This window comes from Bos indicus x Bos taurus, chromosome 20 (genome assembly GCF_003369695.1).
Source record: "Bos indicus x Bos taurus breed Angus x Brahman F1 hybrid chromosome 20, Bos_hybrid_MaternalHap_v2.0, whole genome shotgun sequence".
Taxonomy (NCBI): Eukaryota; Metazoa; Chordata; class Mammalia; order Artiodactyla; family Bovidae; genus Bos; species Bos indicus x Bos taurus.
This window is the reverse complement of record NC_040095.1, coordinates 69,016,044-69,086,173: the sequence shown is the minus strand read 5'-3', so window position 1 is coordinate 69,086,173 and position 70,130 is coordinate 69,016,044. Positions and strand designations below refer to the sequence as shown.

At 54.9% G+C, this 70,130-nt stretch overlaps 1 protein-coding gene and 1 long non-coding RNA gene across 2 annotated transcripts; one reads left to right on the top strand and one right to left on the bottom strand.

Annotated features, from left to right (window-relative positions):
* Window positions 1-35,787: 35,787 nt before the first annotated feature.
* LOC113879187 lies at window positions 35,788-39,757 on the bottom strand. Its single transcript, XR_003507232.1, has 3 exons — window positions 39,241-39,757; window positions 38,179-38,325; window positions 35,788-37,492 (listed from the first exon to the last, which is right to left on the bottom strand). It is a non-coding gene; the product is annotated as an uncharacterized LOC113879187 (long non-coding RNA).
* Window positions 39,758-41,491: 1,734 nt separating this feature from the next.
* Window positions 41,492-47,104, top strand: IRX1 (iroquois homeobox 1). The gene is made up of 4 exons (XM_027520424.1): window positions 41,492-41,923; window positions 44,736-45,756; window positions 46,281-46,353; window positions 46,651-47,104. The coding sequence occupies exons 1-4, from the start codon at window positions 41,645-41,647 to the stop codon at window positions 46,706-46,708; spliced, it is 1,431 nt and encodes a 476-aa protein (XP_027376225.1). The 5' UTR covers window positions 41,492-41,644; the 3' UTR covers window positions 46,709-47,104.
* The last annotated feature ends 23,026 nt before the right edge of the window (window positions 47,105-70,130 follow it).

Sequence of the window (70,130 nt, the reverse complement as noted above, 5' to 3'; positions counted from 1 at the left end):
GCGCCCTCTGGCGTGCTCGCCGCTGACCCGGGCGGGAGCCTCTGCAGGCTCTCCTCCTCCGAGGGTCCTGGAGCCAGTCGCCGGCTTCCTCCGAGCGCCTCTGCGGACACCGCTCCTCCAGAACCGCGGGAGCAGGCGCCGCCTGACCTGCATCCCAGAAAGTCCTGAATCAACACAGGGCCGCTCGTTCCTAAGGCTGCCCGTGGGCTACAAGTCAGAGCTGCGGGGGAAAGGCTTCACGCCTGGGGCCACCCACCCGCGCCGCGTGCTCTGCTCAGCACACCGGACTGTTGCAGCACACGGCGAGAAAGACAGCTGATGCTTCCAGAACAGGCGCAAACGCAGACAGCTGACAGGCACACAGTGCACACATGCACACACACACACAGCCATGCCCCCCACACACACCCGCACAGAGCACGTCCACACACACACGCACGAGCACACACACAGCGCACACACACACACACACACACACACACAGAGCACACACACACACACGTGCACACACACAGCACACACACACACATACACACGCAGAGCACGTCCACACACGTGCACACACACAACCATGCCCCCCCCCACACACACATACACACACAGAGCACACACACACACGTGCACACACAGATGCCTGGACACGCATGAGCACACACAGAGCACACCCACACCCATCGCTTTATCACCTTTCCTTAAGAATGGGATACACACACTCTGAGAGCAGCATTAGCAACCTAACCAACCCGAGCTTTAAGAACATCCTACTGTGCCCAGGGCAGATTTATTTCAGGGATGCAAAAAGGGTCTGGGCCTAGAGAGAAAGGTAGAAGCTGTGTGAAAACAGTGGTAACATTCTACAAACACTGCTGAATTTAAAACCCTTTTTGAAAACATTAAAACGTTAGAAGACTGTTCTTTAATATCATCTATATACCTACCTCTGTATCTTTATGTGTGTCACTGTGCGTGTGTAAGTGTGCCGTGTGTGTTTCTGTGTGTGTGTGCGTGTGTGCAAGTGTCTGCCCCCGTGTCCCTGTGTGTGTGGTGTGTGTGCACGTGTGTGTGTGCCCCTGTGTATGCACGTGTGTGTGTATGCCTGAGTGTGTGGCTGTTTGATCAGTGTCTCGTCACACAGGCATCCCTGTGGACATAGATCAGAAAACACCCAATCTATGACCCCAGCCCACCATCGTCACAGCCCACCCAGGAGAGCACTGGGCCAGGCTCGCCCACCCAGGACTGTGCTGGTGACACGTGTCGTTCCTGATCCCACCACTCCAGTCTCAAAAGTGTCCTGAGATCATTGATAAACTACATAATCACCCCACCTAAGACATGAAATTAAATTTACTGCATTGCCAATAATCGGCCAAACATATTTGTTTCTGACGTTAAGATATCAGGAAAAATTAAGGAAGTCAAAGGGAAAAAAAAGATTAGAATTCATAACAAAGTTCAAGCTCTAAATACATGCGTAAAAATACAGTCTTCTGCTGCTGGCCATCAATAATTAGGTAAAAACACAGTGGGTTAAAGATCCCAGCCCCAGTCAGTGACAAAACTGCAAAATACAGGCAAATGTCAGAGACGTGAAGGAAGATGTGATCCAGTCGCTCGGCCGTGTCCGACTGCAACCCCACGGACTGTAGCCTGCGGGGCTCCTCTGTCCATGGGATTTCCCAGGCAGAATACTGGAGGGGGTTGCCATTTCCTCTTCCAGGGGATCTTCCTGACCCAGGGATCGAACCCAGGTCTCCCACATTGCAGGCAGATTCTTTACCATCTGAGCCACCAGGGAAGCCCTGAAAGAATAATAAAGATCACCTAAGTTATTAGGGAGATTTCCATGTTTCTGGATGAAAACCCTCTGTATTAGAAAGTTGTCCAAACTAGTCCATAAATTAGATTTTAGCCTCACAGAAAATAGCCTAAATTTACTTGAAAAATTGTTTTTAAACTTCTGGAAGAGCAAAAGCAGAGAATACTCAAAAAAGTTCCGCAGCATTTATTACAGCTGAGTCTTGCCCTAAAACCCTTTCCACAGACAGTGCATCCCGCAACCCTGTCGCTGTCCCATTTTAGGGCTCAGGACACCGGGGCCCAGAGGGGTTCCTCCACCCCCACGTCAGTGCCCAGTGAACCGTGTGACAGCTGCACCCCAAAAAGGTGCTGCCTGGAGGGCGCTGAGCCCCAGAGCTGCTCACGGAGGGGCAGGGACGCAGGATCTGCCCCCGGGGTCTGTGCATGCTACTGCTCACCGCTGCTCGGCACACAATCAGGACCTGTTGCCATGATCGCAGGGTGCAGTCGTTTTCTGGAGCCACATAAACAGCCACCTGAAGCTCAGAGCATCGCCGACCAGCACCAGCCAGACTCTGGGCTGCGGTCAAGTTGTGGGCGGGCTGGCTTTGCTTCTGGGGGCTCTGGGGAGCACGCACTTCCCAGCACAGCCTGCGCATAGGCAGGATTCAGTGCCTGTGGCCACAGAGCCGAAGTCCCCGGTGTTGGGGGCTGTTCCCGGGCCACCGGCACCCAGTCCTCTGGGTCAGCCCTGGGGTCCTCCTGAGGCCAGTCCTTCTCTGGCTCAAAACTCTGACCGCTTGGCCAGTGACCAGCTGGAGAAGGCTCTCGGGCTTTTCGAGGGCTGGTGGCTGAGCTTGGGCCCACCTGCCAACCCTCCTCTCTTCACATGACAACCCAACCGCGGGACAAAGCCCATCCAGTTTCCGGTCCTGGGGACCACGAAAGGGAGCAGTCTTGGGTGTGGTGGGGACAGTCTGGGAATTCTGAGAGCCAGGTACATGAAGGGGTGAATTCCTGCATAAACGAAGACCGCACACCTACTATCACGTGTCGTCTTGTAGCTCAGTTGTGTCCAACTCTGCGGCCCCACGGACTGCAGCACGCCAGGCTTCCCTGTCCTGCGGCCTCTCCCGGAGTTTGCTCCAACTCATGTCCATCGGGTCAGTGGGAAGGTCCTTTATGGAAACCAGAAAACGGGGTTGATCCTAGGAGGCTCTGAAGGTTTCTCACCAAGACACCACATCTGGAGCGGGCGCTCCATGCTGCTGATCTCAGTGTCAAAGGACCCGTGACCTCTAAGACCCCCACGTGCCCCCCACGTGCCTCCCACCTTGTGGGCCGATCAGAGACCCTCCCACCTGGATTGGATCCCTCGACTCAGGGGCCGCTCTGGAAAGCAGCCAGCGGGAGGGAGTGTGGCCCAGAACCACCCTGCAGGCTGGTCAGCCAGGCAGGAACCTGGGGAATCGAGGGTGGTTGGAAGCATGGGGGTGGGGGCGGGGCAGACTTCCTGGGGTGGGTCCTGAACTTGGAACCCCCATGGCTCTGCCTGAACCCACCCCTCCCCAGGCAGCCTCCGAGTGAGACCATCGTGGGTACCATCAGTAAGCCCCCTCTCCTCCTGGGCCACTCCTGCTCCCTCCACACGGCCCTCCACGTCAGCCCCAGGTCCTCCTGAGGCCAGTCCTTCTCTGGCTCAAAACTCTGACTGCAGGGCCTGCAAGGAAAGGACCCGCATCCCAGGGGTGACGAGGGGGGTAGGTATGTGCTGCAGAGGAAGCCTTCGGAGGGCACCCCAGCCCACCTGCCTCACCACGTGAGGTCGGGAGGTTAGGGTGCCCCCCAGAACTACATGCAGATGGTTAGTGTGGAATCGTGTGCATTTTCTGTGTACACAATTGTGCACATTTCTGTGAAACTTTAGCTTTCATTGGGACTTTCAGAAACTGACTGTCTCCTCCGATCTCCAGCAGAAAAGAAGATACAGACTCTGTTACTTTGGCATGGCTCTAAAGCCGACGGCAGATGCTGTCACAGCGCCACCCTGAACACATCACCACCCTCTGGTCTCCGGTCCAGACTCCCACCTCTCCTGGAACCAGCTTCTAGGCTCATGGGGACAGGCGGGTGCGGGGGGCAGGACCCCATATCTCTCTACTCTGCACCCTGGACGGCGCCCCTGCAGAAAGGGAATGACCCCTAGGAGCACCCTCCAAGTAAAGAAAGGGGAGTTGGAGGCACCGGGATCCTGGAAAGCAGCCAATTTGGAGTCCGGGCTCCCCCATCCATGTGGATGGCCTGAAGCAACAGCTTGGGAAGCCCCAGGCCACACATCAGGGACTGTGGTCTCCTCTCATGTTGGAGGCCTGGCCTTTGGATTGAAACACACACCACGTAACGGGCTCCTGCTTCCCTGAACGCAGAATAACTTTGTGTCCTATTTAATTAAAGTTAGCCCAGTCCTGGTTCTCTTGCCTTTTCGCTCAGACAGTGTTTTTCTTCTAATTGGGGCTTAGGACACCCCCCTCCAACTCCCCAGCCAAGACGCCTTGGGCTGCAGAGAGTGGTCACTCCCGACAACCTGACGGGCTCTCCCGGGAGGAGACGCAGCCCCACGGGTTCATCCAGAGGGGCTCCAGGAAGTCCCTCCCATCTCGGCGCGGAGAGATTTGAGGTTTATCTGCAGGAGGACTCTGGAGTCCTCAAACCGTCCAAGAGCCGTAACTCAAGACGGCCGGCATCAGCCTGTGCAGGCGTGCCAAGTCCCCCCGAATCTCATTGCCGGGGTGTCCCTTGTCCCCAAGCATCCCTGCCGGCATGTGGCCTGGGGACCCCCAAACAGGGTGGGTGGGATGGGGCAGACCTGCCCTGGATCCGGAAGACGCGTCGAGATTTAGGTTTTGCATTTCTGTCTGACTCCAGCGTGTGTTTGAAGCAGGCGGGTGTGGGCCGACCCATTTATCATCCTAAGGAAACCTTTCAGAGATTTTGAGCTGCCTGGGCTGCCAGCAGTCAGAGTGCATCCCGTCACATGAGGCTGCAGCCAGGAAGCTAAGCCAGACTCTCGTATCATGAGATGCTGGGGTCCCCCAGGCCTCGGATCAGGCCGAGCTCTCCCGAGTGAACCCCCAAGGCGCCCACCTGCTTCCTGCTTTCCGGAGTCGGCTCTAGCCCACCCTGCAGTCATCCTTGGCACCCCTTGGGCCCACAGTCCAGCGGCTGGCGCACGATGCGTGGGCCCCATCCCCTTCCCCAGACGCGTGCCGGTCAAGACGGCAGGTAATTCTCTCCTTGACTCTCAAGATAAATGGCCCTCCACGGTCTACCCGGGGTTGTGTAGCCACAGCTGTTTTCGTTTTATCTTGAGTCTGGGATTTCAGCAAGGTCGTGTAATTTTCGCATTTTCCCAAATTGAGCGGTTTTAGTTTCTACTCCTGCTGCACAGCCACATCACAGGAGCAGCCTGGGCTCTCTTGAAAGGGCAGCGCTTTCGAGTTTTGAAAGACAGCTTCACTTGAAAAGGAGCTCTGCAACCCATTTTCTGGGTCTTGCGCATTCCGGATACTCAGGCCCGCCTCCTCATCAGTCATACGCGCATTTTCCATGTGACTCGAGGATAAATGGCCTTAATAAATCCCATTATCCTGAAGAACAATAAAAATAACAGGTTGCTGACACTGGAGCCGTGATAAATAACATTTTATTATTATTTTTTTTATTTTGCCACGTCATGATCATCTCTTTCCTCTCGCCTGCTTTTGATGGACTGTCTCCCAGCAAACCCAGCCAGGAACGCTGGGCAGCCCCTCCACTGCCCCGGGAGACATACAGCCCGGGACCCCGTCTTCAGGCGTCAGCAAGTGTGAAGGCAACCATCCCCCGTGGTCAGGGGCAGACCCCAATGCTCCAACCACGGGACCAGACAGTCCCAGCCTCGCAGCCACCCCATCCCTCCTTCTCCTTAGCAGAAGAATCTGGAATCCTGGATTTCTGCACCCAAGGTCTGATCTGCTCGATTGTCAGAGGCCCAAGCCTGGAAACTAAGCGTTGCTCAAACTCGAGCTACGAGTGCAGCGTGGAGGGCATCAGAACAATTGGATAAACTCTGAGGCTCTCTTGGAAGTTCTGGCCAGCACAGTCAGGTGATGGCTTGCTCCACCAGCGTCCTCAGGAGGGGGTGACTTGTTCGTAACCTGACTGTCACACCCTTCACTTGCCTTTATCTGGCCCTCGGAGTAGAAGGATGCAGCCACGAGAAGGTGCTGGAAAAATGCTCCGTTAGGAAATATACCCTCCTCAGTGGCCCAAGTTCTAGAAGGGTGGTGAGGGGGTGGGGGATGCGGTTTGGGTTAAAAACCTGCAAATACAGTCACCGGCCTGTCTTCCTGAAGCCACACGTGAGCACGACCATAATCTAACGCCTTCCTTTCCCTAAAATCGCCCTCTCAGCTGTTCTGGGGAGTTTGCATCCCCCCAGCCCCCTCGCTCACATCCCCTAAAGAGCCTTCCTGCTCACATGTCTGATCTGAGCAGGTTCATGGTCAGTGTTTCCTGAAGAAACTCTCTCCCTTTCATTTATAGCAATGCTTACAGACTCCCCCCTACCCCTCCACCCAGGCCCAGCCCACAGTGCCCCCAGGGAGTGCTGGCAACAGAAACAGTCCTCTGAAGACCAGCCGGGTCCTAAGGGTCCAACCTTACTCCTGACGCCCACCAACCCAGCAGAGCAGGACCCTGCACTCAGCCCCCTTCACAGGAGGAGCAGCTGAGGCGGGGAGGGGGCTTGCAGGAAGCAGCCACGCTCTCTCCTTGGAGGCAGGAAGTGGTCAGGGCAGGGGGTGGGACGTCTGGGCCCCCCTGAGTGGACTGGCGACTATCTGCAGGGTGCTGGGCAAACCCTGCATCTCCTCTGGGCTCCAAGGGTGTTTGTCCAGGAAGGTAGACCCCCTCTTGGAGTGGCCAGGGTGCCCCAGGGGAGGCAGAGACACAGCACACAGGACACCAGGCTGCTGGCCACCCCTTCCTCCCCCTCAGACCTTCCGGCTCCCCACCCTCCCCTCTTGCCACCCCTTCCCCACACCTGGACCCACCCGTCGGCCACCCCGCCATCTCGTCCATCCGTGACGGCTGCCCCTCCTCCCAGGCGTTTTGCGTTTGCTCCAGTCCGGAGAGGATCCAAGCTTCACATTCAAGTGCTAAGGGTCTGGGGGTCTTCTCCTGGAATTTCTCTGCCCCCTCCCTCCCTCCACACCCAGTCTGGCATCTGTGTCTCAGGCCTGTGTCCCACCCCAGCAGCTCCTGGGCTCACACGTGCTCAGAAAGGCCCCTGGTCTCTGAGAGCAGCCAGAGCCACCCCCGCACTCAGCCTGCCCTCTGCTGCTCAAAAAGGTCAGGCCGTGATCACAAAGCCGCAGAGCCACCCATCCCTCAGGGCTCTGCAGGTTGGGCGTCCAAGGCCGAGGTGCAGGCAGGTTCGGGTCCTGGGGAGAGCTCTCCTACGGACAGCACCCTCAGACTGGGGAGGGGGCTCCCGCCTCTCCTTAGAAGGGCACTGATCCCATGATGGTGCCCTACCCTCATGACATCATGGAAGCCCACCAGTGCCCGGAGGCTCCCACCAGACACCATCACACTGGGGGCTAGACTTCTGTTAATTCCTGTGAGTTCCTCAGCACTTCAGTTCATTCATGTGAGTTGGGGGGTGGGGCGGGGTGGCAGGAGACACAGACATTCTTCTCACTGAAGACACAGGAGTCCCCAGGCAGCTCCCCCTGAACCCCCATCAGGTCCTGGGTCCCATCTTCCATGCAGCCCCACATCCTCCTCCTGTGACCATCCCCAGTGTCCTCACTCTAAACCACCCCACCTATTGCGGCAGGCAACTTTCCGCAGAGGTCTAAAGGCTTTACACACCTCCTAGACGCTCCGCGCTTCCCAGGTGGCTCTGGAGGTAAAGAACCTGCCTGCCAACGCAGCAGACCTAAGAGACGCAGGTCTGATCCCTGAGTCAGGAAGATCCCCTGGAGAAGGGCATGACAACCCACTCCAGTATGCTTGCCTAGAGAATCCCATGGACAGAGGAGCCTGAAGTGTTACAGTCCATGGGGCTGCTAAGAGTTAGACGTGACAGAAGTGACTTAGCACGCACAAAGGCAAATGCTTCTAAATGGAGTGTGGACCTTCCAGTCCTGACCCACGGCTGCCAAGACCATCACGTCACCTCCTATCTCACCTGGTCACAGGCTAGACTTCTGTTTGCACGGCTGCTTCTCCCAGCATCTGTCCTGCTTGGACATGTTCTCCTCTGGACACACACCCTTCACCTGCTCACTCACTGCAGATCAGAGCATGGGAGCACATTCAGGGGTTCCAGGGGTCTGGGTCATGTGCTGACCTAACGACGTGGAGAGGATGCAAGCCACAGGGATTCACCCCTGCAGAGAGGAGCCTGACGTGTTCTCAAGTGCCCAGGGTCATCCAAACACCGCCAACTATGAGGAGCAGAGTCGGACAGGATGCTGGAGGGGCGGACTGAACCAGTGGCAGTTCAAAGGCAGGTGACCACATGGATACACTCCTTGCAGAGCTTGGGAGGCTGAGCATGTGGGTCCCTGAAACTGCAGCCCTCCTTCAGGGCAGGGCTGTGGGGCCTGTCAGCGTCTGTCCATCTGACCAGCTAGCCCTGGCGCTGCAGCTGCGTGGACACCTGCCTTCCCCCTCCTGCACCCCCTAATGTTTGAGGAAGCCCCACTCAGATGGAGCTTACTGAGTAATGAAGGAAGGACGAGTAGTCATTTCATGGCAATAAGGGCCCCGTCAGGGGGACAGTGCAGGTTCCCAGGCTGGCCCCCTTGCCTTCTGGGGGCTACAGTGGGTCCGGCCATTCACTCGTCTACTCCGTGCTCCTGCCCCACCTGTGAAATGGGGCTAGACTGAGTTGTATGGCAGCGGCGGCCTGCAGCCTTATGCGGGGCTAGCCAGGATCTTCCTCTTGTCTTCATCCTGAACCGGAAACTCATCCAGACTAAAGTCTGCAACACGGATAAACAGGCCGTCTGTTGATGAGATGGGGAGGGGACAGGCAGCAACATGCCTGTGGAGACACTGATGGGCCAGCAAACCCCAGTGGAGGCTACACTGAATGCCTCCCTGTTGACAGGTTTGCCAACCCTGGCCTTGTCTCCCCGGGCTGTGAAGACGGCTGTTATGGTTGAAGCTGTCTGAAGCTACAAGGACGGAAAAGCACGTGATCCTCGGGGCATTGCAAATCCCAAGAACCAGGTCTGAATTTGGTGTTTAGTTTACCTACGGTTGGGCTTCCCTGGTGGCTCAGTGGGTAAAGAATCCACCTGCAGTGCAGGAGACGCCAGAGACCTGGGTTCAACCCCTGGGTTGGGACGATCCCCTGGAGCAGGGCATGGCCACCTACTCCAGTATTCTTGCCTGAAGAATCCCATGGACAGAGGAGGCTGGAGGGCTGCAGGTCGCAGAGTCAGACACAACTGAATGACTGAGCACGCTTCCTACAGTTGTGGGGTGGGGGGTCTTCGGAGCTGGGGGCCACAGGCTGGGGGCTGACCCCTGGGTGAGGACGTAGCCGGTGCTGTAGGGTAAAGCCACACACACACCTGGACGTTGGGTTTGCGGTGGGGGCACCGTCGTTCTGGCTGGAAGGACGCCTCAGCTTTGCCTGAAGAGTGACATCCACCACTGTGGCCAGCTTCGGTGACATGGCCCTCAGTTTCCCAGGGGACCCCACCCTCAGAGGGCCTCACACATGGTTTCATGCCAATCTGTTGCCATCTTGAAATTCTCAGTAATTTTTGAACCAGGGTCCCCAGAATTTCAGTTTCCCCTGAGCCCTGTGAGTGATGTAGGTGGCCCTGCCCACCACAAACACAGTCCCCAAAGGATGTCGTGGGGTCGTTTGTCTGGAAAATGGGATGCCATTATTTGGGGGAAAAGAGAGACTTTGTGGGATTGAAAGAGTGCACAACCCCAGAATATCCCTGTGGAAAAGCTCCCACGCAGAGTTACTGATGCAAGCTGCATTGTGTGAGGGCTGGGTTTCGTTGGCACGGCGCCCTGGGTCTTCTCTTTACCAACACCAAGGGCTGAGCACGTGGGCCTCTGGACCAGCGTCAACCAGGCCTAGATGATAGCCTCTGTCCCTGCGGGTGCCAGCGACCACTTGGCAAGAAGAGAGACATTTGAATTGTGATACTCTCTTCTTTAAATACTGGGTCAAAAGCTCATGTTTCTTGTAAGGATTGAGAAAAGAAATCAGTGAGTCCATAAAACTATGATTGGATTCTTGGCCTGTTAACGGATGTAGAATTTTTCTGAGACCCCCAAAGCTTGTGATTCTTCTGATTGAACCGGACTTGAATGTACACGCTTGCTAAAATCAACTTCCTAAGCTTCTCCACAAAGCACATCACCATGGAAAAAGAAAAAAGGATAAAAGCCAGTGGAAGAAGGGACAACCTGGATATTCTAGGAGGCAGGAAAACAGGGCCAGGCCGACTTTCATGATTTAGATCAAAAGAGAGGGGACCGAGGAGATGTGGCAGACAGCCATTCAGGCTGAACTGAGGTTTCCAGCAGCACCTACCTCTCAGGGATCAGGATTTCTCAGCCATTTTAGCAGTCTTCAGTCCTAGATTCCCCAAAGGGTTCAGACGTTGGGAAGACTGAGTGTTTAGCAGGGGAAAGGATAAAAGTCTTTCCTTTGTACTCAACAGGAACTCTGGAACCGAGAACCGTGATTTAGAAGCTAGAATGTACACAGTCCTATAGGGGTCCCTCTGCCCACTCGGAGGGTCGGGAACCAGGGGTGGAGCGCAGACGGACCTCCAGCCCCCCTCGCTCGTCAGGGTTGCCACAGGAAGATGCCCGCGTTGGGGCACAGCAGAGGTGCCTGCCGGGTGGAAGGGCACCGTGCTCTGTTCAGACAGCCTACCTTACGCTGGAGCTCAGCGCCTCGGGAGCTGGCCCAGGGTCTGCACACACAGCCCAGCCTCCTTACGGACGCCGGGGCATGTGGCAGCTGGAGAGGAAGCCGGGGTGGGGGGCCTGCAGCTCTTTTCATGCATTTTCCTGGTTGATCATCAGCCAGTCTGGAAAGAATCCACCCCTGTGTTCACAAGGGTACTAAGAAAACAACCCGTCTTATTCTGACTTAGAGGAGACGCAAATGTATAACTGAACTATTCACAGAGCATTCAGACCCTCCAAGCCAGGAAATGGACGGTGGGTCCCCCTCGGATCAGTGGCCGATGCACAATCAGCTTTGATAGGTTAAGCACTTGGGAATTCCCCCGGGGAATTGACAGACACAGTGAGTTTCGAAAGGACAGGCTTCAAACTAGCAAGAGAATGTTTAACAGCACTAAGGGAAAAGATAAAAAAAAAAAAAGGGAAATAGAAAGTCAGCTTGCAGGCTCCAGAGAAATGCTGCGTTTTTGCAGGAGACACCAGAGAGGTTGAAATGCAAAGCCCAGTGGCGGGGAAGAAAGCCAGCCCTTGTGAGCAGGAGAGGAAGCCGCTTGGGCCCCCAGAGCAAGTCCCGTTTAAGGAAAATCATAGCACTGAGGGAAAGCTCAGGGCAAGAGCAGAAGGGGACAAGGGGTCAACAGAGGATGAGATGGCTGGATGGCATCACCGACTCGATGGACGTGAGTTTGAACAACTCCAGGAGTTGGTGAAGGACACGGAAGCCTGGCACGCTGCAGTTACCGGACAGGACTTGGCGACTGAAGAACAACCACGAAACACAGCACAGCCTCATTAGCCTCAAATGAGAGAGCGAAATGGCAGAGGCAGAGAGGAAGATGGAATGGTTAACACGAGATCCCGTAACGTGAGACCGGAAGCCTGGCTTGGGATCCAGGGCTCTTCCGGTAAACCCCAGGAGGCCAGGCTACACGAGGCCCTTACCTCCCTGGGTGACAACTGGCCAGGAGCCCAGTGAATGAGTGGCCGCTCACTCCCGGGCCCCTGAGGGGAAGGGTCTGTATCATGCCCAAGACCAGCACCTCCAAGGAAGAGGTCTCAGGGTCAATGTCCAAGACGAGGGGTGGCCAGGTGAGCTGAGGCAGGTGTGACATTTTCAGTTCCAGGCGTGCGGGCGCGGGGGGCAAAACCTCAGCACTGACATCAGGATGAGCAAGGAGACACCACAGTGGGCGACCCAGAAAAGCTCATCCCCATGTCAGGTAACTCATCAAAGAGCCTGTAGAAACAACGGGCAACCAACACTCGGCTGGTCACTCACGAAGTGCTGGTTGAAAACGGTCAGAAAGATCCCCTGGAGAAAAGAATGGCAACCCACTCCAGTATTGCTGACAAAGGTCCATCTAGTCAAAGCCATGGTTTTTCCAGTAGTCATGTATGGATGTGAGAGTTGGACTATAAAGAAAGCTGAGCGCCGAAGAATTGATGCTTTCCAACTGTGGCGCTGGAGAAGACTCTTGAGAGTCCCTTTGACAGAAAGGAGATTAAATTAGTCCATCCTGAAGGAAATCAACCATGAATATTCACTGGAAGGGCTGATGGTGAAGCTGAAGCTCCAATACTTTGGCCACCAGATGGGAAGAGCTGACTCATTGGAAAAGACCCTGATGCTGGGAAAGAATGGAGGCGGGAGGAACAGGGGGCGACAGAGGATGAGATGGTTGGATGGCATCACCAACTCAATGGACATGAGTTTGGGTAAACTCCGGGAGTTGGTGGTGGACAGGGAGGCCTGGTGTGCTGCAGTCCATGGAGTCGCAAAGAGTTGGACACAGCTGAGTGACTGAGCAACAGGAGAGTATGTCACTCAAGTCCCAGAGCTGGAGCAAAGGCTGTTTTTTGATTTCCATTTAAAAATAAAGTCATGGTTCAAAAGAGATATAAGAAACCTGCCCAAGCTCACAGAGTTAGGAAAGAACTAAAGTAACAGAAAAGCACTTGGGGCCAGCCCTCTCTGCATCTCCGATCAGACCGGGCTCCGACCTCCTCCAAGAAAGGTCCCAGCCCTGTCTCTCCTGAGCCATCACTGTCGCCCTGATAGACAGCTAGACACTCCTCCTCTCTCCCTCCCCACACCCACCCAGGGCTGAGACGGGGTCAGAGCTCCTTCCAGCCCTCGGGATGCAGGGTGGCCTTGGCCTGGCTCACTTGTCCTGTGCCATCTGCAGCCTTCTCTCCTGCCACACCGGGCTCACCTCTCTCGGCTACAGACCCACCGCGGGCTAGTTCTCACGTTGCAGCCCCTCCACCGTCCTCTCAGCTTCTGCCCGTGGCTCTCCAACCAGAAAGTCCTTCATGGTCACCAGCGCGGCTGACCACTCACAACCACAGCCGGGCACGCTGGCCCGGCCCCTGAGAGGCCCCCGGTGAGGGGAGGGGAGTCAGCTGAGCCGGGCGGCTGCACTCAGCGGCGGCCGTGTCACCCCGCATCTCTGCTGGGCGTGGTCCTTGCTGCTTTCTGGGCTCTGGGCCCCGCGCCCGCTGCCTGCCCTGGACCTGCCGTGCCTGGCTGTGGGTCAGCATCTGAGAACGGCAGTGTGGACGCTATGCTGAAAGGGAGCTCTGGGGGGTCCCGGAGCTCGGGGACCCCGCCTCAGTCACTCCTATTCTGTGCCTCTCAGCTGGAAGCACAGAGGGTCCAGACACCGTCGGGAGGACACTGGAGCGGGGAGCACCTCCCTCATCCATTCCTACGGGGACCAGCACAGACTCCGAGCTCCCTGAGTCACTGTCACTCCCAGCTCACAACCCAGAGGGTGCGGTGAGCCTGGCCCAGGAGGGAAAGCCCTTACCCACGCCCTGGTCTGGGGCACAGGCAGGGGGGTCTGGACACCTGGGTGGGGACAGTCACTCACTCGGTACCTTTGTTTTAGTAACAGGCACCTTCCACGATGGTTACTCCTCGAATGTGTCTACCGTCAGCATCGTTTTACGGCTAAAGGGAAAATTTCTGTGGGTGAAGTTTTGTTTAGCAAACTTATAACTGAACTTGCCTCTGCTTGTTTTGTTCTTCCCTCTTAGGAAAATACGTCCCCAGGTAAGAGAAGCTGCAGAGGAGAAGAATCGAGTGGAAGGGGCTGGGGGTGGGGGGGTGCTTCTGCAGAACCTCTGCGATCACACCCAGAAAGCGGGATTAATGTGAATTTCCCTTGCCAGCGGTGGCAACAGTGTCGGCCCCCACCGCTGCACCTGCTTGTACGGTTCAAATTAAAACCCGAAACCCAGCAAATCCCACTTCACAATGGCTTCCCGTGCTGGAGCCTGTGAATTAAAGGGCTCCCTTGTTTGAGCGGATTATTTCCCCGCCTCTGCCGGCTTCAAAGAAGCTCGGGTCTCCCCTCACTCACTTTTCTATTGATCCTCAATCAGGTGACTTTGTTTTGGATTCCTACTGAAACAAAGACAAATAGATACATTTTAAGCACTTTCATGTATGGCTTTGTTTCAGTTCAGAATTCTCACTGTGCTGCTACTTCCTCGTTTCAAAGATTACCAGGCAGTTGGGGGAAAATCAGGGAATTACCATAAATTCCCTTTGCTAAATACCAACACTTTCAGGCAAATTATCTCAATTGTAAAATACTTCGGCATCCCGAGTAATTATACGCAATTAACACCCCACCGCTGCTTTCCCTTCCCTTGTTAATTTATAATAGAGTACCTGCAGTCAGGAAAACGAAAAGATTAGCCAGCAGTGGAAATCAAAGGCATCTCTCAACGCCGCCAAAATAAAGCCAAACATTTATCCCACTCATCGGGCACTTCAGATTTCAGGCGAAATTTTTTCATACTCTCCTGCTCTTTAATGAACTATAAAAGAATCTGAAGAGTAATTCCTTGAAGACAGAATGTTCTCAGGCTCTTTGTAAACATACCAGGAGAGTTTCTGCCCTTGCCGGCTCTCCATTCCAGGGCATGACTCAGGTACCCGGGCTGGGATTCGTGAATTTCCCTCTGGGCCACACTGCACTGCTTAAAAAAAAAAAAAAAAAAACTTTTTATTTTGTATTTAGTATAGCGGCTTAGAGCATCCCTGGTGGCTCAGAGGATAAAACGTCTGCCTGCAATGCAGGAGACCTGGGTTCGATCCCTGGGTTGGGAAGATCCCCTTTAGAAGGAAATGGCAACCCACTCCAGTATTCTTGTCTGGAGAATCCCATGGACAGAGGAGCCCGGCGGGCTATAGCCCACGGGGTCGCAAAGAGTCGGACACGACTGAGTGACTTCACTTCACTTCACTATAGCGGCTTAACAAACAATGCTGTGAGAGTTTCAGGTGAATAGCAAAGGGATCAGCCACACATATGCCTGTATCCATTCTCCCCCAAACTCCCGTGCCACTCGGGCCTCCACACAGCACTGAGCAGAGTTCCATGTGCTGTCCAGAAAGTCCTTGTCACCTGTCTGTTCACACTGCCCTGATTCTGACCTGCATCCCGTCCTCCCAGGGGCAGAAGCTGAATCTGCATCTAGACTTCCCATCAGTCAGTCAACCTGCGGCCGTCCCAGTGTCAGGCACCCCAGGAACCTGCCTGGGCCTGGCCCATGGAGAGCCCTCTTCTCCCCACCTCCCACCACCCTCCGAGCAGTGACCTGGGGTCTGACTCTCCCTCTGCTAGGGGCTTGCCCTGGGACCTGCAAAAGCTCCCCTTGGGCAGAGCTCCTGCCCCCAGACCCAAAGCCTGAGCTCTGTGTAACAAACATTAATTTATGGGAGCTAAGAGAGCAGTTCTCTCATGGACATTCATCCGCAACCAACTATACCAAAAGGGGCTTCCCATGGGCAGAGGAGCCTGGTGGGCTGTGGTCCATGGGGTCATAGAGTCGGACACCACTGGGTACACATGCATCCCAGAAAAGAGAGAGAGACTTCCTCAGGAAAATGAGGAGAACCCAGTCCACACTCTCCAGGATACACGGACGACCAGAAGTCCAGACTTTTCAGATGGAGGGCCTCTCAGGACAAAGACTCCCAGCGAGGAAAACCAGAAGCTCCTGGGCAAATCCGACAAGTCGGTCACCCTCACATACCTTGCGGTTCACTTGTCCACATGACCTGACTGGGCTCGTGTGGCTCAGCTGTGACCCCTGAGGACAGTGAGCCGCCAGCCCTGGCCTGGTCTGCACCCCGGCGGCCCTCATCCAGCGCATTAGGAGACCCTGGGGTCCAACCCTGCTCCAGACAAGCCCCCGTGTCGGCGAAGAGTCTCACGTCCTCAAGATGCACCACCCAGCCCTTATCAATAAACGAATAGGATCTTCCTTATCAGCCGGCTCATTACCAACCAGTGTCAGAGTCCAGCAAAGGGGCGATTCTCCCAGCGGCAGTAGGAAAGAAACCCATCTGGGCTGAGCCTACGTTTCTCAGGAGAAATGTATTAATACTTCCATAAATATCCTTTTCTGCAGTATTGAGCTTCGTGGGGGGTGCGGAGGAGGGGCCTATGGAATGGCTGTTCTGCCTCATCGCAAGCAGGCTCGGGGGCAGGGCACTGCCCACCTTGAGTCTGCCCTCCCAGGACGCGCATCACTGTTCATGTCCCCCTGTCCTGGGGCTGCCCGTCTCAGAGGGGCACCTACCCACCCCCTCCCAGGAACACATGGGAATCTCAGCCACCCCTCCCTGCCCTGAGGGACTGAGCGACTTCAGGGCACCGAGGGGTATTCAAAGCACCCACGTCTGCTGGGCTGCTGCCTGAGGGAAGGGGGAGCGGAGCACCAGCCCCTCACCCCACGAGGGCTCACCCCACTCCCCACACAAGTCCTCATAGTCGTCCGCTGGAATGTGAGCTCGCCAGATTTCCAAAAGCAGGCGGGAAGCATTTCCTCATCGGAAGCCACATCCCACGGCTCATCTTTGAGATCTTCGACGTGAGGGTTTATCAATGTTCTCAAATCAAAGTTGTAATGAAAAAATTAAAACAAAAAGCCAAACCGCCCTCCCGGACACGAGCCTCAGCCTGACCGCTGCCCACGGTCCATCTAGAAAAGGACTGCAGAGTATGGAGCGAGCAGCTCACCCCTGCTGACCTGGCAGGGTTCTCCATCCTCCTCGGGGTCGGGACTCTCTAAATGGGGCAGCAAATCGCAAAGTTTTGGTAACGACTGTATTGTAATAATACATAGCAACTTTTCCCATTAAGTTATTTTTACCATGTCTCAAGAACTTCCCCGTAGCTCAAATGGTAAAGAATCTTCCTGCAATGCAGGAGACCAGGGTTCGATCCCTGGGTTGGGAAGATCCTCTGGAGGAGGGCATCGTGACCCACTCCAGTATCCTTGCCTGGAGAAGCCCATGGACAGAGGAGCCTGGCAGGCTACACTCTGTGGGGTTGCAAAGTCGGACACAACTGAATGACTAACACAAGGCCTAGAGAGGTCACTCTCACCAAAACTATCATCAATGACACTGCGCAGCAGAACCCTTCAGAAATGGGGCGTATAGCTAAATACAGGTCACGCCAACACGGCCTGTGTCTTCAGTGAAGTCGAGGCCTGGGCGTTTCTCGGTGGCATCAAGACACAGGATGACCCTGAACCCAAGCGGGGGCCGTGCTGTCATCTGAGTGATGTCTCTGCCCCAGGTTGCGGATGCTCCCAGGCTCCCACCCTGAAGAAGTGAGGTGTTGGACGGACAAATCAGCTAGAAAATAGAGTTACCAAGAGCTGCCAGGGCCCTGAGAGACCAGCACCCATGTCTGTGACTCCAGGTGTTCCTTCCCAGCCCACCTCCTGGGTGTGGTTCCAGAGCATCGCCCCCAGAACTTCCTGCCACCCTGAAGATTCCTGTATCTACACCTCCCGCTGGACCAACCGTTAGTCTCAAGTGGTTGCTCAGCACTTGACGTGTGCCTGGTGAAACTGAGAAACTCCATTTAGAGTTGTACTGTATCTACACTTAGATTTAAGAGCACACAGGGCAAGCAGCTGCCATACTGGAGAGCACGGCTTCCACACTGAGCAGTTGGAGCTAGAGATTAAAAAAAAAACAAAAAACTTTGCAGTAAAAGAAATGCAAAAGAAACCAGTAACTATATTTTTTAACCTAACACATATTTGCAACATTTCTTTTGCTTTTTTCCATTGAAATACTCAGTGTTGTTGAGTATACGGAGAGATGGCCCCACCATAAAGCAGTAAAGTTCATATATATTGATATATGTTTATTGTTGTTCAGTGGCTCAGACTGAAAGTGTCTGACTCTTTGCAACCCCATGGACTGCAGCACGCCAGGCTTCCCTGTCCTTCACCATCTCCCAGACTTCGCTCAAACTCATCTCCACTGAGTCAGTGATGTCATCCAACCATCTAATCCTCTGTCGCCCTCTTCTCCTTCTTAAATATATATTTGGGGAGGGTACAATTGGAATTCTTTAGGAAAAGCCTTTAAAAAGTATATATTCTTTTCCCCAGGGATTTCATTCCTAGAGATCTATCCTAAAGACCTAACTGAGGTCTCAAAGTTTATGGTACACGATTATAAATAATTATTCAGAACTATTTAAAAATCCCAAAGGAACTCAGTGCCCCAAATAGAGAAATGATTAAATGGATTAAATTTATCCAGTAGGATAAATCACAATCCAATATCCAAAAAGTAAAACGATATACTACTAAGAACATCAAATGACATCAGGAAATGTTTATGATATAATTTTAATTGAAACATCTGATACGAAGCACTATATAAAATGACTCTTATTTTATTTATGTTTGTATTTACATCCCCAAAAATATTGTCTGGGGTCATACCTGAGTGGAAGAATTATTTCCCTTCTGCAATTTTCTATATTCTCTTCAATATGTCTAAACTGTTTTTACTGAAAAGAAAAAAAAAATCAATGGCATGAATTCATTTAGTCCCCCAATGTGTCATTCAGAAGGTGGGCATTTGGAATCTTAAATGGCACCCAGGGAGCGGAGGAAATGGCTCTCATCACTTACGGTTTGGTTCACGCCATTAGGGTACCACTTAGGTGCATTCTTAACGGGGAAATTAATTGACTGTTGGTTTAACATGTGGATCCCTCCCGGATCTTCTGTCCCTTGCCTTGCCATGTGCAGCTCTGCACCGTGTTCCCTGGAAACTCTGTTTCCAAGAGGGAGATGGCAAAGACCCTGACGCTGCGGAAGACTCAACTATTTAAAACAATAATAGCTGTGAAACAATCAAATGCAGAAGCCCGGTGACAGGCGTTGATGGACTTCGAGCAGGAGCAGCCTTATGCCTTCTGTGCCTCGCAGCAAGGCCCACTTGGGAGTTCTGGGAGGAGGAGGTAAGTGCTCCCTGGTGGATCTGGGTCCTTCCAGAGCTTCTGGTCTGACTGGTCCTGCAATGTGAGACGAGCTGGGTGGCTGGGAGAGACAGCACAGTCTTAATTCCTTGCCCCGGGGAGGGCCAGGCAACACCTCCAGAACTGAACTCTATGCAAACTGGTGATGACTAACTTAGTGAATCATGTCGAATTTCAAACTTTATTTTATTTTATTTTGTTATCAGCTCCTGGATAATTTCAGGGCAGGAGATGCCCAACTGACATCACGCCCCAGGCATCCACCTGTCTTGCCACAGCCTTGCCTGCCAAGACAGGTGTCAAGATGACGTGGCTTCACCCAGAAGTGGTCCCCCCTCCCCTGTCAAAACCTGCCAGCTCGCCCCTGATGGCAGAAAACATCTTCTCTCTCTGCTCCATCAGCCGCGGCTCCCAATGGAGAATAAACAGCCTCCCAGTCAATAATCAACGGAAAGGACTTTAAAAGACGTAGTGACCCTCCGATCTCACCTCGACATTCTTGTTTTGACACAACCAGTATCTGTTATTTTTAGAAACCCACCAAGTGGAAATTATCAGCCAAGTAAAACCTAAATCACAGGCTGCGTCCCCTCGCCCCCCCCCCCGCCCGCCCACCGTACTGAACTACTTGTGGAGGGAGGTGCCAGTTTTAAAAATAAACGAAGGATGAGTCATTCAGTACACTCCATCTGTGGACGAAGTCAGGTTGTCAGGCAGAGAGGACCCCGGGGCTCCCCTGACCCCGCTGACTTCGTTCTGCCACAGGGTCCATACCCGGATGGTGAGCTCAGCTCTGTGCATCCATGTTTGGAAGCAGATTCCACACCAGTCAGAACCTACTCTATTGCAGGGTCTAACCTGAAGAGATGGATATTCAATAAGTCTGTGATGTCCCCATATTAAAGATTCTGCAGGAGTGGTAGCCCAGGTGGTGCAGTGGTAAAGAACCTGCCTGCCAGTGCAGGAGACCCTGAGAGACAGGAGTTCCATCCCTGGGGAAGATCCCCCAGAGAAGGAAATGGCAGCCCACTCCAGTATTCTTGACTGGAGAATCCCATGGACAGAGGAGCCTGTCCATAGGGTCAGGCTCCATAGGGTCACAAAGAGCCAGACATGACTGAAGTGACTTAGCACGCGTGCACACGTGTACATGTATAGGTGAATCACTTTGTTGTACATCTGACTCCAACAAAGACTGTAAATCAATTATACTCCAGTATGAAACAAACATTTTTAAAAATCAAAAGCAGATCCCACCGGTTCTATTTCCAGGGCAGTTTTACCTCACATAGAGAGGATAATTCCAGATGAAAACGAAGGGGCAGCAGGAGCTCGTTGCAGAGCGTGGACCTGGGTTTTGAACCCCTTCGTGTGGACCGTGATCCCGGCAATCCGTCCAGATTTTGAACGCTAGCGTCTGGGGGCTGTTGGATCTTTCACTGTCCCTGACTCTGACTCTTTTAAGCACATGCAGTGGTGTCTTCAGGATACGTTGTATGTAATTATTTATTTTTCAAATATATTCATGATTGCCCTCATTTAAATATTAAGCTTCCATATGTATTTTAAATTAATTCATTTACATTACAGACACACACATTTTCTTTTCAAATTGAAATCTCTACTCCACAGAGGCAAGCACACCCATAATATGGTATCCTCTGCGGGCAGAATTAATGGGTCAAGGTGGGAGGGGCTGGAAGAAGACTGTCTTTTTTGGAGAATACGGTGCATCCCCGAAGCCCAGATTGGTGCTGAATGCTCTGTCATTCCTGGCACTTGACTCAGTTTTACTCTTTGTCCTTATCCACTTGAAAGTGATGGGTAAATGAAAAGAAAGGATATTAATTAAAAGCATGCATGAAACTTGCTTTAGTCCTTTCCAACTCTTTGCAGCCCGGAGGACTGTAGCCCGCCAGGCTCCTCTGTCCATGGGATTCTCCAGGCAAGAATACTGGAGTGGGCTGCCATGTCTGTCTCCAAGGAATCTTCCCAACCCAGGGATCGAACTCTAGTCTCTTATGCCGTCTGCATTGGCAGGCGGCTCTTTACCAATAATTAAAAGCAAATCAACATAAGAACTAGCTATTGTGCATGAAGCATTACACAAGGATAAAGCCAAAGGGAGGAGGCAAGCTCTCTGCCCAGAGTGATGGTGGAGGGGATTGGCAGACCGTGACATGCCCTTGGGTGGCCCTGGCGTCCCCGCCACCTTGGAAAAGCCACACGGATGCAGTGTGTCAGGGACAGTGAGAATCCACGGGCTACAGGTACCAACAGCTGCCACTGCGTGTTCCCTTTGGTCAACCGAGGGCACCGTCTCCTACTTCAGTGCAGCCCAGAGTCCCTGATTGACAGGACGTTGTAAGCAAATCAGATGCACTTCCGAATCCCCCGATGAAAGCGGCTGCAGAGACTCAGAGGGTAATTAGCTGTGGAGAAGGTAGGGAGGTCCGCACCTGGCAACAGCAATCGAAGCAGCTTTGAAAGGGCTCCCCTTTCCTCCCGTGTCCTTAATGAGGGGAGCTTTAATTACGCGACATTAAAATCTGGCAGCTTTATCCTCTCGAATTTGATCAGTTGTAATTCAGACAGCTTTGGTGCCAGTTCTCAAAGGATGTCTTTCTAGTTCGCCAGCCTGAGCGCTCAAGTCTAGGATGATATGTAAGACAAACACGTCGATTTTTAGCTTGGAAAACAGGACATTCAATGAAGCTCCATAAAATCGTGACAAGCATGAAAAGAGTTAAAAAGAAAACTTTCCTCAGAGTCCTCAGTCTGATATGGATGCTCATAAAAATAAGACAAAGTCCTCACATACCTGGTGGATGGCGGAAGGAAACAGACGCTCTGATGTCTGGGCCCAGGGTGCTGGGGTGGATGGGGGGCTGTCCCAGTGCTCACCTCATGAGTGGGCCGGGCCTCTGCTCTGAGACTGTCCGTGTCACCTTGCAGAAACCTGGGAGCTGCAAGGAGTCGTCTCCCTCTCCCACACCACGCCTCCAGGCCGTGGGGTCCACGTGGACCAGTCCCTGGGAGTTTGCCCAAGACTTTCTCCACCAAGAGGAGGAGAAACAGGTGCGAAGGCCCGTCGTGGGCTGGACAGTGGCCACCAGCAGATACGCCCACAGCCTAACCTCGGAAAGTGGGAAGGTGGACTCATTCTGAAAAAGAGTCTTGGCAGATTTAAGAACGTCAGTTTCATCAACTTACGGATGTCCACGGGAAGCCAGCATTCTGGACTATCTGGTTGGTCCCTACGTCCAGCAGCAAGTGTCCTCACGAGAAGCAGAAGAGAGACACAAACATGGAGGAGGAGGCCCCGTGACATGGGGGCAGAAGTCAGAGGGATGCAGCCAGAAGCCCAGGAGTGCCCGGAGCCCGCGGCCAGGTGGGGCAGGGAGGGTCAGCCCCTGGAGCCTGAGCAGAGAGCGTGACCCTGAGACACCACTACCTCAGGCTTCGCCCCAGCCTGTGGGGGAACAGAGGTCTGGTGTTTCAAGCCCCCCAAGTTTGTGGTGCTGTGTTAGCGCTGCAGGGAGCCTCTCCAGGTCCTGGGCCCCTGGGCACCTGCTGAGTGGCTCTCTGAGGGCTGGACTGTTAGGGGGACAAGAGTCCCCTGTTGCTCTCCTCAATCCCAGACACCCTGTTTTCCTGGGTCTCGGGTGCGGGCCGAGCTGAGATGGACCACTGACCATCCCTCCGGGCTGCCCAGATGGGTCCCTTCTCCACGTGACCCCTGCGTGCCGGCCCCAGACAGGCCATGTCCCCCCCAGGGCCCCCGATGACCCTGCCCACATGGAGCTGCAGTATCTTCCGGACCCCGAGCCCTGGCTAGGTTCCCCAGAACTCAGGCTGGGGCTCCATTAACCTCTGTGACACCACAGTCTCTCTGTCTGCCCCCAAAACCTGCTTCAGGAAAGACGGCACATGCCCTCGTCACCTTGTGCCTAACACTGGGGCCAGAGACCCACAGTGGCGAGTCACGGAGGCATAGGTTTCCAAGGAGGCTGTAGGAAGCCCCATTCATCACGTGATCGTAAGTGTTCCGTGAAGCCTGTGGTTAGGTTTGGAAGGACCAGCTGAGTGCAAGCCTCCATTAGGGTTTCTAACATGGGCAGGACACGTTCCACCTGGGTCCTGAGTTACCGACTGCACAGCTGTGGCAGGGTGTCCCTGTGGACCGGCCAGAAACTTGCTTACTCTCCTGCTGTCCTATTCCTGACCCCAGACTCACAGCAAGTGGGAGATGGTACCTAGAAACCAGTCCATCTTTCTTGCTTGTGGTTCATCAGTGATGTTCAGTGAACAGACAAAATAAAAATATGAGGTGTCTACCCATTCCAAGAGAAGAATTCCAGAATGTTCCATGCACCCCCAAATGAGATTCTGGAAGACAATATGGCAAAAGAAACTCAGAAATAAGTGTCTCATCCTCTTTGAGGCCCTAGTGTTAAGGTGTACATGTATCACAAAGTCGAGGTGCCCTGTAGCCAGAGCTGTGTTTTCTCAAGTCAGTTGCACTGAGGTCATCTTGTTTGACCCTAAAACTGACCCTTTAAGGGTGTGGCTGCCGGTGATTAAGGCAATTATGAAGGTCATTAATACTGCCCCGTGCCTCGAACGCAGGATCACGTTACCCCTCAGGTGTGGAAAGGCACACAGCCTGCCCTGAAGACAGGAGTAGAATTCTCCTGGAACAGCTTTTGTGAATTTATCATCAAAATATACCCCTTAGCTACAGACACCCAAGCCAATTTGCTAGAGGAAAGCAGACCTGCTCAGTTGAGAATAAACAGGAGGGCAGATAACAACCCTGAGAAATTGAAACAAAGAAATAACCGGTAGAAGCGCAATGCAAATCATCCCATTTGCATTTCAGACAACGACTCTGGCAAAAGTCTGTGAAGAATGTTAAGGCTTGAATTAGACTTTAAAATACGTGGCCCATGTTTGAAAGGAATAATAATAATAATAAAGTAGCTTTCCTAAATGAACGGGCTGGTGACTGACCTCCTCTCAAATGTGACCGCTGTCTGGGCGCTCTGTCCACACGGGCTCGGTGGGGCGCCTGCCACGTATAGACAGAGTGGACCACAGGGATGCCCAGGCCAGGGCCCGGGGGCGCCCTGCCGCCCTCTGCCCTCAGGGTTCTGGGTGCTGCCCTGCTCTGGATCCTGCGGGGAGAGTGGCCCGAGGTGGGCCCTGGTCACTGGGCTGCTGTCCCCCGCGCTGGGCCCAGCTGCCTCCAGCAGCCAGCCCTCAGTGTCCCCGCGGGCATACCCGCCGCCCCTCATTCAGGACCAGTCTCTTCCTTATGGCCCCGGCCCCTCTCCACCCGCAGGGCCCCACAGCAGAAGTGCGTCTGGGCCGCGCCCCCAGCGTGGCCGCGCCCACTTCATAGTGGGAGCCTGCGTTCCTGGGGGCCCGCCGGTGGCCTCGGGGGCTGGCCCGGGACCCCGTGGTTCTCAGGGTGGCCCCTGTGCACCAGCACCCTCTGCCCATCCCCGCCCTGGAGTGAGGGCTCCCCGGGTGTGCTCTGTGCCCAGTGCCCTTTGCCCTTTCACCCGGGCCGCCCCAGGGCAGACAGCAGTAGGGGACAGCCGGCCCCCCCGGAGGGTGTGGGGTCTCCCAGCTCACCAGGGGCCCTGGCTTCCCCACGAGGAGTCACCCCCAGTGCTCAGGGGGCTCCCCCGTCACCACTGTGGAGGAGACCTGGGCACTTTTGCAACAGCAGCCCCAGCAGAAGTGCAAACATATCCAGCCTGGAGAGACCCGTGCCTGGGCCGGAGCTGCCTGCGCCAGACTGTGCCGCAGCCCCTGTGGTGGTTGTCGTGCAGCCACTCAGTCGTGTCCGACTCTGCGACCCCACAGACCGCAGCACGCCAGGCTTTGCTGTCCTTCACTGTCTCCCGGAACTTGCTCAAACTCATGTCCATTGAATCTGTGATGCCATCCAACCATCTCATCCTCTGTCGTCCCCTTCTCCTCCTGTCTTCAATCTTTCCCAGCAGCAGGGTCTTTTCAAATGAGTCAACTCTTCGCATCAGGTGGCCAAAGGATGGAGCTTCAGCTTCAGCATCAGTCCTTCCAATGAATATTCAGGACTGATCTCCTTTACGATAGACTGGTTGGATGTCCTTGCAGTTCAAGGGCCTCTCAAGAGTCTTCTCCAGCACCACAGTTCAAAAGCATCAACTCTTTGGCACTCAGCCTTCTTTATGGTCCAACTCTCATATCCGCACATGACTACTGGAAAAACCCCACAGCCCGATGTGGCTAGTAACTGACTAAACACCCTGAAATGCCCTTAATTGGGAGGTAATTCGATCAACTCTGGGATCCTGAGCAATGGTGTCTGACCCGCAGTGAGGATCTGTGCATGCTGCCATGGAAGCAATAAGGAAGAACCTAAGATGAACCTGAGTTACAGACGATTGTCAAAGTGGGCCTGTGTCACGTGAACAAAGACTCACAAAGCCACACACAGGCACATGCGTAGGTGTGCACATGCCTGTCTGTGAGTGTGCAGAGGGGCAGGAAGGGTAACCCAGGGCTGGGAGAGCAGGTGCCTCTGAGAGGAGCAGACTCGACAGAGGAAGGCAGCGGATGGGGCTGTCAAGGGGTATTTTATTTTACACAAAAAACTTTACTGACAGGAATATGTGCATGTTACTCCCCCTGTAACTGAGCAGGACCCTGCGAGGCCCTCCTGGAATGGTTCCCCAGCCATGTTCTCAGCCTGCCCTTTATGTATAGAAAAAAACTTCAGTCAAAGAACAAAATCAAAGACATCACTTTGCTGACTAAGGTCTGTAGAGTCAAACTATGGTTTTTCCAGTAGTTATGTAAGGATGTGAGAGTTGAATCATAAAGAAGGCTAAGCACCGAAGAACTGATGCTTTCAAACTGTGGTGTTGGAGAAGCCTCTTGAGACTCCCTTGGTCAGCAAGGAGATCAAACCAGTCAATCCTAAAGGAAATCAGTCCTGAACATTCATTGGCAGGACTGATGCTGAAGCTACAGCTCCAATACCTTGGCCACTTGATGCAAAGAGCTGTCTCATTGAAAAAGACCCTGATGCTGGGAAAGACTGAGGGCAGGAAGAGAAGGGGACGAGAGGATGAGATGGTTGGATGCCATCGCCAACTCAATGGACATTGAGTTGAGTTTGAGTGAACTCTGGGAGATGGTGAAGAACAGGGAAGTCTGGCATGCTGCAGTCCATGGGGTCACAAAGAGTCAGACGCGACCGAGCGACTGAACAACAATGACAACCAATAAAGGGATGATGAACAAGATCGAATTTAAGGTGGACAGCTTAATGAGGCGTCGGGCTGGCTACCAAGATATGAACTACATCAGGCAGGGTGGGACTCTCCGCTAGCATCGAAGAGACATGAAGAGAAGCAGGTACCTCTGCAGGTTGCCCGCTGAGGATGAGGCCCCTGCAGCTGGGTATTGGGGTCTGCAACTCGGCTGAGATTTGGATGAGAGACGCAGGTCTGGGAGGCCAGTGGTGAAAGCCCAGAGTCTGGGGGAGGGTCTCCACTGAGGGTGCCTAGACTGACAGAAGGTGCAGGAGAGAGCTCATGAGGGCACTGAGGAGGGAAGAAGAAGAGATTAAGGGCAAAGTGAGCAGACAGGGAGCAAACAGAGAAACAGAAGAGCGTGGGGGCTAGTATCAGTGGCAGTGGGTGGCAGGACCAGCCATCCACACAGACTTTAGGGTCTGCAGGATACTGCAGTGAAGTTCACAGAAGCTGAAGGGTCACACTGTGTGTCTAGGACGCTTTGTCATGAATGTGTTTTTCAAAAATGTGTGTTTTCCAGCCTAGAGGGGTGGAAAAGGTGGGAGGTGGGAGGGAGATTCAAGAGGGAGGGGACATATGTATACCTGTGGCTAATTCAGGTTGCTGTATGGCAGAAATCAACCCAATATTGTAAAGCAATTATTCTTCAATTAAACATAAACAATTTTTTTAAAATGTGTGTTTTCAACCAAATCCCAAACAAATCTATTTAGAATTCAACTGTGGACACACCTCCATATCTAGTAAGTCAGAAGGTTCCTAGGCAAGAGCCACACATTTTAACATGCTTTCCAAGGAATTCTGAAGCTTTGGAATGGCAAGGTAATATATGGGTTTTCCAGCTGGATGTTAAATACCAAGGAATGAAAGATGAGCTTGGAAAGGAGAAGACAAGTCTGGGCTCAGACTGTGGGTTGGAAAGTGGAAGCAATCGGAGTAATAAATGATAGATGCAGACAAAAGCCAACGCTTGCATTGCACCAGGAATCCTCTCTCCTCTAGAGGAAACACTCAATTGCATTAAAATAGACCTTCCAGGAGATAGGAGAAGAGCCACAGCTGCTCAGCTCCTTCCAGCTCCAGTAAAGACATTCCAAGCCTGAAGGCTGACGTACAGTGTGCTAAGGAGGTGAGGCTGTTTACTCTGTAGTCAAGGGGGGACCAGGGAAACTTCAGCAGGGGAGTAAAATGAAGGCCACTGCTGGTGAAGTCACCACGGAAAGATGGCCCTTGGGACAAGCTACGGGCTTGAACTGTGGCGGGATGTGGCTGGTTCTCAAAGACTTTTGGGAGGCAGAAGTCATAGTACATGGATTCAGGCAGCCATGGGAAAAAGGAGAGTGAGTTATCAGAGGAGGGAACATGTTTGGAAGTGGACAGACTAATGGGTGGGGGGGGGCGGTGACAAGTAAAGGATGATTCTTCCGAGCAAGAAAGTCAATATCTATTTTAATAAAGTTCTGGGAAGCTCACAGGTTTGTATTTCAGGTGGGCGGGAGTAAGGCTTAGAGAGGTGGTTTCTCCTCGGATGGCTTGGCTTGATGATAAAATTAAATAAGGAATTCAAGGGCCAGGGAAGAATTTGCAGAAAGTCACCAACCATCAAATTCTTGAAGTAAATCCACTGTGGTCTCACAGTGCTCCAACACGGCGCAGAATGAGACTTGAGAAGCAGGAGCTTTCGTCCTTACGCGAGGGTACAAATCTCCGTGCTTGGACAGGGAGACTTAACACACACACACTGTTCTACAAGATCACATCTCTTCTGATAAGAGTAAATCTTCCTGTGGGGATGAGGGTTCACGCCAGGGTTCCGATGGAGCTTCTTTTATTTAACTTCTTACATAACCTGGTTACATTGTGATATAATGAAGTTAGGCATGAGCAGCCAGGAAATGGACAACAGCCTTGATGAGCGTGTGAACTACCCAACTGTTAACGAAACTGCAACGGTAGATTTTCTGCTTGCTTCCCCTATCCAGATAAAACCAAGTGAACTCCTGGAAGCCTGGAGGGGTTTACCCCCCAGTGAAGACATCACGGGGCACTGATAAATGGACTACTTGGCACTGAGTTTGTTCCTTGCAGATGCTAATCAATGATACATTTTGCATGTAGTATATGTGCATTATGGAGTCAGGAAGGAGACCAGATAGACAGCATCGTGCTTTCCCTGTGATACGGAGGGACTCCACCTCGTGTCAATCAGTTCTGTGACACACACACACGGAAGGATCGTTACCCCACTTTATGACCCCTCTATTTATCTGCCCTAGTGATGAAACGATTAACTCAGTCTTCGGGTAATGGCCTGAAAGTTTTCATGCCAAGGGAAGGCTTGCAAGTCACTTGTTTTCATCTGTCAGTGAGGAAGTATCAATAATATCATTAATAATGATAATAATGGTAATTGCCTTTATTGGACAGCATTATTTCCCCCTTACATTGGTGTCACTCCAGATTTCTGTTTTAACATTTCATACATCCTGAGAAATTAATCAAATTTTTCAGTACCCTGTCATAAAAGGTATGATTGTACATTCTGGATATGTAGAGGAAACCTAGTGAATCCAGACAGAGCAAGGAGCTGTGTGAATATGCCAGGTTTCATAACCAATCAGAGATTTATGCATCTTCAGATCCCTTGAAGATAAGAGGATCCAAAACCTGATAAGCACGCGCTTCAGTGAGTCCCAATGTTCGTATTAAGGCAAAAAAACCCCTTTGTTCAGACAAAATCTTCTCTGGAAATCCGAGGTGTAAGATGAAGGAGTGGAGCTGTTCTGCCTGGAGGCATGAGCAGGAAGGAGGACCAGTCTTCCCCCATCACTTTTCCGAGCGGACTCCTCATGGACAGTGGGGCGTTGGGAGGGGGACCGTCTCCCTATCTACCCCCAGGAGCACTCAGGCGCTTCGCTCCCAGAGTAGGTACCCGTATGGCAGCCACCATGGCTGAGACGTTCTCAGCTCTGTATCTCTGTCCTACACAGGTACCCGGTTCTCCTCTGACACGTTTAAGGGTCTCCTTCTGCCCTCAGACCTGCCAAACCTCCTCAGGGCCCAGTGGTTGTCGTTCAGTTGCTCAGGCGTGTCCAACTCTTTGCGACCCCGTGGACTGCAGCATGCCAGGCCTCCCTGTCCATCATCAGCTCCCACAGCTTACTCAAACTCATGTTCATTGCACTGGTGATGCCATCCAACCATCTCATCCTCTGTCATCCCCTTCTCCTCCCACCTTCAATCTTCCCCAGCATCAGGGTCTTTTCCAATGAGTCAGTTCTTCACATCAAATTGCCAAATGATTGGAGCCTTAGCTTCAGTATCAGTCCTTCCAATGAATATTCAGGGTTGATTTCCTTTAGGATTGACTGGTTTGATCTCTTTTCTGTACAAGGGACTCTCAAAAGTCTTCTCCAACACCACAATTCAGAAGCATCAATTCCTAGGTGCTCAGCTTTCTTTATGGTCCAGCTCTCACATCCATACATGACTACTGGAAAAATCATAGCTTCGACTATCTGTACCTTTGTTGGCAAAGTGATGTCTTTGTTTTTTAATACACAGCCTAGGTTTGTCGTAGCTTTTCATGGCCCAGAACACAGTCCAAACTCATCATGTGCTTCTGAAACTCGCTCTGCTGCAGCCCCACTTCCCTGCCTGTCCCTGATGGTGCCAGCTGCAGCCTGGCCAGTGTGCTCACAGCTTCTGAGACCTGCCGTGTGCCCTCGGGAACACCCTCTGTTCACATGCTTTACCCATCTCAAATCAGGTCACCTTTCAGCCCTGGTTCAAGAGGTAGGTCGCTGCATCCTTTCCTCACTGACAGTCAATAACTTCTTCCTTTGATTCCTACGTCTGGGTCCCTGGCATCAGCCCATGCCTACTGCGGGAGCAGAAATTACCTAGTTATTTGGATAGAGGAAAGTTAACATGACAATTCTCAGTTAGATGTTGAACTGGGGCTTCCCTGGTGGCTCAGCCATAAAGAATCCTCCACCTACAATGCAGGAAATGTGGGTTCCATCCCTGGATGGGGAAGATCCCATGGGGAAGGCAATGTTACCACCTTCCAGCATTCTTTCCTGGACAATCTCATGGACAGAGGAGCCCAGTGGGTTATTGTCCATGAGGCCGCAAAAGAGGCAGACACGACTTAGCGACTGCACGGCAGCAGTAGCCAGCTGAATTGTTCTTCCCCCACTCAACGTCCAGATTCCCGTGCTGAATTTCTAACCCTCATCGCCTCAGAATGAGACCCGATTTAGAAACAGAGTCCTCGAAGCTGTAATGAGTTGAAATGAGGTCACACTTGAGTATGTATGAACCCTAATCCAGTATGACTGGTGTCCTTGTGCAAAGGGGGGATTTGGACCCAGAAATGCACACAGAGTGAAAACCACGTGAAGATGAAGGCGGAAAGCAGGGTGATGCTTCTCAAGCCAGTGGACCCCAGAGATGACCCGGAACCTCCTGAGGGTAGGAGAGGGGCCTGGGGCGATTCTCCCTTACAAGCTCAGCAGGAGCCAGCCCTGCCACGCCTCGACCTTGGCCTTCAATCTCCAGACTGGGAGAGAACCCATTTCTGTCGTGTAAGCCTCCCAGTCTGGACCATTTGTTACAGCCGCCCTAGCAAACACGGTACAAAGACTTTTCCCACTAGTTAACGGAAAAGGGGCAAAGAAAATAGGGGCTCCTCAGAGGCAGATGTGAAAATAGGAAACAGGAGAAGGAAGGTAGAAACAGTAAAGTTCAAAGAGCCCCAGGAGCGGGACCCCGGACCTCTGGATCGGAGACGCTGGTCACCAGCTCTGGCTCCCAAGGAGACACGACCGTCTGGTTCTGTGAGGCTAGAAACCCGAACACTGGACTCAGCTGATGCTACAGGAAGGACCCACTGCCACCGAGGTGAAGAGTGCCCGGGAGGGTGATGAGAGCCACAGGAAGTGATTCGGGACAGGCTCCTTCCATCCTGCAGGATCCACCTCCCCCCGCCAGTCGCCACACACACACACCACCCCCACACCACCAAGCATCCTCTGTTGGCAGAGTCTAAGGGAAAGATACTAGCGATGCAGACATGGGGCTTGCAGAGCTCAGCATCACAGAGCCAAACAAACGTAAAGGGGGATTAGGAGCTGAGATCCTGATGTTAAAGAACGAGGAGATCCCTCTTGGCACTTCTCTCTGCCTTGCAGAGTAAGGAGGTGTTTGTATGTGTTTTACAAAACTGTCAACCTCACCCTAGACACTTAGGTGATCAGGTCAGCTGTCTCCTTTATCTTAGCATCCCTCGCAGCACATGACGCTGTCCGTTTCTTAAAGTGGTTCCTCCACAAGTGCCTGTTACGAGAATAATGAAAGAAAGGGGTAGAAAGGAAGGAAGATGGAGGGAGGAAGGAGCCAGGAGCACCCCAAGTTGCCTACTGGTGGTCTTGAGACAGGATCGGTGGACCCAGGGGCAGGGGCTCCCTCGGGGTTTGGGAGGAGAGGGTGGGAAGGAGGTCGAATCTGGAGATCAGAGAATCCGTGTGTCCTGTCACACTGTCGAACTGCGTGCTGAGGTTCTAATCCTGGATTTATTACACACTGGCTAAGTGACCTTAGACACACCACTTAGCTCGACTCTAGAGATAATGTCACGCGGTCCACAGCCTATAAAATGATCGCCAGGGCTCTCCCAGCACCCCGCCGCCTTGCTGATGATGCATCTGCTGGCAGAGAGGTGCGGCTGCTGATAAAAGATGGAACGGGGCTCAAATTTTCCTTTTTTTTTTTTTTTGGCAATTCCTTCCCAACCACAGACTTATGCCTACACCCTAACCCTCAACCTTAGGGCCCCAGCAGATTCAAGTCAGAGGCTTAACTACTGTGCAGTCTTTGCCTCTTTAGCAAAATCTGGGAAACAGGGCTTAACTGATACCTTTGAAATTTTTCTGAGATAATTGACCGGGAGGCAGGGGGGCTGCATCTATGGCGCAGAGCCTCCTAGAGCCGCTGGACGGCCTCAGAGGGATGGAGACAAGGCAGACATCACTACAGGCTTAGAATAAAATTCACTTTCTCAGACATGCTTGCTTCAAAACTAAGGCTCTTCTCGTCTAGAGTTTAACCCTGTTACACGAAAGTCCTCTTATAGTTGAGATGGACAGAGTGGCCAACTTTAGCCTCTGATAATAACCAACACTGAGAAGGCTTCATATTGGGAATATAATACCCTACTGAACATTACACATTTTTGTTTTGATTTTAATGAAGATGTTCTTGTTCTTTACAAAATTGAGGAGGGAACAACTCTGGAGCTTCTTCTAGGATTTTTCTGCCTCCAAACTAAAGGATGTATTATTGTGTCAGAAGTGAGCAGGGCTTCAGCTAACGAACACTGATGCTGTTTGGAGTGGGAGGGGGCTGGGTGGCCGTGGGTGGTGTTCTGAGTTGAACTGCGTTCCCTCTAAAGGCCTAACCCCATAACACCTCAGAAGGTGACAGTATTTGCAGATGGGCCTTTAAATTAAGATGTGATTCTTTTTAAATGATGGAGGAGGAAATGGCAACCCACTCCATTTTTCTTGCCTGGAGAATCCCATGCACAGAGGAGCTTGGTGGGCTACAGTTCACGGGGTCACAGAAATGAGCGACTATCATTCATTCATCTTTTAAAATGAGCTCTTTAGGGTGGGTCGTCATCCAATCTGACCAGTAATCCTAAAAAAGAGAAACCCGGACTCACAGAGGACCAGCAGGACCAGAAAGGAAGCCATCTGCAAGCCAGGGGGAGAGAGATCAAACCTGCCGACACCTTGACCTTGGACTTCCGGCCCCCAGAACTGTGAGAAGACATACTTCCCTTGTTGAAACCACAGGCTGCAGGGTCTTGCTGTGGTGGCCGGGGCAGCTTAAGATGGGTGTCAGGATTCAGAAGGCCTCTTCCAAACTGGCTTCTGCCATCAGCTGCATCTGAGAGGCAGTGGTCACTGGCCAAGAGGGTGTTAATCCTCCCTTTCTTCAAAGAGAGGTTGGGGAGGACGGGCCCTCCCCCGCCCTTCCATCCAGAGAGTGGGTCTTTCCCGCAAGCTTTGTGTCCATGCACAGATAGTCCCTTAGTAAAACACAATATTCCCTGTGCAAGAGGTTGAGCTGACCCACCTCTGACCATTGACGGCCATCCCAGGTTGAATCTGGGGCTAGGATTAGCCTGCCAGTCACTCAGTTTATTGCCAAGAGGGTGGACCATAGGCCACATGCTTTCGCATTGGAGGGCAAAGGGTGCCTGCAGCTGGCAGCGTGGACGACCTGTCCGGGACCTGGGAGCCTTCCTCAGCTGAACAGCATTAGGAGGGGCTCTAAGAGCAGGGGCTCGGGAGGGCAGGCATGCAGGAATCAGAGAAGGGGACCTTCCTGACCTGGGGCTCTGCACACAGGGGCCTCCTCCTGGGTCATGGAGGTGCTGCGCTCCCTGGGCCAAAGGATCCTCTGCAGGAGTGTCTGGGAGAAGAAAACCTCCCCTCCTGAGCTTCTTCCTTCTCTCAGCACCTCATTCCCACCTTGCATCCACACTCACTCAACACCCTCAAGAATGGCGTCACCTCGGGCCTCTCTGTGTGGTTTTTCTTGCCAGGGGTGAAGAGGAGGGGAAGTGGCAGACAGGCAGACAGACGCCCTGAACTCCGGAGAATCCTGGGCACCGTTACAGTGCAAGGGATGTCTGTACAAGAGCAGGCAAAGGTGCCCCTGGTCTGGGGCTTTTTAAGGCTCCCCCCTCAGACCATTCAGGCTTCTCTGGTGGATCAATGGTAAAGAATCCTCCTGCAGTGAAGGAGACTCCGAGATGTGGGTTCCATCCCTGGGTTGGGAAGGTCGCCCTGGAGGAGGAAATGGCAACCCAGTCCAGTACTCTCGCCTGGGAAATCTTTTGAGCACTCATACCCCCGGTTTTGCTCTTCTATGAGAATGGTCCTAGAAGATGCTGGTGGTCTTTGCCTATCTTCAGAACTTTCCAGAAACAGTCTCCTGAACTCCCAAAGAGTCCTCTGTGGGGGTACTTTTGTTGAATGAATGCCTCTTAAATGAATAGATTTTTAACCTATCAGCCAGTGACTTGTGGTCCACACATTATGCATGGAAGATGAAAATTTCTACCCAGACTGTTGTATGGACCTATATTTATCAATTGGTATTTTACAAAGGTATTTCTAGTAGGTAGGTTTTATCTTTAATAATATAAGTGATTGAGGGTTGAGAGGGACTCATGGGAGATGGAATACTCTTTGGTCTAAATTTCAAACATTTTGGAAAGAGCCCAACATAAATATGCTATTTAGTATTTTCCTTCTTCCATCACTCACAAACCATTTTCTTTGAGGGTTTTACTAGCAAATCGTCTTTGGATTTGCTCAGATCTGAGGAATGTATTATCATCCCTAAGCTATTATCTCATGTCCTTTCTGGTTGTTATTATCAGTTGTTATTTGGAAGAATATGTGAAGTAAATTTATAACTAAGTTTAAAATATGTATTCATGTAGATCTATTTCTTAGGAAGAAAGATGCGACTATAACCATAACTTAACATGATTAAGTTTATAATTTATTAATAACCACTATCAGTTGCTAAAGCATCGGTTTTAAAATGCACAGCTGTGATAAAAATAAGAGACTCTAAAAAAGTTAATAATTCTTATCAAAGTTTTTTATTTTTTCTCATAAGCCTATTCCTACTTAGTTGAACACTATATTATTAATACTTAATATTTATGTGATAATAGTGCCCAAATCTACAATTAAATATCTGGTTAATGACCTATGAATGAAAATAACAGTGGAATTCAACCAGGTGGATTTCATGTATGTTTAGCTGGAGACACATCCCCTTCAGAGCCCACTGGAAAGGGTGGCACGGTTTGGAGTCATTTGCTCTTACAAAATGAGAGGGGATGAAATCCTTCCATTATTTAGGCACTAGGGGTTAAGATCACAGTCTGGGGCATTGTAGCTTCCCTTCCTCTAATGTTCAATGACCTCAGAAAGCCTTTCTGTCACTAGTATGGAGGTTCAGGCACCCAGAGAAGCTAGGCTGGAGTTTTCCTGAAGGAGATGTACCACTTCATTGCAAATATGAATCATAAAATGAGTCATAATAGGCAGCTGTCATCTGGCACACACACACAAAACTATTGAAAAATACATTTAAAAATAGATGTGTATGAGGAAAGGGGTTGGAAGATATTAATTTCGAAGGGGCCCTGCCTGCACAACAGAACTAAGCCTCTGTTTGGCTAATGGGAGCTTCTGCCCTCCCCTCAGCCTTCCGGACATGATCTTAGTGTGTGTGTTGAGTGCTACAGTAACCATTACACACGCAAAGAGTTAAAACCAAACCTTACTACATGGCTGCTTTATACTGTAATGTCCTTATAACACAAGTTCTTATCAGAGGTCTGCACCACACTTGGCAAACAAGACGTTCTACCTTTTAAACAAATAATTCATTAGGTAATTAAATTCAAGTGAGATTACTCTAATTAAATACACACTGCTGTTGAATCATAATTTCTATGTGGTCTAGTTAAAGATGAACAATCTCTTATTCCCGATCCAAAAAAAAAAAAAAAAAAAAATCTTTAAAAGAATTCCCTGGTGGCTGGGAAGAATAATTTACACTCATTGCACAGAGGTCATTTCAAGAAGAGAAATGAGCGGGACCTGGGAGTGGGGGTGAGGGGGGTTCTCCAGTCTGGAGATTCCCAAAGTCCCGGCTGTTGGCCGTGGGTTCTATGAAAGGGCTGCGGAACCCCGCTGGAAGTGGCAATGACCTTTCTCCAGCACTGGGTCCGTGCACGCGCGCCCACAGCCAGCCGGGCATCCGGGGCGGGAGCCTGATGCAGGGTGCCCAGCGCCCACCAGGCCCCAAGGCCAGAGCGCGCGGGAGGCCAGCGCTGGCCCAGGGAACCCAGGATTCCAGCAAAATGAAAAGTCACTTTGTCCCCCACGCCGAGCTGCACCCGACTCTCCCTCTAATAGCATTAGGAGCCGCCGCCACTGAGGCGCTCCGAGGGCGCAGGAGTCCCCGATGGCTTTGATCTGCGCCTCTTGGCTGCCGAGAGCTGACAGTCCGCCCGGCTTTCATTTGTCAGACACGCGCTTCCCCGTGTTCCCGAGCAGGCAGCTACACCTGTACTTCGAGAATTTACATCGCCGTGCTCCGGGATGGCATTGATTTGGGACGGGTGAACTACAAACACAAACTAATTAAAAACTGCATAATGGCGCCCTACAGGAACACGGGAGAAAAACAAATAAATACAAGCGCAGCTGGCGCGGGCGATCACACCTCTGCCCCCGAGCAACCGTCTGGTGGCATCGAATTATAAAGCCTGCAAACCCTCACACCGTTGCGGTGGATGGGGTTGGAGGCATAATGGAAATGATCTGGTTAATTAAGGGGAGGTTTATAAAATATTGACATGTGCGCACACGCATGTAATTCGCTTCCTCCGACACTCCAGGCCGGGGCCCTGTGGTCCGTGTCTCCACCGGGGGAAACGGAGGCCGGCTCAGGAGGCTCGCGGCGCCCGGGGCTCACGGCCCCCTCCGTCCAGACACGCGCTCTACGTTCGTGCGGGGCTTGGCCCGGAGCATCTGGCCGCCCACCGCCCTTGCTGCACGGCGATTTTTCTCCCCGGGTTTTTCTGGAATCTCCTCCGCCGGCCCCACTGGGCTTGTCCTGCCAAGGCAGGCGAGCAAGTCTCGCCGCGGGGTCTCGGCAGTCCCGCTCGCTCTGGACGTTTGCTGGGTGCTACTCTAGGCCGGGAGGCACCAGGGCTAACCTTCGGTCGGGCTCCGCGTGGGTCTGGGCCTGGAGTCGCCGGAGCGCGCAGGCCCGGCCCGGAGGGGTCCAGACCGAGGGAACTGCGGAATCACCGTGGCCCGGCCAACCCGGCTGGCTCCGGGCTGGAGCCCTTGGGCTCCACGGTGAGAGCTGGACGCTCCTGAGAGGGTCTCGGCTGCCCGGGGACTGTTTGACACTCGCCTCGCTGTCGCTAAGCGGGGGTGGCTTTCCGGCTGGATCCTGCTGGAGAAAGGTCCAAAGTGTTGACCTGGGTTTCATCCATCGGGGTGCAAGGTTTGGGGCGGGGGACTGGCCGCAGGGGCAGGGTGCCGCCAGGGTCAGGCCACCCAGCCGGCCTCTGATCCGAGCTGCGGCCCGGAGAGGCAGCCCCGATATCTGCAAATCAAATACGGGCCGTTTGGAAAGGCAGGCGACAGGGCCGAGGCGCCGCCCGCTGTGCCTGAGTAGGTCTAAGTGGCCCCGGCCTTGGTGACAAAGGGAGGTCCGTGAGGGCTCGGGGATTGGACTGGGTCCCCAGGAGCTTCCTCCTCTTCCTCAGAGACCTGGGTCCGCAAGGCTGGAGGTTTATTTCCGAGGGAATAAAATTGTAAACGAGGATGCTATTTGGTACACTTAATCTCATTCTTATGTAAACAGAGGGTGCGGTGGGCAGAGGTAGGGAAGGGAACTGGAGGAACTTTTATGGGGGTCTGGGGAAAGAAAAAGCACAGGATATGCTTCAGGTGGGTGATAGCAGTTCCCTCCAGTTAGAAAACTCGCTCGCCACCCCCGCCCGCCATAATGGAACGGAGCAAATGAACTTTCCGCCAAGTTGGTTCAAACGCGCCTTGTTCACCCATCACCCCAGGCCCGCCCCCTCCCGGTAAGCGGCCTGGGAATCTTTCACCCCGCCCAGCAGAGTCACCTACCTCCGGAGCCGCGTCTGCACACGCGGGCCCTGCACACGCGTGGGTGCCTCCCGAGGCTCATGTCCTAGCCGGGAGGGGCGCCAAGAGTCCGGGCTTTCCAGCCAAAGGGAGCTCTGCGGCGTGATGGAGGCCAATCGCCTCGGGTCCCTGAGAGGGTGGGGGGTCCTTACTGAGCACAGGGCTCCCGGACCCAGCCTGCCCGAGCTCCGATTCGACCTTGCAGCGACCCCTAGGTCCGGCTTTGCACGGCTCCCAGGCCCTGTCTCTGGCTCTGGGCAGACCGGGAGGAGACCGGCTGGGGGAATGCCCCGTCCCTGCGGCTCCCGGACCAGGCATCCGGCCCCCCTGAGCCACCCCAGGGAAGGCGGCGATGGTGACTGACGTTCTGCGAAGCTGGGCTCTCCCCGCTTGGGCCCAGAGCAGCCGGGCTGGGAACTGTGGTTTCCGAGGGAGGGACAGCTGGAGCTCCACCGCCCACACCCCCCAACCCCAGCCTCTGGTGCAGGGCCAGCGTCGTCCTGTGGATGGCCTGGACGTCGTCAGAAGAGCTGAGCTGCTGAGCTGGGCTGACCTCTTGGGGAAAATTCTGTATCCATTAGTGCTTAGTCAAGTCAGCCCCAAGGAGGTTTTGGGCAGAGGGCCACTCTCCTGGCTCAGGCACCCTGGGCCTTCCTGGGCTCTACTTCACCACTTGACATTAAAAATAAGTAGAGGGCCAGTGGAAAGACACTGAGCCAGGAAGTTCTAGATCTTTCTCTGCTCCCCTCTTGATGATTGGACACATTTAATTTTTTTAAATTTATTTTTTGTGTACATTGCTTCCAAGTTTTCTATGTGCAAATTTTGGGGTTCCCCTGTACCCCTGTACCAAGGAGAAAGAAGGGAAGGGGTGGTTGCCAGACTCCTTTAGGATCCTGTGCCTGGCACTCAGGGAGGCCTACAGGCACCCCCAGGCATCTTGCCAGGGCTCCCTGGGGGCCAGTCCACAGGCCTTCTTAGTACCAGTTCCCCCAGAACAGCCTTATCCCCAGGAACCATTTCTGGTGGGCCCTTCCCACTCACCTCTCGGGTGCGTTCAGGAACCTGAATCACTCCAGGACCAGAAAGGAGGTGATGCAGATACAGCCAGAGCGTGGAGGGCGGCATTGCTGGGCCCCTTGGGGGTCAGGACAAGGCTGTCCTGTCTTCCTCCATCTTCCCCAGGCTGGGATGGCTATGGTGTGAGGGGCTCACACAGCTGCAGGTAGGGCTGGGAAGAAGGTGATTCATCCTGTGGCTCAATCTTGACACCGGGAATTTCTCTGGGCATACATTCCATCTGGCTCTTCAGGTCTCACAAGAGGCCTTATCTTACCTGTGTTTACCTGTCATCCTGAAACGTGACACTGGAGCTTGCTAAACAGGACAGTGGCCAGGGCGCATTGGTTTGTTTTGGGTGTTGGCAAGAGAGGGGGTTGGGGAGTGTGGGCTGGGGGGCTGGGGGGCAGGAGGAAGCTGTGGTCAGGGGCTTCCCAGAGCAGGAGCGCCCATCTGCCCGCTGCCCTCCCACCCCCAGAAGCTGGAACCGCAGGAAAGGAGTCCTAGCAGTTGCTGTGGGTAAGAGGGACTGGTGGGGTGAGGTCGGGGGTGGAGATAAGGGGGGGGGGGGGGGCGGGGGGAGCATGACCAGGAAGAAAATCTGACTCTGAACACAGAAAATAAAGCCTGGTTACACAGCTGGTAATTAGTAATTACTATTATGGGCGTTATTGTGGCTAATTATAGGCGCTGGCTCTGTCCTCAGGTCTCCAGCTGGGGAACCCGAATCTCTCCGGATGCTTCCAAAGTCCCTGGGCCTGGAAGGTCCCTAGTAACTGGAAGAGGGAGTTAGAGGCTGGAGATGGATGCCTGGGTGTCCAAGGTACAGACATAGAGCGCGCTCAGGACCTGACCTCAGTTCTGTGGTCTCCAACCGGCCCAAAGCGAGCTGGACACCAGGCCCACGGACGCCACCCCTGCATGGCTCCGCGCGCCGGAATGCAGCTGCAGGGAGTACTCGCCGAGCTCTGGCCGCAGCTTCGGAGAGGGAGCCCAGGCGAATACCCGGGGGCGCGCTGCCCACACAGCCTCCAGGGCCGGAGCGGCCTGCCCCAGCGCGGTCCAAGGCGCAGGCAGGGAGGCCAGGAGGACCAAGCATTTTGGGCGTCTGCGCCCCAGCCCCACCAGACCCCAGGCACCCCGGATCCGCCCTCCCGAGCGCACGCGATGCCCTGCCGTGTCGCTCTCGGCTCTTCGGGCGGGCGGTCAGGCGGAGGAGAGAAGGGGCGAGGGCGGCGGGAGCCTGACGCCCCGTCCCCGGGCTCGTCGCGGCGCCGCCTCGGGCCGGCGCGCTGCGCACAAGCTGACTTCCAGCATCTGCTCGCCTAGTGGACAAACGAGGGGTGTCCAGGCCACGCTGGCCCCTCCTGTCTCCAGGGCGGGGGCGGCCTGTGTCTCTCCCGCCGCGGTGGTACTTTCTCCGCAAAGAAAAGGTACCCTCCCCGCCCCGCCCCCAAAGAACCAGCCGTTAGCTTCCTTCAAGCTTCCCAGCCGGTGGCCTTTCTCAAAGTTCACACCGCTGGAAAAGCTCGCGGTGCTCGGCGGGTGCCCGCCTCTCCGAGTGCAGAGAGCCAGCCCCTGCCGGAGGGATGCCCCGTTAATCCCGGGTGGCAGGGGCAGGGGGACACCCTGCCCGCCTCGGGGTGCCACGCCCCGCCGGTTTAGGGGCACTTCTGCCAAAAGAGGTCCCGGGGGGACGTCCGAGGAGGAGCCCGGAGCTCGGAGGAGAGGGCGCTCCTCGCCGGCTGGCACCGCGCCTCCGCCCGCCCCTTCCCTGCCGGCCCAACGGTGGGAAGGCAGGCGCCGAGGTGGTGTTTTGTGAGCAAGCAAGACGCGCCAGGGCTGCGAAACTGCAGACCCCGGTGTCCGCCAGCTGTAAACCCGCGTCGACAGGTTGTCAGACGGCCGGGCGCGCCGACCGGGACGCGGCCTGCGGTCCCGCCCCGGCCGCCCGGGCGCTTGGCGGGCGGAGGTGGCCCGGCCGGCGCTGGGCACCACGTGCTCGGCGGGAGGGGCAGGAGCGGCCGGCGAGGGCGGGCGGCGGGGAGGGGGCGGGCGAGGAGCGGGGGAGCCGGGGGCGGGGCCAGAGCTCAAGGGGATGCCAATCAAAGCATCAACTTCAAATTGTGTCTGAAAGCCGCGCCGCCGAGCGGAGGGCGGCCGCCGCAGTCGGCGCGCGATCGCGGAGCCGGGCGCAGCCGGGAGCCGGGCGCCAGCGAGCACCGGGCCGAGGAGCAGCCACCGGCCCCCGCCTCCGGGCCGGCCCGAGCGCGCCCGGCCGGCGGCCCGCTGCCCCCACTCCGGCACCCGCCTTCCCTAGCCCCGCGCCTAACCTCCCCCGCCTCTTTGATACTTGCCCGCCGCCGCCGCCGCCGCCGACTCCGCGGACATGTCCTTTCCGCAGCTGGGCTACCCGCAGTACCTGAGCGCCGCGGGGCCCGGCGCCTACGGCGGCGAGCGCCCGGGGGTTCTTGCAGCGGCCGCCGCCGCCGCCGCGGCCGCCGCCTCGTCGGGCCGGCCGGGGGCGGCGGAGCTGGGCGCGGGAGCCGGGGCGGCAGCGGTCACCTCGGTGCTGGGCATGTACGCGGCGGCCGGCCCCTACGCGGGCGCGCCCAACTACAGCGCCTTCCTACCCTACGCCGCCGACCTCAGCCTCTTCTCGCAGATGGTGAGTGCTCCCGGCCCGCTCTCACGCGTTGCCCTCCGGCGGCGCGATCAGGGCGCCCGGGCCGAGGGGGCGGGGGCCCGGGCGGGGAGACCGAGCGGCCCAGTCCGGCGGGGCGGAGGCGGCGGGGAGCGCTGAGAGGCCGGCCGGGTAACGGCCCGGCCCGTGGGCCTGGGGAAGCGGGGAGTTGGGAGGCCTGGGCCGCTCGGGGGGTCCCGGTGGGAGTAGGGAGGCCCACGGAGCAGGCCGGGGGCCAGCGGCCCGCGCTGAAGGTCGGGACAAACTCGTGCCCGACGCCCCCGATTCGGTGGCGGCGGCGGCGGGGCAGGCGGGCCCTTTACCCGGCCGCCCCTTCCCGGGCCGTGGGCCCGGCTGCGCGACCTTTTCAGCTTTGGGGCCGGGACCGGAGACTCGATTTTTCCTCCTCTCGGGCAGAACTCGTGCGGTTGTATTCCGTGCACCCGAGGGAACCTTTTAAAGCGAAATAGAGGCGGTCAGAATAAGGCTAACAATGGAGATCGGACGGGCCGAGGGGGTCTCCAAGGCCGGAGTGCAAATTTGAAATTTAAAAACAAAAAGGCGAAATAATTGTTGGCGTCTGAAACGGTGTTTGCTTTGACTTCCGTAAGTTGTCAAAGTTTTCATTTCATTTGCACCGAAAAGAAAAGCGCTTTTCTTCTTGCGTTATATAATGGAGGATTAAAAAGAACAGTGTCCCTGGGCTTAAAATAAATGCTGTCCTCTTAGCCTCTTGTCCCAGTGGGTGTCAGATATGGGGGTGGGGTGGGGAGTGTGCTGCAGATTGAATGCTCCGCAGGGCCGTTGGTCTAAGGGATCCATTTCTCTAAGGTCTGCCTGCGAAGTCTAGTTTAAAACTTCGGACTGCTGGGGACTGCACGCCGGGCGCAGGGGTCGGGGAGGCAGCCCCCTCCTGCTCTGCTGCCGCAGGGTCATGCAGTTTGCAGGCACCCCCCTCCCCCCCGCAGGTCTCCCCTCTCCGCGAAGAAGAGACAGAAAATAAACACCCGGCAACTGTACAGGAGCAAGACGGCCGGCGTGCTTTGCTGGAACTTTTCTTGTAGTTTTGAAAAGAAAGCCTATTTCTCTGAAAGCGACCCCAGCTGCCGTTGAGCTCGGTTGCTCTGGAAAAAGATCAGCTCCCATTTTGTTCTGGCGGCGGGGATGCCGGGGAAGCGATGAGAGATTTACAAGGTATCCTTTCAAAGAGAATTCCCAGCAGAGAGGCGGCCGAAATGTCTTCCTTACAGTTACAACCAAAATAATTAGAAACGTGCAAAGGACGTTTTGCAAAGATTAGGCAGAAAACGAAATCTGGCCAGAGAAACGTTGTCTGTGTGGTTTCGACCACCGAACTAAATAGTCCAAGAAATCTTCTGCTTTTTGCAACTTTCTCAGAGTCGGAGGTCCCCGTCTGCTAACACAACTCGACAGTTTTTACATGGAGATTTTCTGTTTAAAAAAAAATATATATTTTTTAAACAGAAAATTTGAATACAGTTATGTGCCATTTGGGAAACCTACCTGTGTTTGTGCAGGAGGGTGGGGGCCCTGCGGTGAGGACCCACTCCTATTGTACTGTGGTTGGAAACAGAGCTGCTTATTTTTTTGTTTGTTTTAATGGCAAATTATTTAGAAATCCACCCCCCCCCCCAAAGGTATGTGTGCGTGTGTGCCTGTGTTTCCTCCTGGACTCCTGTCCCTTCTTGGAAAGAAAGCCTAAATCCAAACTCGAATTCTAGGCCGAGGTTTTCCAAGCCCTTACGGTGGGGGATTTGGAAGTCAAAAGATAAAATTGTGAGTGAATGTCTGTCTGGGCAATTTATGGTAATAATGAGGCCTAATGAGGTTGTTAGAAAGATAAAATGTTATTTACCAAAAAACCTGGTGGGATAATTTGACTTGCTGTGTTTTACTACCGATGATAAAAAGAATATTGATTGCAAATAAATCACCGCCTCTAAATGCCTGCAAACAGTTTGTGCTTGCTAGCTCCTGATCAAAGTCAAACTTGAGAAGGGGCCGCGGAAGCGGTTCTGCTTCGCGCAGCCGGCGCTCGGGGCCTCGCGTTAAAGTTTTACCGGATAAGCCTTCTTTTTGTATTTAAAAAAAACAAACGGTGTTTTTGTTATTGTTGTCGATCCCGGCCAGGATTAAAATTTTAAATTGCCCGTCACCCACTATAGACCTTTAAGTGCGGGTGAGCCATTCTATGCAGATTTAACTTGGGAGCTAAAAGGAGTATGCTTTCATTTTAAATTGCTGGCGGATTTGGATTCTCTGAAAACCCGGGACGGTTTATTTTGTTTGACCCCCTCAGGGTAGAAGGGAGGGGGGGCCTGGGCTCTCGGTCCTCCGAGTTTGGAGAAACTGTTTTATCAGCCCAGTTAAAAGGTTTTTCCCTCGAGCGAGTGTGAGATAAACTTGGAAATCCGGGCTTCTGGAGTGGTTGTGGGAGGTGGGGGTGGGGGCAGCAAGGGCGGCCTAGGGAAATTCTGGGGGCCCCCGGCGCCCGCTGTGGTCTTCGGAGCACATTTCGAGGATTCTGGAACTTTTCTTGAGTGACCAAAAAAAAAAAAAAAGTCTCGGTGATTGGCGGAAGCGCCGCTTCTGGGGGCGGTTTGTGACCTGACCCCCTCTTCCAACCCGGGTGGTGCATTAGGGTAGGCTTCCTGCTCCGGAGCAGGCTGGACTGTCTGCCCCCGGCTCGCGCAGTTTCGGGGACTCACCTCTCTGTCTCTCTGTCTCTCTCTCTGCCGCTTTCCCCCTCCTCCCTCGCTGGGCCTTGTGGCTGCAGGGTTCACAGTATGAGCTCAAGGACAACCCCGGGGTGCACCCCGCCACCTTCGCGGCCCACACGGCTCCCGCCTACTACCCCTACGGGCAGTTCCAGTACGGAGATCCCGGGCGGCCCAAGAACGCCACGCGGGAGAGCACCAGCACGCTCAAGGCCTGGCTCAACGAGCACCGCAAGAACCCCTACCCCACCAAGGGCGAGAAGATCATGCTGGCCATCATCACCAAGATGACCCTCACGCAGGTCTCCACCTGGTTCGCCAACGCGCGCCGGCGCCTCAAGAAGGAGAACAAGGTGACGTGGGGCGCGCGCAGCAAGGACCAGGAGGACGGCGCTCTCTTCGGAAGCGACACCGAGGGGGACCCGGAGAAGGCTGAGGACGACGAAGAGATCGACCTGGAGAGCATCGATATCGACGAGCACGACGGCGACCAGAGCAACGAGGACGAGGAGGACAAAGCCGAGGCGCCGCGCGCGCCCGACGCGCCCACGGCCCTCGCGCGAGACCAGGGCTCGCCGCTGATGGCCTCCGACGCACTCAAGCCCCCGGACTCGCCCCTGGGCTTGGCCAAGGAGCTCCCGGAGCCCGGCAGCACGCGCCTGCTGAGCCCTGGCGCTGCGGCGGCGGGCGGCCTGCAGGGCGCGCCGAACAGCAAGCCCAAGATCTGGTCGCTGGCCGAGACGGCCACCAGCCCCGACGGTGTGCCCAAGGCCTCGCCGCCGCCGCCTTCCGGCCACCCCGGCGGCGCGCACGGGCCCCCCGCGGGCTCGCCGCTGCAGCACCCCGCCTTCCTGCCCAGCCACGGACTGTACACCTGCCACATCGGCAAGTTCTCCAACTGGACCAACGGCGCATTCCTCGCACAGGGCTCGCTGCTTAACGTGCGCTCCTTCCTGGGCGTGGGCGCGCCGCACGGCCCGCACCTGTCGGCGCCGCCCCCGCCGCAGCCACCGGTCCCCGTGGCCGCGGGGGTGCTCCATGGCGACAAGGCCTCGGCCCGTAGCAGCCCCTCGCTCCCAGGTATGGCACCCAGGGGCATCTGCCCCACCCCAGGCCAGGAATCTGGGAACCAGGCGAGCCTGGGGCGGAGGGGAGCACTAGCCGGGGAGGGGGCTGGGGCAAGGGGAGCACTAACTCAGGGGTGGGGTGGTGGAGGGGATCAGTGGCCCAGTGGGGGGGGGTAGAGGGGAGCACCGGGGGGGGGTGGGGAAGGCGATGTATAGGGGAGCACTAGCCCGGGGAGGATGGCGTGGAGGGCATCACCGGCCAGGAGGGGCGTTGGCTGGGGGCACTGACTGCCCCGGAGGGTGAGACCCAGTGGCCACTGGGCTGGGGTTGAGCCACGATTCCTGTCTGAAGTAGAGGAGGGAGACCAAGGCACTCGGCTCCCCGAGAGAGCCTTGCTCACTCACTGGCTTGCCCTGGGGGTCGGGGGTGTTTCTGGAGGCACTTTCCAGGGGCGGGGAGGGGGGAGGCCCAGCGCCCCTGCGCAGCACCCCTCCCGCGTCTGGGTCCTAAGCTCGGTGTCTCCCCCTCCCTCCCAGAGAGAGACCTCCTCCCCAGACCGGACTCGCCGGCGCAGCAGTTGAAGTCGCCCTTCCAGCCAGTGCGCGACAAGTGAGTGCCCGTGGGCCTTTACTGCTGGGCTGGGGGTGAGGGGTGGGGGGCGGTATCGGGGACGGGCAGCCTGTGTGGACCGCGCGCGCGCGCGCCCTGGCCCGCCAGCCCCGCGGCACCGCAGCCGGCTGGCGGAGTCCACCCGAGTTTCTCCCGAGCCGGGAGCCGCGCCGGGCCGGCGACCCCGCGCCCCCTCCCCGGGCTCTCGGTGGGCAGAGTCCCCCGGCCGGGTTCCAGCTTCCGTCCACTGACAGCGCTGTTCTTGTCTCGCTGTTTCCCACCCCCCACCCCCTGCAGCTCGCTGGCCACGCAGGAAGGGACGCCGCGGATTCTAGCAGCGCTCCCGTCGGCCTGATCCAGGGTCGTCTCTGATTTTCCCCGGGGGGAGGAGGGAGATCTTTGGGAGGGAAGGGATGAGGGAGGAATTAAGACAAAAATTTCAGACCGGTGCAAAGGACAGATCTGGCCACGAAGTCGAGGACTCCCATCCATCGCTTTCTGCAGAAAGGGGCTCCTCCGACCCGAGCTCCGCATCCAGGCAGCCCGGCCGGCCTGTGCCCGAGGCTCGGTGGCTGTCACCGTGCTCCGGGTGACTATCGGTTCGGTAAATGCCCCCACCACGTGCTTGTGTCTTCCCCCCCCCCCCGCCCCCGCCCCTTCCTGTATATAGAGTGATTTCAGATTGTAAATAGCGCGTCAGCGAACTTGTCTAAATCATATATTTTTGTCTAATAAACTAAGCGAAATGGTGGCCCCTGCTCCTGCTGCTGTGTGTGGCTGGGCGTCGCCGCGGGCGTACTCAACCCTGGAATCCGAAATCCTGGCGGGGGGCTTCTACTCCCCCTGCCTGGGGAAAGGGGCTCCTGGGGAGTTTCCGCCCCTGAAGGCCGGTGTTTCTCAGCCTTTCCGCTGTTGTTGAATTTGTTAATGTTGTTACCAGGGCAGTTTCTGGTTGGCAGTTCAGTTCCTTGCAACTCTTACAGATTTATCTGGGCATGCCTTTCTCAGGACATAAATGAGTTCGGTTTTAGGCAGTTTATAAAACGATTTTTTTTTTTTTTTAAGTGGGAAACGATGGGGCGGGGGAATGAAAAGAATTTTCAATCCTGTCCCCAAAGGAGAACTTCTATTTGAAATCAATTTATAACCAGTTGTCTGAGCGGTGCACTGTGACGTCGGGGTGTTTCGTGGGTAGAATGAGGACATAATGGAGTATGAAATTTTGCTTTCAGTTTATTTTTTAGTTATTTGGCTAAATCACACTCGGATAAATTGGAAGTTTCTTTTTTTTTAAACACTCCTGCTGACAGGCCAGGGATGCAGCTAGGTAGTTCTCTGGGCTTGAGCAAGGGGGCTGCTATAATGGCGGCGGGGTGGGACAGTGACAAAGAGGGCAGCGGGCTTTGGTCTCCATGGGACGCCCCTTTAAACCCAGGCGCCCTGCCGTGGGCACACCCAGGGAGCCGAGGAGCCAGTATCGCCCAGATGGCCGCCGCGCTTGGGAGGCAGCCGGAGCGATGGTAGGAGACAAAGCGGGTGGAGCGTGGACGCGCGGCTGAGAGCCGGCCGGGCGCCTGCGGGGACCGCAGCGGTCAGGACTGGGGCGCTCAGAGCAGGGCGCGCAACCTGCGCTTCCAGAGGGTGCCGGACACTCGGCATTGAATTCGTTAGCGCTGAGAAAGCAAACGTTTATAAAACCGCCCGCGAGGATGGAGGGAGGCCTCGGGGTTAGCCGTCCGCCTGGGGCCAAGGCCGAGTCCCTGGTGCCGAGCTGGACATTTCCGACCCCCAGCCCAGCCTCCATATTCGTCCTGGAGACCTCCAGGACCCGCTGTCCCGGGGGGCTACTTTCCTCGGCGAGGATCGCGGCTGAGGGGACGGAACAGGCGGGGTGCCGTTCCTCTGCGGCGGCGGAAGGGGCGCTGGCTCAGCGAACGAACGGGGCGTGCACACCTCTGGCTCCCCGGCCCCGGCGCCCGCGTCCTTCTCCAGCGCGCCCCCAGCCCCCATCAGTCTAAAGGAAGAGGTTTCCGCCGGGTCCCCCAGGCTGGAAGGAGCCCGAAGGGGCGAACACACGTGCGGGGGTGGGGGAGTGCCTGGGTGGGGAGCAGAGGGGCGGCCGGGGGCCGGGCCTCGGAGCCGAGGGGCCGCCGCGGTGGAGCCGCGTCCGGTCCCAACCGACGTGCTCGAGGCGCCCTCTATGGGTTGCGGGCGGGATGGGGGGCTGATGGAGGTGTCCTTCCTGGGGGTCCTCCTTGGCTTTGGGGCTCTGCTGTGGGCGACAGGCTCGAATGATAATGGAGGGCTTTCTCTGTGTTCTAGAGCGCCGCCTGGTTGTTTGAAATGGAGGGGGGCTTGCGGTGCTGGGCTTCCTGGGTAGGCTGCTGGCATGGGGTTGGTGGGGGGTGGGCGGTGGGTTGTTGAGCCAGGAATCCCCTCCGGCCTTTGCCAGGAATCCCCACTGGGCTTTGTGAATCGGCAGAGGAGCTCTGACCTGTCCTCCTTGCTAGGACTTGAGGGGTGAGACGGGCCCTCGGCTCTCAGTCCAGAGTCCTTGGGCAGAGCCTTGGGCCCGCGCCTTGATCTCTGGGAACCAGGGGAACCAGGGTATCTAATTCTGTGTCTGGGGAGGGGGCGCACCTACCAACATTGGAGGATGCGCGCTCTGCTCCTCTGATGAGGGTTGGAGCTCCCAGCCCACAGCCAGCTTGCTCTCCAGGTGGGCAAGGCGTTTGCGGAGACTCCTGATCGCCTCTGGGAGGCTGCAGGTGGGACTCGGGTGGGCCCGGGAATCCTCTGTTCCTGGCCCAGCTCCGCCCTTTCACCCCTAGCTTCCCAACAGTCTAAGAGGCTGGTCCATGCCTGCAACTCTGCTTTCAACCCAGCTTTCCATTCTTCATTTTTCTCCAGTACACTTGGGACCCCGGGCCACACTGTGCTCACCAGGGGCTTCCGAGGCATCAGAAGCCCGTGGCCAGAAGTCTGGAGGGTCTGTGCTCCCCTCCTGGGGACCGAAGCTCCCACCAAAGAAATCAGATCGCCAGCCTCAGAGTTATTTTTTCCTCCAGTGAAGAGCTGGACATGAATTTTTAATCGCGCGTTGAAAGGCATTTTTGTCCTTTGTGTGGTATTTGTTTACATCTCTCCAGCGCCTGCAGCCACCTAAGGGCGTGCACGCCAAGGGTGTGCGGTGCCCACAGGGAGGCCCTGAAATACCTGGGAGCGGACCTAGAAACCCCCTTGGCTTTAAAGCCAAAGTGGAAGTGTTTCTGGAACTTTCTGTGTGTGCAGAGGCTCTCTCTCCTGCCTTCCTCCCACCCCTGCCCAGGACAGTTTCGTAGGCTGACAGTTGTCTTATCAGGAGACCCAACCTGACTGTGTAAGGGTGACGGACATCCGCTGGGTGAAGGCTGGCAGACATCCGCTGGGTGAAGGCTGGCGACTTGTCCTCCCTCCTCCGCAGGCACCGGGGTTCCCACAGAAAGGACCCCCCTGCCAAGTCTGAACAGCGCACTTCTGTCTTCCTTGGGTCTTATTTGAGGGAAGAGAAGAAAGAACACATCTGGTTCCGAGACCTCCTCTCTGCTCCGGACCGGCAGCGGTATTGGGAGATGTCCCAGGTGTGGTCTTCTAGACCAGCCCCCTCTCCCCATTCCTGGTTTGAGGACTTGGGGAGCGGGTTGCGAGCCGTGTCTGAACCGATGACCCGCTAGTCTCTGAGATCGTTCCCACCACCCTTCCTTCCCTCCCTCCCCCGATCAATTATATTCACCACCAGCACATTTATTTCGCCTGCGATACGGAGAATTCATATTCATATCTTGGTTTTAGTGGCCTGACACTGATTAATGTAATACTCACTGTGACTCCAAGGGGCCACCACCCGATGAATCATGCCCTATAAAGTTTCAGTTGTCCTTGTCGATGGGACTCGGCCAGGACGCTCGGAAGCCAGAGGAGGAGGGGGGAGAGGGAGACAGTGAGGTCAGGATGGGCCCTGGTCCTTTCCCCAGATGCTGGGGCCTTGGGGGGCCTGAGCCTCCCTCCTGAGCCGAACCCTCTTTCTGGTCCTGGCCCTGGGGTTCCCTTCCCTTCCCCGTACCAGCCGTCCTGAGGTTGCCAGGTAGCCGAAGCAGGGTCAGGCTGGGGCTGCTGAACGCGCTGGCGAAAGTGACGGGGCTACCTGTGACCAGTAGGAGCAGGGTTTTGCCTCTGGGGCATCCGAACTGGAGGCGGGGAAAGGGGGAAAGGAAGCCAAGTCCAGGGAGGGTTGCTGGTGGGGGCAGCATAGCACAGGTTTGGGGTACACAGACGGCAGGGCCTTGGAAGGCCTGACCAGCCTCCGGCGCTCTCTGCTCAGGGCCTGGACCACTGAGGCCCCAGCGCAGGGATGCAAGTCGGCCAGGCACTCAGGCTTCCTGGGACCACCGAAAGCCAGACAGAGAAGGCTCTGGTACCCGCCACTGAGCACGCAGCCTGTGCCTTGTGGGCCCGTGAGGCGCCAGGCCCCAGGGAGCCTCCTGCCTCACCTCTCCACCACTGCCCCCCGCAGGATGCGGCTCCAGGTTTGGGTTGGGGGTGTGGGGGGGGTGGCGGTTGGTGACTCCAGGGTTAGGTGGCCAGGGGGCACAGCTGGGAGGTAGAGCGGGTGAAGCCTGGGGTGGTGACTGCACCCCACCACCTCGAGGGGTCCCCTGAGTGTACGTGGAAGGAACCGGGCCCCGGGAAGGGCCTCCTGGGCGGGGCCATCCACCTAGGGCCCTGGGGGGGGTTGGTGACTGGTCTCTCCACGGAGCTCAGGGCTCTGCTGGGGACAGGAGCCTGCAGGTCCGCCTGGGGCCCCGCCCTAGTCTTAGCTCCCAGGTGCCAGACCTCAGAAGGTCCTCCCCCAGGGACCGCTGGCCCAGCTCCTGAAGCCGGACATGTCCCCTCTCCCTCCCAGGACAGACGTCTGAACACGGGCCCCCCTGGGGGGAGTGCGGGGGTCAGAGGGCCTGGCCAACCTGGCTGCACAGTGCTTTTAGAGACCCCAGAAGTATTTTACTTCCTTTTCAAATAAAAAGTGTTTCTTTTTTCGGTGGAGGAAAACGTGTCAACAAATATGATCCATAGATTCATCTTTAAAATCCAGCAGCCTTCACACCACTTTATTTATCTCATGTTCTGTAGAGGAGCAGGCCCAGGGGCCCTGCAAGTCACCCTGGGGCAGAGGACCCAGAGGGCCCCAGGAGTGGCCTAATATTCTGGAACTGCCTTAAGCGGGAGGTCAGAGGAGGAGGGGGGCCTGAGCTGGCAGCAGGGGGGCGGGCGGCTGGCAGCCCAGGAAGGGAGGTCCCTGGGGTTGCTGGGCCTCAGGGCTGCCGCTCCCCGCCCTCACCAGCACCTCCTGCCCGCCTCCTCAGGCGGGCGCAAGGGCAGCCCTTTCTGCGGCTGCTGTTTGGTTTCTGAAGACGCCGCGGGTGTCTCTGATCCCCTAATCCATTTATCCGGCGTCCTGAGCACTGGCTCAATGCAGGGACACAATGGCTCGGCCGCATCGGGGGCTGGGGTGGGGGCGGCGCACCCAGGCAGCCCTGCCCCCGCCCCAGGGTCCCCACCGTCCCCAGGGTCTCCTGCGGTGGTGGGAATGACACTGAGATGGTTTATGTCTTCTAAACCGAAGGGCTTTTATTCTTAATTCCTTCTACTTGAAGCTGCCCTTTCCGATGGGATGATGCCGCCGGGGTTCCTCTGCTCGGGGAGGGGCTCAGGCTGGCCAGGGCTTGGGAGGGCGGGGGCGGCCGCGAAGGGTGGGAGCCAGGCGAGCTGGTCACTTGCAGCCTGTCCTCCCTGCCTCTGTCCTGCTTGCTTGTTTGTCGCTGCTGTGCCTGGCTTGTTACTGAATTTTAAACGTATGCTTAATTGCCGGGTCCTCCAATCGCTGTGGCAGTGTCTGAAAATATTAAATACATCTGTGAGATGGTGGGCACCAGAAATTAAAAAAGGTGCGGGCTGTGCTGAATGCTAAGAAGATCTCACAATGAAGTGATTAACATTTTTATGAATAAAATTAATCACGCATTAACTCTGCGGGCACAGTACATCTGAAAGCCAAATGTGGCCCCACCAGCCCCCTTTCTTACACCGGAGAACTTCTGAGGCCTCCTGGGCCCAGGGCAAACATCCAGCCATTAGGAATCTCGGAATATTTATGAGAGGATGTGTCAATAACAGCTATCTGAATTTGAGGCAAGGAAAAGAGAAACTCCAAAAATACCACCACCACCAACCATATAACAGCCAGATTAAAAAAAGCAGCCGGCAATTTTTTTTTTCTGTCCTTTAGCAAATGCTTGGTCAAAACCGGCCTTTTCCGTGCTTGGCTATTCCTGTGGGGTTGTGTGGACCTGGGCCCCAGAGTGCAGCAGGCGGTGATGGGTTCCCCTCCCGAGAGCCCTTGTCCAGGAGGTCAAGGTGCCTGGGGACATGGATGGAGCCCAGGGTGGACCTCCGCGTTATTAAAATTTCCAGCCTCGCAGATAATCAAGCACGGTTTCTCGTGTGCCCGCCTGCCTGCTCCTCCGTTCTCATCTCTTGCCTCTGTGGTTTTGGGATTATTCCAGCAGGCTGTACAAAGGGAAGCGAAGGCATCTGCAGTGTCGCTCTGCAGCCCTGGTGACCCAGCGGCCTTGCCAGTTTGTTGGGGCTCCCAGCTCATGTGTGGAGCAGAAGGTGGAATCAAAGCCGTGTGTCTCCTCCCCTCTGCGCAGCCCTCTTTCACCGCCGTGGCGAATCTCTCCCAGCTCCATGAACCAATCAAACAACGGCCCCTGTTTGAGTTGATATATTAATATTTACTGAGGATTTGCCAGGTCGGGGCTAAGTGTCAGCAGATCGCTAGGGCTGTCCTGTGGGAATAATTAAACAAGTCTCGCCGCACTCCATCCTCCTAACATCTTTATTAATCTTTTTCGTTTTCCCCTTCCCCCTCCTGAAAGAGTACATTGAAATATTGCTTTTGCAACCTTGGAGAAAGGTTTAGACTAAATAACAGGGAAAACACGGTGTGGGCGATGTGTTTAGCTGGGTGGGTCTCCGGACCCTCCTCTGGCAGGTGTCTGAGGGGAGGGAGGTCCTGGTGGGTAACTTATGGCCCAGCCGTGGTGGGTTTCACCTGCCTGGTCTGACACATTTATCCTGAACAATCCACCAGAGACAATCCTACCATTTCTGAGATGCGGGCCACACCCCGGCCGTGCCTCATCGTCCACTCTGCAGAGCAAGGGGCCGCCAGTGGTGGCTTCTGGGTGTCTGCCTTCTTCCGAGTGATTATAGGTTACACTTAGAACAAGTTGGACAATTGTCTTTAATAAGCTTCATAATTAGTGTCGGGACGCCTCATTACAAGTCATTGCCTGTAGCAGTCCTGGGCCAAACAGCCCTTCTGCAATCTGATTTATTTTTTATCAGGCAGCAGGGCTGTCTGGAGTTTTTGTTTGTATAATGGGGGCCTGCACCAGGCCCCCAGTGTAAAAATACCACCAGGAAATTAATTGCTTCTGTGTGGATCCACCGCAGATGTGTCCTGTTGCTCGGGATGGTATATTTTTGACTTTGCTATCCTGGGGTGAGTAGTGGAAAAAAAAAAGAAACACAATATGAGAGCCAGCAATGCAAACATATTAGCATCACTGTGGATTCAGTGTGGCATAATTGAAAACATGGGGTTTCAGGGGAGGATGTGCAGGGAGAGGTCAAGTTTCTGGAAAGATTTTCTTTTTTTTTTTCCTTCCTATTCTCTTTCACAATTTTATTGATTTATTTGTTTGTTTATAAATGGATACACGTATGCCTTCTAAACAGACCCACCCCTGGGCAGACACGTGGCTGGGATGTCTTATAATAACAAGCTCTGATGGAGTGGCTGGTTCCCCGCTCTAAGCCTGAAAGCGGGGCCCTGGGTGAGGCCCACGGTCTGACGCTCTCACAGCCCAGTCTGGGCTGCGTGTCCAGGCTCCAGCCCAAAGGGGCCTCCGGCAGCTCTAGGTGGGTCAGCCTCGTGTGTGCTCCACCTTGGCGTGTGTGTGCACGTCACGTGTGAACAAGCCATGTGCACAGATCTTTCTCCTATGTCCTCAGCGCCCCTCCCCGGGCCCAGATATAAATTAATACTCTTTCATCACACGGATTGACCCCTACATTCTGATGAGGTTGCAAATGCCTCCCCTCACTTAGCACATTTAAAGGATATTTTAAGACTACTTCCTGCCCAATTAGGACTTGTCCCTGGTACGCTCTGTCCTTGGCACCGGACGTTGTTGTCGGCGATTCTACACGGATCTCCGCACGAGGGTGGATGTGTGGTCCCCATGCTGGGTTGCTCAGTCATGCCCGACTCTTTGTGACCCCATGCACTGTAGTCCGCCAGGCTCCTTTGTCTGTGGGATTCTCCAGGCAAGAATGCTGGAGTGGGTTGCTGTGTCCTCCTCCAGGGGATCTTCCTGACCCAGGGTTAAACCTGCATCTCTTAGGTCTCCTGCATTGGCAGGCGGGTTCTTTAGCACAAGCACCGCCTGGGAAGCCCGTATAGTCCCCAGGTCCTCTGACTTTTCTAGAACAGTTTGATGAGCTTCATCCTCCTCTTCGTCTGTTTTGAGGCTGTGTGATGTCTGCTTTTCATGCTCAGCTCTGTGTCGGGATGGAGTTTGTCAAATTGACCACAGCCGACTCAACTTATTTATGGGAAAAAAAAAAAAAAGCGCAAGTCATCCAGGGGCTGATGAAGTCAGCCCGAGCACCCCTCAAGAGGGACAGCACCCTTCCAGGCTGAGCAGCAGGATGGGTGTACGTCCACAAATTTAAAAAAAAAAAACAAAAAAACGCAGAGGTGAAGGCGGACCGCCTGATGTCATGATAAAAGTCATAAAATGCTGAGGATTGGGAGGGAAGATAAATAGGTTTCCTCCACGGAAGAACAGATTGCTGTGACTCTGGGCTCCTGTAGATGCCCCAGACGCTTCTGCAGAGACGTCGTCTCTAGAACGTACCCGGCTGGCTTAGCAGGATCCTGTCCCCTGAGGACTCTAGCAGTCCCTCCTGGGGTTCCACATCACTCTGAGTACTCAGGTCTCATCGACAGCGAACGCGTGCAGGCGACAGGTGGGTGGGGGCCCCCCAACAGAGCTGCACGCCGGGCACCCCTTGCTGGTTGCGCATGAGGACACCGGTGGGGGTCAGGGCCTGGGGGCGCCACCTCCCAGTGTCCAGATGAAGCCAATGGGTGAACTCAGGAGCAGAGGCGGTGAGTGGGACCCAAGAGTGCCCAGGGTGGGGTGTGTGTGTGAGAGAGACAGGCAGACAGTGAGAGGCAGAGGTTGAGAGAGGTAAACTCAGAGATGAAAACCCAGACCCACGTGTTTCCCTCACCCCGGGTTCCTCCCCAAGCCTCCTCTCCCGATACCTCTCACACCCGCCCCTCAGGGAAAGGTGTTCAGATGCCTGTTTCCCAGCAGCTCCGGCTGGCTCCTGTTTCAGCAGGTGATGGGGGGCGGGGCTGGTCTTTTGCATTTTAAGTCACAGTCATTCTGAAAGCCAGGTGGAGCCTACACCTGGAGGACCATAGCGTGGATCCCAAGCTGCACTCAATCCCTTCCCATTAAAGAATCAGCTGGAGGGTCACCTCTCCTGCCTCACTGATCCTGAGCTGCAAGGGTCTAAGCTCTGCAGGAGCACACGGACCCGTTTTCGGTGGGCAGAGTCGTCTGCGTTCTCCGGGAGGGGTGGGGGGCGGTGCATCGCGCATTGCGAGCTCTGCCTCTGGGCCAGCCCCGGGGTTCCACACGCCTTGCTGACGTCTGTGCCGAGCTGCCCGGGGAAAGCGGACCTTCCCTGACATCCTGCCGAGCCCATGGCCGGCGGGGCCATGCATCAACTCCCAGAAGTGAAAAAGGAAGTGGTGAAATGTTGCCCGTCCCTGGTGGGTCCCACATCCGTCACACCAGCAGTCTCTCCAGACACTTCCTTCCAGGATCTCCCCCAGTTCCGAGCGTCGCGGGTTCTCCATGCCCGACATCAACCTGTACGTGTGGACGGCGTTTTCTCTTTCACTTGTCATACAGTCGAGAATCAAAAAGTAGACGACACTTGTTCCAGTCATAGCCGGATGCATACAGGGGTGAGGCCGCCTCCTCTGGTGAACAGCGAGGCTGCGGGCGCCTGATGGGAAACTGTTGTCCCTGTCCCTCCGGCTCCAGGAGGGACAAACCACTGTGGGCAGCGTCATCCGAGGAAAGCTGGGTGCGGCCCACAGCCGGCTTCCACCCTCAGGGCGGGGAGCCAACTACAGCACCCTCTTTAGGGCAGGAGTCTTGAATCCGAGCACCCACTTGGCTGTGTGTTTTCCCTCCTTTCTTGCCATGGGCCATGTCGCTTCAGTCGTGTCCAGTTCTTTGCAACCCCATGGACTGGAGCCCACCAGGCTCCTCTGTTCATGAGCTTTCCCAGGCAAGAACACGAGTGGGTTGCCCTTTCCTTCTCCGGGAAATCTTCCCCACCCAGGGTGCGAACCTGCATCTCTTATATCTCTGGCATTGTTTTCTCTCCCTTCTTACCCACACCTAAATGTAAAGATAGGAAAGAATGTCTCAGCCAAGTTTGAGACCAGCCTCATCTTTAAGGACTAAAGTTGTTTTCTCCTGGGAAATACTTCTTCCCATTTCTAAGAAAGAAAAACAAATTAATCTATAAGGAAGATGCTCAAGACCTTCCCAGGCATCAAATAGCTGTTAAAAAACAAACAACATTTTGATAAGCTAAGTATAAGTGGATCAGAAACATGTGGCTTTGGTTTTCCCTAAAAGGCTTACTTTGAACCCCAAATATTTTTAGAAAGTTTGAGGTGTCCAAATGCTCTTCATTTGGGAACACCCAGCCATCATTTTAAGGGAATGGACTCGATACACATGTTTCTAATCTATTTGCAATGATCAGAGTCAACTGCTCATTTTGGAGAGCTTTTGATGTGCAGGCATCCCTCTGGGCTTTAAAAAACCCTCCTGCAGCATCCCTTCCCTCTGACGGCAACTCCGTCTTCCCAGAGTTGCAGAACTGCTCGTCACGCCACAGGTATCGCCGCACGTCTTCCGCTTCCACATCTCGGGGAGGATCTGATCCGTAATGATGCCTTTCCCGTGTTAGGAACATGTGGTCTCGGAAGGAGAGGTGAGGAGATCTCAGGGCAGGTCGCTGTCACTGCTGACCTGTTAGGGGTGACGGTCCCCCGCGGCTGAGCTGCGGAAGATGCTCTCTGGACGTCCACTGACGGAAGGACGTGCTGACGTCACGTTCATTTTGGTGAGCCAGGAGCCAGTGAGCTGCGGCCCCGTGTGATGGTAAACGCGATTCACGTCTTGGGTAGTTAACACCCACCTGCCCAGCACACAGCCTCGAGGGGCGACTCCAGGGTGCCCTCCGGTCTGGGCATGTGAGCCGCACGCACACGCGGGCACAGAGTGTGGGATGAGAGCTCATGGACACAAACATTGTCATCTCGGCCTAAATTAGGATGAGTGTTCATTCCTGACGCTTGGAGCTCCCTGGCTCGGTGGTTAAGAAGCCTGCAATGCAGGAGACGCGGGTTTGATCCCTGGGTCGGGAAGATCCCCTGGAGAAGGACATGGCAACCCATTCCAGTATTCTTGCCTGGAGAATCCCGTGGACAGAGGAGCCTGGTGGGCTACGGTCAACGGGGTCTCAAGAGTCAGACATGACTGAGGGACTAAACAACGATTCCTGACATTTAGGGAATGACTGCTGCCTGCGGACAGTGTTTGTAATTTACGTGTGATAATAGGGAAGGGGGGAGTTATTATTTTCTTAATTTTAGGGGTGCGGGCCTGGGGTCAGGAATCGCCCCAGAAGCCCAGGGTTCCCATGACGCTGGCTGCCAGAACAGGATGGAGAGGTTTCCAGGCTCCTTCCGAGCCCCTGCACCCCCGTTGTCAGAGCCCCGCGTCTGGAGACGGTCACATGATGTGTGCTGCCACGTGGTAGAACTTCCCCGTTCCATCAGAGACCTCTGTGGCCCCCAGATCCTTCGCTCACCCCTGGGGATGGAGCCCATCCTCCCGGAGCCGAGGCGTTTCAGAATCTGGTTGTCATTTTTCTGTCATCGGGAGGCGAGGCTATTTTTCTTAGTGTCTTTTTATGCCCAAATACGACAAGCTGGCATGTAATTTCCCACACTTTGTCTGTGGGAAGAGGACCTGGCTTCCCGCGGATGCAGACATCGTGTCAGCCAGGGCGCCTACGGCTCTGAGGACTCGGGGAGCAGTTCATCATCTCGGTTATCCCTGCTGCCTGCCCCGCGCACGGAGATCCTATGCTCCTCCCCCTCCTCATCCCTTCCTCCTCCTCCCTCTCCCTCCTCCTTCCCCCCCACATTCCCCCTCCTCCCTGCCTTTCCCTCCTCTCTCTTCCTCCTCCCTCCCCCTCCTCCCCCTCCTCCCTTCTCCTGTCCCCCTCCTCCCTCTTCCCTGTCCCCCTCCCCCCTCTCCCTCTCCCTCCTGCTTTACAGCCCCAGCTGGGTTTGTCTCACGTTCAGGAGACTTGTAGACTCCCTTGGGCACAAAGATCCTACACCTGCAGGTAGAAATGTGAGCCCGCCAGGTTGCAGTGAGCTTTCTAAGGACCCACAAGTCCTCCTGTGGATGGAGAAAAGGGAGACGTTCCCAGGGAGGGGGCCGCGGTGGCCAGCAGGTGTTTCGGGACAAGAAGCGGGGGTCCTGCAGGGATGGCGAGGAGGGGGCACGCTGACTGGGGTGCGGGTGCCTCTCCACCACAGGACCTGGCTCGCTCACCCCAGCTTCCAGGTCGCCCCTAAATGGACGGCCTTGTCCTCTGCCCTGAAACCGGGAGACCCTCAAGGAGAATTTACTAGAACCTGCTAAAATTCGCCCCTAGGAGCGATGATTCTGTTTCCAGCTGGATCCTGGGCTTCTGACCTAAGCATGTCCCAAGTGACCTGTTCCCTGCGAGACAGCCCGTGCCGACCTCCGGGGGCCTCGTGTTCCGTCTGGACGGAGACCATCTCCGCGGAGGGCCCTGCCCGTGGGGCCAGCCGTCCCTGTAAGAGGGGCGTCCTGACCGTGAGGCTGTGGAGTAGCTCTTTGTGCCCAGTGGCTTAAGGACATCCCGGAGCTACCCACGACTTCGGCCACTTCGCTTGAAATCAGACACTGCATTCTGGTGAAGGGGCTCAGGTTCATGCAGGGATCGGAATGTTCCAGCAGCCAGTTCCAAGGTACTGGAAGGAGAGCAGGAGGCAGGGCTCCCTGGGGAGGCTGAGCTCGGGGAGGGGTGTGCTCAGCCAGCCAGTTAGCGAGCTCCTTCCCGAGGATGTGTCCTCATCCGCGGGGCTTCTCTTCCCAAGGTCCATGGCTGCGGCTGCCCAGAGTGCCCCCATCGTGTCTCCCTCCCTAGTACTTGGCTTTCTGGGTCGGGGTGGGGGGGGCAGGAGCAGGCGGGGGTGTCCCTGCGTTTTAAACACCATTACGGGACTCTGGGGACACATTGGCTGGTGTCCTTCCTGGAGGACCCAGTCCCCGCCATTTTCAGCAGACACGGCACGTTCTATGGTAACTTTCCACAAGCCTGCGGTGGTAGGCCCTCTTTCTGCTGGTGGCGAGAACATTAAATGCAATTTGCTACTTGCCTTTAGCGTCTTAGTCCATCAAGAGAGCATTAATTGGTGGCATGAGGGCTGTCCCCTGCCCCTGGGGCCTGGGAGGGGGGTCTTTGGGGAGTTCTCAGAGATACAGCATTCCTGTGGCTTTTGGATTGGTCCCTCTGTGTATCAGATGAGATGCTCTAAGAACAAGAACAACTGGGGACTCTGTTCCTCCAAGTACGGTTTCCAGCCCTTCTGGTTCATGCCTTCGGTGAAAACAATTAACTTTTGTATATTTCAGGATACAGGCAGGACCTTGTGGAAATCTTATTTAATTATGTGCTATATTAATGTTATATTGATTATGTTATTGCCTGTAAATCCAGTTGCTTAATAAAGCTGCAGTCATTTTGCAATAAAGTTGTGTTTGCAGTCAATTAATGGGTGTCTGGGGGCAGACAGCTATGTGCAGGGGGGCGTTGGCGGGAAGAAAAGTCGTCCCAGGGCTGAAAACCAGAGGAGCCAGCAGAGAACATCAGTTATTTATGCACACGGAGGAATGTAGGTAAGTGTGTGTGCACAGTTGGGCGAAGTCCAGAGGAAAGGCGTATACCCCGTGCACTTATTTTTAGCACAGGGGTCTGGGGACTTGTGAACGGCTGTCTGTATGGGCAGACTCTCCGGGCGCTGGGGCAGTGTCTGTACGTGGAGCAGGGTAACGCTTGGTTTAAAGAAGCCAGGTGGCCGATAACCGCCGATATTGAGACCATGTGAAGGCAGGGGAGCAAAGCATGGTTTTGTTGCTCATCATGCTGACTTCCACGTCAGAGAAGCACATCCCCGAGTTCACAGGAAATGCCACAGCCCTTCTGAAGATCACATTTGCCATGAATACCATTCGGCATGTGGTCCAGCTTTTATCTCTCTAGCAGAGATTGCATGTCATGATTTTCACATCTGATGCTAAACTCAGGTCGCTACAGAGTAAGGAATAGCTATTTCTTTCTTTCTCATCTCTAGGGATGTGTCCAACATGGGTGTCCTCAAAACAGAGTAGGAACTGAATGTTGAAGCTTTACGAATATTGTTTTTTAAATAATACACCATAGCAAATGAAAGATGAGCCATTCCTCAATTCAGAGAGATTAATTGATCCTTCCTATCAATGAACGTTCTCTGTCAATCAAATAGTGAGGTAATCTTATTCGGAGCAGGCCAATGGTACTATCGTGATAGGGTAGCCTCTGTGTGTGTTCAGTCGCTAAGCTGTGTCTGATTCTTTGCGACCCCGTGGACTGCAGCCAGCCAGGCTCCTCTGTCCATGGGATTTTCCAGGTAAGAACACTGGAGTGGGCTACCATTTCCTTCTCCAGGGGGTTTTCCTGACCCACAGGATGGAATCCAAGTCTCACAGATTGCAGGCAGATTCTTTACCAACTGAGCCAGCATGGGACCCCAAGGGTGTCATCGAAGAGTGTATAATCTTGTGATCTTACAGTGAAGGGCGTGTCAGTGACCAGCTTCCTGTCACAGGAGGATCCCCAAGGACCCAAGTTTGGGGGTGACTAAAGCTCCCTGACTCCAGCTTCGGCTCTTGTCAGTGGCAAACAGCTTTCACCCGTAAGGGAGAATGCAGTGTTTCCTCCAAAGCTCGGTGGGTCCTGCCAGTGAATTTTTCCTGTGGGCTCGTCTGTGCCTGGGATCTGCTTTACCTGGTACTCCTCACTCTGCGAGCTTGGCCCACCCAGTCCTCAACTGCAGGCAGATACCCATCCCCAGGGGCTCCACAGGGGCATCCGGGTTAGATGGTTTCTCGCTGTCTGTATTCCAGATGGCAGTTCACTGCCAAATGTCCAAACGTCCTTAGTAGAGAATGAACTTTCCACTTCAAACCAAACTCAACATCTCCTAGGCTGCTGTCCTTTCGGCTCTGAGGACCACAGGGTGATGAGGGAGCCTGTGGTTCTGTGAAAGGTGCTGAGGTGTGGAGCGGGACTCCACTCCATCTGCTTTGAGAGAGAAAGATGCTGACTGTCACCAAACGAGCTCAACGGCTGAGTGTTCAGTGACACCCAGGTGCTAGAGCTGAGAGAGGAGCAGAGACCTTCCCATCGAATCTAACAAGCCTGAGTCTTCTGCTCAGGGGCTTCCCCTCTGTGGCGGACCTGTGCACAGCCCAGGCGTCCCCTCCTGCTGTGGAGAGCAAAGCCCCTCGAGCCAACCAACCGCCCTTTAAGGTGTCGGCAGCCTCCTTCATCTTAGCATGAGTCAGAGTCAGCTCTGGGATGGCTGAAGACTGAAGTGGGTTTTTATACTCTTGAGAACAAATGTGGGAAGAAGACAGCCAGCGTGGGAGTGGGGTGCGTGCCTAGGATGGGTTGGGGAGCAGAGATGGAAGTCTTGGGGGGCAGAAGCCCAGCCTTTCTCGGGTTAGAGGGGCCCGTGCACTGGGAGGCATTTCTATGCCCAGAGTTAGGGCGGCTGCTACGCCGAGTGCCCCTGGGCCCAGCCCTGCCGGGAGCCTTGTCTGTTACCACTGAGGCCAGGCACTTGCACGGAACCATCTGTGGTCCTAAGAGGGAGAAGCATATAGACACCTGCACCTCCCCAGTAAGGTGGTTAGGGGACCCTCTGTCCCCGCCTCGGACAGGGAGAGATGCCCATCCCCCAGCTGGGCGGGGAGTCTGGGAGCTGCCCGGCTTCACGGCAGGCAGACGGCTACCCTGCAGTCCCAGGAAGGTGCAAAACGTGTCGTCACACATCCACCGCAGCCCACCACGGACGGGAGCACAGACCAGCAGGAACGACACACGGAAACCACATGCACGCCACGCGGGGCGGGGCCAAGACGGGCAGCACCTCTGGTGAGAGACTTTGGGAAAGGCGAAGTAAAGTGCTTCCCATCCATGTGCTCCTTGAGGTGAAAAGCGACCTCCGGGACACACTTGGACCCGAGGGTGTGCTTCCTCAGGGCCTCCGCACCCGGACCCCACTGGAGGCGTGTCCTGAGGGGGTCTCTGTGCACCTGTAGTGCGATCCTCCCCGTGAGTGTGGCCAGGCCCCCTCTGTCCCCAGACCTGACGTGTGTCAGCAGGCTCGGGTCTCTGATAAAAGCCCCGTGGCTTCCCTCACTTTCTAAATTGAAGTGATACAAGTCAACGTTTTGGCTCTGAAATGAATTTTTTAAAAGAGAGCTTTTGCAAAAGGTTAAGCGGCACGGGATCACTGGGCAGCTTGGAGAATGTCTTCCTGCCCCTTATTTGTATGATGGGGCCCCGTTCCCTTCAGGACAAGCACCAGGCGCTCACTAGGACCAATGCAGCCATCAGCGTGGGTGCAGAGAGGTGCCCGATGGTCCTGGGCTGGGCAGTGAGCCCACAGAGCAACAGGCTCGCCAGCGCTGACTGCTTTAGGATGTCGTGTTTGATGCCGAGTTTATTATAATTTCCTTTAAAGCATTTGTCTTTTCCACTCCTCTCCTCACTGCGCTCGTTCTGAAAGTCCTCCTCTGTGTGATTTTTCTGATCATTGGCACTTGTGGCTATTGTTCACTCAACAGTCACAACAAAACATGAGCTGAGAGACCGAAAGTGCGTTGCCTTGAGTTTTGGAGCCCAGGTTGGGTTATGACTTTTGCCTGCTCACCGCCTCCGTGATGTCGTAGATTGGGACAAGACGATAGGCATCATTTAGAACCATGGACTTCCACTTGTTTTTCTTTCTTACGAGTACAAAGCACGGACTAACCCCGTGGCACAAAATTTAAATGCATGAAGTGCACAGACACATATACGCTCACACAAGCATTTGTGACTCAAAAAGATTTTACGAAAATACACTTACCGTCGCCTGGGCAGCACACTATTTTCCATCCTCTGTTTTAGATGCTGACTTCCACCGACTCAGTTTGTGTCATAACCTGTATCCTGGCAAACAACGATGACCTTACCTCCCAACAGGTAAAACGAGGCTAGAACAGGAGCCTCAGCGATCACACCGGTTGGCATGTTTTTTCTACCACAGAAAGACGTTCAAGCAGAAGATGGGCTGAGATGCTGGGGGCATTTCCTCTCCCTGGAATCGTGCGCTAGGGCAGGGCGTCTGGGCTTGGTGCTGCCCGAGGCCCAGGGCCCTCCACCTGTCTGCTCCGCCTCCTGGGTGGGTGGGTACAGAGGACATGTCGCCCCAAGGTCACAGGAAGCCTCAGAATTTACAGGGACCACACGCCTGGGATGTCACCCTGCAAGGAAAATGGAGGTGCCCTGCTGACGTCTGGAGTTTTGACGAGCAAGCCCAAGGACAGTTTGGTCCAGGCTGGCCCAGACCGGACCCCGTGTCTGTGAGGTTGTCACAGAGCCCAGCAGACAAGCCTCTCGTTCCTGAATTCCTGGGGTGTCACCAGGGCTCTGTGTGCCCGTAGCCAGTGAGTTGTCGGTGGGGAGGGGCCGGTGGAGGGACTGAGGAGAAGGTGACCCTCAGTTTCTGCTCTTCACGCCCATCGTCAGCAGGACCCCGTGAGGCTGGTGGGATCGGATGTCTTCGGGACTCTCAGCAAGAGTTCGGACCTACGGGGATCCCGCTTGCATCTGGAAATCTAGCCGCCCGACCAGGGACATGTGAGAAGCAAGGAAGAGTGTGCTTGGGGTCGAGGCTGCCGCGGGGGTCCCCAGAACCTGGGGCCGCTGCCGTGTGCCCACACCGACATGGAAGCCCAGCACATGGAGTGTGCCTCCTCGTGGATCCACACTCCATGGATGCGGCCACTTCAACCTCCTCCCTCCCCACTGGCCCCTAACCCCAAGCCCTAAGCTCAGCCCCTGAACCCCGAGCCTGGGACCCGTCCTGTGGCCTGTGACCCTGTGCCGAGGCCGGATGGAGGCTCCCTTCCTGCCAGGCCTCCTGTGCTCGCCTTATGTCTCACGGTGGCTCTTCTGTGAATGGCTTGTTTTTTCTTTTTCTGTGTTACCTGGTTTGTTTATTTTCTCTCTCTCCTGGACAATTTTCATCTGCATGCAGACGTGTTCTAATGTCTCCCTTCTGAAACTTAAATAAATACCTTGCTGTCTCAGATCCCGTGTCTTCGTTCAAAACATCTCAAAACCGACACCACCCAGGGTTCGCTTCCCACTTCTGTTCTCTGGCCCGAGTTCCCCAGGATGAGGCTGCGTCCCTCCCCTCTCCCCGTGGCCTGCTCCTGCTGAGCCCACCGAGGCCCCCACTTCTGCAGATCCACACGCGGGTGCTCCCCTCCATCCCCCTTTTCAGCCTCTGCCCACGGGCCCAGCCAGCATCCCACGTGCCGGGAGCTGGGAGCGCTCTGCCTTTGGGTTCTGGAACGGCTTCCTTTCCTGTTGCCCCTTCCCGCTCACTGGCCATCTCTCCCAGTTGATTCCACCGGCTCCTCCCGACTGGGATGATCCTCGGGTCGTCTTCCGTCTAGCTACAGCCCTCCAGGCACCCTGGTCCCCTGAGGACTGCCAGTGGCCTCAGTGCACACGTGACTCCAAGCATCACCCCGCGCCCAGCCTCACTCACTCACGTCTGCCCTGCCTCTGCGGGGTGTCCGACCAACATTCCAAACCCAGAGTGTCCAGGGGAATTGCTGAGCGCCTCCGTCTCAAACCGCCCCCCACCCTGCCTCCCCTCTGAAATGAACAGGGCACCATCTCCCCAGTGCTCAGCTAAAATCCAAGAGGCTGCTTCTTTCCTGCACCCTGTAGCCTGTCCATCAGCATGTCCTTCTGGCCCTGGCCCAGCATGTCCAGCGCGTCCAACCTGTCTGCCTAATGCCGTGTCTGGCCCTTTGCTCAATGCCCACCCTGGTCCCATCCGCCATCTGCTCTTACCTGGGTCACTGGACAAGCCATTTGACCTCCTGTCTGGCTGTTGGATGGTAAAGGCTGCCAGGGAGGGCTTTTAAAAATGTTAAGTCATATCACCATATCCTGTCATCTTGAGCTCCCCATGGCTGTCACGTGGTGAAACCTAAACGAAACAACGCACACACGCGCACACACACTTTGCATCCTGGTTTACAAGACAGAGCACGAAAAGCTCAACTCATCGCTGGGGGAGAAGTCGACCCTTCCCAGTGACGAGCTGCTCCAGCCATCACCCGGTTGTGTGTGCAGGGGTTAATAACGGATGCATTTTGGGAGTTTCTTGGACATCAAGGAGATCAAACAAGTCAGTCCTAAAGGATTCATTGGAAGGACTGATGCTGAAGCTGGAGCTCCAGTCCTTTGGCCCCCTGATTGGAAGAACTGACTCATTGGAAAAGACCCTGATGCTGGGAAAGATTGAAGGCAGGAGGAGAAGGGATGGCAGAGGATGGGATGCTTGGATGGCATCACTGACTCAATGCACTGGGTTTGAGCAAACTCCGGGAGTTGGTGAAGGACAGGGCAGCCTGGCATGCTGCAGCCCATGGGGTCGCAGAGTCGGACACGACCGAGCGACTGAACAGCAAACAGCTTTGAACAGCTCGACTCTTGACGGGCAGGAAGTGTCATGATGACCACTTTACCTGCATCGTCACCGTGGCCGCGCAGAGCAGACACCAGCTCCGCAGGCGAGCATGGGAAACTGAGAGAAGACGGTGGTCAGTTTAGAGACGCTGGGATTTGGTGTCGAACCCGCTGCAGGTCAGAGTTCCCGGGCAGCGTACGAGGAGATGGAGAGGGGGTTGTGGGTCGTGCTCTGTGGAGAGGAAGGGGCGGCTAGCCTCCGGGGGCTGGAAGGATGCAGGCAGGGAGTGGTGAGGGTGCTCTCCTTTGTCCCCTCGCTCACCCAGAGGGGAGTGTGATCTGGGTGCTCTCCCGCCAGGAGATGCCCCGAGGGGTGGAGGCCGAGACGGTCTGCAGGACTCAGGAACGGCGGCAGGCTGACTGGTCCTCACCGGGCATGGGCGCAATGTCCCTGCGAGCACTGCGGGTCCCAGGATGTGGCCTGCCAAGCCTTCCTGACCCTGCGCAGAGCACACTGGCTCCTTGTATTTCAGCGTCAGCAGAGAAAATGCCCTCAGCCGAACTGACCCCTCTCCAGGGGCAACGGGACCACCCACCCCCGAGTCAGTCTGCACAGTGTGTGCGTGCAACGCCATGGACTGTAGCCCACCAGGCTCCTCTGTCCATGGGATTCTCCAGACGAGAGTACTGGAGTGGGTTGCCATGCCTTCCTCCAGGGGATCTTCCCCACCCAGGGATTGAACCTGCGTCTCTTATGTCTCCTGCATTGGCAGATGGGTTCTTTTTTTTTTTTTTTGAAAGTAAAACAATAACTTATTTTTCTTATTCTTAATTGATCTAACGGATAACAGCTGCTCAAAATAATAGCAGCAATGTACTTGATTATGTTTGTTTATGTCTTATATATGTATATACATGCTTGTTGTTGCTGTTGTGCTCAGTCATGTCTCACTCTTTGCAACCCCATGGATTGTATAGCCCACCAGGTTCCCCTATCCATGGAGTTTTCTAGGCAAACATACTGGAGTGGGTTGCCATTTCATACTCAAGGAAATCTTGAGTATGGTAAAGGGTTCTTTACCACTATTCAGACAAGAATACTGGAGTGGGTTGCCACGCCCTCCTCCAGGGGATCTTCCCCACTCAGGGATTGAACCCGCGTCTCTTATGTCTCCTGCATTGGCAGATGGGTTCTTTACCACTATCGCCACTTGGGAAGCCCCACTCTGCACAGGCTGGGCATCTAATTGAGCCGTAACCCTTTTCTCCAGAACTGCCCACCTGGCACTCACGTCGTCTTGCATTATTAACAGAAACAACTCAGTTTTTTTTCTTTTTTTCCTGGGGAAATGTAAGGATTAATAAGCAGAGTTGAAAGGTGTGATTGGGTCGCTGGTTAAAGCAGGCTTTGCCCGAGGACACAGGTCTTTCTGCTGATGAGACGGATTTGGGTCTCCTGTGGACATGCCCAAGGCTGCTTCTGTCTGGCTTTCATGGTGAGTTATGTTATCTGAGTCCGGGGAAGCGAAGAAGATGGCTCAAGAGGTTAAAAGGAGTGGAGGGAAGAATTGATTTTTCCATCCAAAATGTCATTGTTCATTGATAACAGACCGTGGCGGTAAGATTCTAAAGGCTCACATGCTGTGTCCACTGTGGTCAACCGGAAATTGTTTAGCTTCTTTTCTAATGAAAAGATCAGGATTAATTAGCTAGCTAAACAAATTTTTATGAAATTGGATTCTCTGTAGCTACAAACGAGTAACTGTAGCAGCTTGCCATTGCAGCCTTGGCATAAACCAAACATAAATAAATGGAAATTTAGAGCTTGCAGAGCAGTTTTGAATGGAGACAGCCGTGTGACCGGTGGGCTCGTGAGGCCCATTGCCTCTGTGACGATGACGTTGATACTCAGGGGCGATGGAAGTTTCTCTCGAACTTCTGGTTCTCAGGCTCTTATGAGGAGTGGGTGGTCCAGTCTGGGATTATTCCTGAATTCCCGAATTCCCAGGCTGGGGCTCAGAGAGGCCCTCTGGGTAGGAGGAGAACTTGGGGTTGCATCTTGGAGCTCTGTTTCCATGGCTAGAATGCTGCTCTATTTATTTTTATTCAGGGAAGTGGATGAAGATTTGAGAGCCTAAACCTCTCTCCCGCTGGTCCTTGCTGCTGCCCTGGAGACAGGCTTGTTCAACCTCCAGAGGTTCTGTGGGTACAAGCTCAGAGAGGTCACCTCCAGGGACCCTCCCCATCCTTCTCCCGGGCTCCCCTTAACGTTGCCTGGAAAACTTGGTGCGAGGAGCTCGCAACCCCCTCTCTGTCTCGTCGTCCGCTCCTTGGACGTGTGAGGACCAGCCTCCTCTATCCTTTCTTGGTTTTATTGAAATATAATTGCCACGACGAGACTCTTGGACTCCAAGTGGCTTGACCGCCCAGGCCCTCCGCTGTCACTCTCGGGAGGAGCAGGGCTGGCCTGGGGGCCGCCACCTGCCTTTCCTTCTCCCCTCGTCCGCTTTCTCTCTGTCAGTTCCCTCGAGATGATTTCCTAGGAACCTGAGCCGCTCCTCCGTGTCTTCTCTGAAATGTGCCCTAACGTTGCCAAAAAGTAGCCCTCAGCCGTGTTTCTGATAGTTTCTTTTCTGGAGATGATTCCACCCTGACTGTGCCAACACGTTCGCACAGATTCCCACGCCCCACCTCGCCGCCCCGCGCCTTTGTAACTCGCTCCGTCTCGCCGGGAGAGACTGTCCTCGGGGCGAGTCCTCACCTGCAGCGTCGGCAGCGTGGAGATGCCGGAGGTACGCCCGCAGAACGAGGGTGCAGGGATCTCATTCATCAGAGCCGCTCAGAGCCTGAGAGGAGTAGGCTTTTCTGAAAAGGTCTGTAAGCTGTGCCAAGTGGGAGCGATCAGAGAACCATCAGTCAGAGTTGAAAATCAGCTGCAAAGTTGGCCTCTGCCGAGAGGCAGTGCATTCAGCCTAAAGTCACCATCCAAGACGTATGTTCACTCTGGTTTACCTTAATTCCCACCTATTTCTATGACTGGCCCGAGATGCCTACAGTAAAGTATACACCGAAAGGTTGATAAATTATGTAAATAAAACGAGGAACATGGGGAGTGGAAGCCAGCGCGTGTCAGCACCAAGTTTTAAGACAGGTGCGTGCCAGCGCAGCAGACACAAGAGACGCAGTTTCGATCCCTGGGTCAGAAAGATCCCCTGGAGGAAGGCATGGTGACGTGCCCCAGTGTTCTTGCCTGGACAATCCCTTGGACAGAGGAGCCTGGAGGGCCCCAGTCCATAGGGTCACAAAGAGTTGGACACGACTTACGTGACTTAGCATGCACGCATGCACAGGTGACTGAACCCAAAATCAAGAGGAGGAAAGAAACCTGGGGTAGAAACCCACACATTCAACTAACACTTCCATTCTGTTATCTCCAGACTCCGGGCCTGCTGATGGGAATGGAAAGTCACAAAACCTCAGTTGTCTGGGATTTGTCCTCAACACTCCCTGTTTCCCCCAAAGGCAAATCCAACTTTACTTAAACACATGGGTGAGTTATTGTGGAGACCCTAGAATCCTACCCTGTCGGTCAGGGAAGGTATTTTTCCTCTAACATTTTGGAACAGGTAATCCTCAGCACTTGGCCTTGGAAAGACCCTGGGAGA

Excerpts from the sequence above, each read along its gene's own strand:
- IRX1 (XM_027520424.1), top strand. The coding sequence starts at position 41,645 with ATGTCCTTTCCGCAGCTGGGCTACCCGCAGTACCTGAGCGCCGCGGGG. Across the intron at positions 41,924-44,735 it reads TCAGCCTCTTCTCGCAGATG|GGTTCACAGTATGAGCTCAA; the intron begins GTGAGTGCTCCC and ends TTGTGGCTGCAG. Across the intron at positions 46,354-46,650 it reads TTCCAGCCAGTGCGCGACAA|CTCGCTGGCCACGCAGGAAG; the intron begins GTGAGTGCCCGT and ends CACCCCCTGCAG.